At 41.2% G+C, this 72,089-nt stretch overlaps 2 protein-coding genes across 4 annotated transcripts in view; one reads left to right on the forward strand and one right to left on the reverse strand.

The window, feature by feature from the left end:
- Nucleotides 1–3,080: 3,080 nt before the first annotated feature.
- Nucleotides 3,081–52,751, reverse strand: LOC117368226 (kelch-like protein 20). 3 transcript variants are annotated; one of them, XM_033961660.1, is made up of 8 exons: nucleotides 52,623–52,751; nucleotides 48,261–48,358; nucleotides 37,345–37,528; nucleotides 21,064–21,207; nucleotides 17,448–17,581; nucleotides 14,635–14,843; nucleotides 7,208–7,314; nucleotides 3,081–3,430 (listed from the first exon to the last, which is right to left on the reverse strand). In XM_033961660.1, the coding sequence occupies exons 1-8, from the start codon at nucleotides 52,643–52,645 to the stop codon at nucleotides 3,358–3,360; spliced, it is 972 nt and encodes a 323-aa protein (XP_033817551.1). In that variant the 5' UTR covers nucleotides 52,646–52,751; the 3' UTR covers nucleotides 3,081–3,357. The 3 variants fall into 3 exon arrangements, with proteins under 3 accessions (XP_033817551.1, XP_033817553.1, XP_033817552.1); XM_033961662.1 differs by lacking the exon at nucleotides 7,208–7,314; XM_033961661.1 differs by lacking the exon at nucleotides 48,261–48,358 and having other exon boundaries at nucleotides 52,623–52,735.
- Nucleotides 52,752–62,341: 9,590 nt separating this feature from the next.
- LOC117368528 (putative UDP-GlcNAc:betaGal beta-1,3-N-acetylglucosaminyltransferase LOC100288842) overlaps nucleotides 62,342–72,089 on the forward strand; it is a 12,275-nt gene continuing 2,527 nt past the window's right edge. The window contains exon 1 of the mRNA XM_033962268.1: nucleotides 62,342–62,464. Coding sequence (XP_033818159.1) covers nucleotides 62,423–62,464 — 42 coding nt within the window. The 5' untranslated portion in view covers nucleotides 62,342–62,422. The remainder of the gene's footprint in view (nucleotides 62,465–72,089) is intronic.

The following is a 72,089-nucleotide window of genomic DNA, read 5'->3' on the forward strand; positions in this document are numbered from 1 at the left end:
TCTAAAACTGGAAAAATTACGAAGAATCAAAACGTATAAATCAATTAATCTCCAATCAATGCAGACATAGAAAAGTGATATAGCAAGCACTTAGCTTCATTGAACCATCCTGACAGGGATCTCTGTTTCCACTTTAAGCAAGCTTCTTCAGGGGATCATAAATTTGGTGCTTCCTCGCTGATCTATACAGAGCATCATGATAGGCTTGCTTATTGCCGCTCCTGTTCTAACATCCCACCTATGCCAAACATCTGCGCCAGGGGTCTCCAACATGCGGCCCCTGAAGTTTTCTGTTGTGGCCCTCAAACAGTTAAAATGGCCCTCGTCTTGCAAATTTGTTAAGTTCAATTTTGCCCACTCGGATAGTGCATTAAATGTTTGAAAAAAGGATTGCTATAAGATAGGGGTGGACAAAGGCTGTTTAGGACCTGCTATGCCTGTGCCATATGTACATATGGCCTCAGGACAGGTCAAAGGTCAGGATTCTTATTTAGATGCATGTGTGCTGCAGTGGTATGACAAAGCTACAGAAATTGTAGAACACGTTCAGAGAATTGTGGCAATCACACCAAAGTTTTGCTAAAATTCAGAAAAGTGCATGATGAAAAATCAGAATTTTCAAAGATGTATTTAACCAATATAGGCTTAAATGTGTAAATCTGAAATCTTTTGGTGGCCCTAAGAGCTATCTTGTATTCACATTTTGGCCCTTTACATGAAAATGGTTGGAGACCACTGATCTGTGCCATCGGGATGGTGCAGTCAATGTATGCTACACCAGTTTTTTATGTCTGCAATGTTAAGAAATTGATTTATATGTTTTGATTCTTTATAATTTTTCCACTTTTTTAGACCGATGACTTGAATTCTGTCCACATGGCTAAACTCCATCACTTTTTCCTCTGATTTTTTTATTTTTTTTTAATCATTAAGAGTGGGTTAGACACTGCTTAGCTTTATATTAATTCAAGTTTGAGTTTATAATGGGGAAATCGCACTGTATTTTGTGTGCTGTGTTGTAGTATTCTCTTTGTACGTGGGGCCACATCTGTATTTTAAATAGAAGTGCCAAAATGGGACAGTTAGCAAAAGGTGTGTTAGATGGTCTCCCCAGCATAACAGGCCTTTCACCTGTTCACCTCTCCAGTCTAACGTATATGACTCACATGCAAAAAACTTGTCTTCTGTGGGAGGTTCTAAGTCTTGGGAACTTCCATCTGTAGCTTTCCCTTCCTCACCCTTGTATACATCTTATTTTTCCAGTATGCAGCCCAACGCTGAAACAACAAATGTAGCTCCCACGTTGTCTAAGGAAGTCCCTGATTGGCCATTGTTTTGGCCAATCAGGAACTTCCTTAGACTCCTCTCTAAGGAAGTCCCTGATTGGCTGAGGTGCCCTGGCCCATCCAAAGGGAGGAGCCTGAGGTGCCTCAGCCAATCAGTGCCTTAGACCTCTCCCTGTGCATCAGATGATGCGCTGGGGCGGAGCCTAAGGCTGTTATTGGGTGGTAGTGGCGGCAGCAGAGTAGGAGCAGGAGGAGTTTCCTCCTGCTCCCGAAGATTTTGCCGGTGCTTAGGAGCAGGAGGAGGGTCTGGGCACCCCTCCTGCTCCCGAAGATGTTGGGGAGCCTTGCCCAAGGAGCAGAAGGGACCGGGCACCCTTCCTGCTCCCAACAATTTTACAGGTACCGGGATGGGAGGGCCCAACCAGGGGTGGGTGGGAGGCCTAGGAGCAAGAGGGAACGAGCACCCCTTCTCCCAACTTTGGTGTCGGGGTGGGCTATGCCAGGTCAGTCCCAGTCAGGGGGTTAGTTAGTCTATGGAGCAGAAGGGACCGGACACCCCTCCTGCTCTCAACATTTTAAAGACGGGGAGGGAGGAGGGGTGGGTCTGGCTGGCCCGACCCGACCCAACCAGGGGTGGACCGGTCGGGTGCGGTGGCCCATTCTGGGGTGGGCCGTGCCGGCAGGAGGGAGGCCTAAGGAGCAGGAGGGACTGAGCACCCCTCCTGCTCCAAACTTTTACGTACTGGAGGGGGGGGGTGTTGGGGTGGGCAGCTGCAAATTAAAAAAACAAAACAAAAACTTTTCCTTTGCACGGGCTGGCTCTCCTGCTCCCCCCTTCCAGGCAATCTTGCTGCCCAGACTCTCCTTCTCTCTGCCACCTTCCATGCAGTGCGAGCCCGCGGGTTTAAAGCAGGGCTGCACTGCGGCGTGCAGCCCTGCTTTAAACCCGCGGGCTCACACTGCAGGGAAGGCGGCAGAGAGTAAGAGCTCAGGGCAGAAAGTAGGGCTGGAAGATCGGGGCGAGCAGGCAGGAGACAGGGGGCAGAGTAGGGCTGCTATGGAGCTGGAAAATCAGAAAGACGTTTTCGACTGGTCTCCAGCAGTTGCTTCTTAGGTTGAGCGGCCAGCCCAGTCGGATCAGAAATTTTGTGTAGTGAATTGGGTCGCTCTACAATTTGCATGCGTTTCACCTCATTTGCATGCACGAATTCGAAGCGGATCGCAGGAGAGGTAAGTGAATCAGGCCGGATGGAAATTTGATAGTAAAGGGGTCGCAAACCGATCGGTACATGATCGCTTTGCTTTGTGAATCTAGCCCATTCTGTTTTAAACACATGCATCCGTATTACAATATATTTTGTTTAGAAAGAGTCTGTTCTAGCTGCTACTGCTTATGTCAGTGGCATAGCCAGATGGAATATTTTGGGTAGTCTTGCAGGCAAAGTGAGTGGGCATGAAATTTCTACCCTCCCCCTCTCCTCCCCAACTCAAACTCAAACTTAAAATATAAATACCTTAACTGGCAGAGATCTCAAGTCCTGCCAAGTTGAGTATCTTCTCTGAAGACACCCAGAACTCCCTTCTGCCAAGCTCAGCAATCAACCGCAGTGTTCCTGAGCCACTGGCACCTCATTCATGAAACCTGGAAAGCTGCTGCAGACTTCTGACCTTGGCAGAAGGAAGTTCTGGGTGCTTTCAAAGAAGGTCTTCAGCTGGCAGGGCTTAAGGATCCCCACCAGCTACAGTAAGGGTGTACTGCTGCTGAGTGGTTATCATTAAAGCATATTTTCCAGCTTGATAGTCTGGTCTTTTCATTTTTTGTTTACAAATGGTTACAGCATTACAATAAGGAAGTATTCCATCTCCTCAGACAAAAGGGTAAGAAAGTGCTGAATCCACTCAAGGGCCAAGCTACGGGAAATCTTTGGAGTCATACAGGGCATATCTTGTGGAAAAAAATCGCCTACTACAATGCATCTTTCTGAGTTGTCTGCATGCATTAGATGCTGTGTGAATTTCCTCCAGCAAGGTGTGAGAAATCTGTGCCCATCTGGGAAGCCTTTCAGGAACATCACTCATAGGTTTCCAGCCTCACAACACCAACTCCACCTCCTGGATGTCGCTGCTGCATAGCGGTGAAGAGTCTAAGAAAGAAAATACAAAGAGCACAAGTTTTCCTTCAGGCCACAGCTGTTCTTGAAAATTTCACCTCCTTGTCATATTGAATATCCAGTCTTAAGTGTTGATTGGAATCAGCAGATGAGAGGTACACTGCTGTTGTTAAGATGCCATTGTATTAATAGCCCTGACACAGCAGGAGCAAAGATGGCCCCATGAAACGCAGGCCGCGTCAGATCTCAGGAACAAAAGTTAAGAAACTATTTGAATAAGCAACGGCTCCAGTTCAACAAATCATTGGCGGCATACATGAAACACTGAAATGATAATATAGCGTCTTCAAGATAAATACCGCTTTTTGAAATAGAAACTAGAAGCATTTTTGCATTGGTCTGTCGATTCTTTACTGAAATAACCTGTATGGATTTTGAAATTTTATGGGGAAAAAAAATTTAATGCTGTGTGGTTTAGGCATATGTAGGCAGTATTAAGAATGAGTAAAGCCTGCCTTTTTATAGGATGTTTTTGAAGTAATTTATTAAAATAAGATAGAAATAAAAGTTTAAATTAAAATTAAACATAATGAGTACGAATTTAAAATAATGAGTAAGGGTTAAGAGGGGGCTGGTTGCCTATGACGTGAGTAGGAGCAGAAGCAAGTGAAATGCTTCTCGATAAAACCCTGAATTGGGTACAAGGCTCCATATTCTGCGGCATACCACCCCGATTTTGAGAATTTTCACAACTTAAAAGCTTAAAAGATTAGCCATACGGTTTTTAATTCTGGAGGTAGTGGTTTTTGGGTGTCAGGTCAAAAGTGCGCCGGGACAAAGGTGTGCCCAGACAATTGAGCGCAGCGCAGAGGTGCGCGCCGCTCAAAATTACTGTTTTTAGGGCTCCGACGTGGGGACGTGGGGGGGAACCCCCCCACTTTACTTAATAGACATCGCACCGCGTTGTGGGGGCGTTGTGGGAGGTTTGGGGGGTTGTAACCCCCCACATTTTACTGAAAACTTCACTTTTTCCCTGTTTTAAGGGAAAAAGTTAAGTTTACAGTAAAATGTGGAGGGTTACAACCCCCCAAACCCCCCATAAAGCCAGCGCGATGTCTATTAAGTAAAGTGGGGGGGGGGGTTCCCCAACAAAACCCCCCCGTCGGAGCCCCTAAAAACTGTAATTTTGAGTGGCACGCGCCTCCGCGCTGCGCTCAATTGTCCTGGCGCGCCTTTGTCTTTCACGCCTTTGTCTATGAACCGGTTTTTGTGATATTTAGGGATCCTTTTACTAAGCTGCATTAGGGCTTTAATGCGCGGAATAGTGCATGCTACAATGCTGCGCGTGCTAGACGCTAATGCCAGCATTAATCTGGCGTTAGGTCTAGCTGCATAGCGTGGGGTTAACGCGCGCTAATCTGCTGTGTGCGCTAAAAACGCTAGCTCGCCTTAGTAAAAGGAGCTCTTAGTATATAGTACTAATCAACCACTAGAATTTTTACTGAATACCCAGTACACTTCCAGGTTAGAACCCGAACTTGGATCTTAGCAGCATAAGTGTGGGTTTTCCCCATTTTATAGTCCCCCCCAACCCACCCTTTCCCAACCCCAAATATAGGGCTCCTTATACAAAGTCGCGCTAGCAGTTTTAACGCACGCACCGGATTAGTGCGTGCTATAGCGCGCGCTAGCCGAAAATCTACCGCCTGCTCAAAAGGAATAGCAGCTAGCGCACGCGGCAATTTAGCACGCACTATTCCAGGCGTTAAGGCCCTAGCGCGGCTTTGTAAAAGGAGCCCATAGTCTGGAATCATGGAATGCCATGTGTCTTGATTGGACTGTAAACTCCACAGAGCAGGAACTGCCTCCATTTCTCTCTCTAGCCCTGTATACAACTTGGAGCACTATACAAATGAATAATTAAAGTAACAGTAGTTTTTTCTGAAATGCTTTAAGTCAGTGGTTCCCAACCCTGTCCTGGAGGAACACCAGGCCAATTGGGTTTTCAGGCTAGCCCTAATGAATATGCATGAAGCAAATTTGCATGCCTATCACTTCCATCATATGCAAATCTCTCTCATGCATATTCATTAGGGCTAGCCTGAAAACCCGATTGGCCTGGTGTTCCTCCAGGACAGGGTTGGGAATCACTGCTTTAAGTAATAGATATAGAGCTCCCAGAATAACTACATTGAAGCACATTTTTAGAAAATCTTTGAACTCAGAAGCATAGAATTTATTGATTCTATTGATTAAAAAAAAAGTGTCATGAATGTTATACACTGTTAAGGGGATGTATAATGGCAAGTGCTTATCTATATGCATCAAGAATTACTACTGGGCCAGTTTGCCCTCCCAATTCAGAGCCAGATTTTCTTTTTAACCTCTATTACAGGGCATTCTGGAACATGTTTGTCTTGCAGTCCCCAATTTAAAAAAGCAGGCCAACACATTCTAATATCATATAAGGTATGGGTTTCAACCAGGTCTTTGGGGGGACACCCAGCCAGTCAGGTTTTCAGGATACTCAATGAATATGCATGATAGAGATTTGCATACAATGGAGGCTGTGCATGCAAATTTATCTCATGCATATTAATTGTGGATATCTTGAAAACCAGACTGGCTTGGTGTGTCTCAAGTTGAGAACCTCTGAAGATAAACATTATTTTTTAAAAAAAATCTTGCAACTGACCTTAAATCCAGTCCTCAGGTTCTACAACCCAACCTAGTTTTCAGGATTTCCACAATGAATACATGTGAGATCTATTTGCATGCAATGGAAGCAGTGAATGCAAATAGATCTCACACGTATTCATTGTGGAAATCCTGAAAACCTGGCTGGGTTGTGGACCTTGAGGACTGGATTTGAGGACCCCTGACCAAGGTACTTATTATAGGTATGTAAGATCCAGCAGGGGAATGTGCGGTGCCCTGACTGTATAAAACCCAAAAGTAGGTTTACTGACAGCAGATTTTTTTTTTTTCATTATGGGGTAGTTCTGTTGTAGATTCATCATGGGGAGTAATTTTTGGTAAAGCTGTGGTTTGTGGGGTTTTTGGTAAAAAGAAGTGTCTCTTATTTCAAAAGACGAGTATGATTGGACATAAATCTATTATGCAATTTTGGTTATCGAAAGAAGCGCCTAGTTTCTGGCTTTGGGGGAACCAGATTCGTCTATTGTTATTTGAGTCTTGGGAAGTTAGGCATTCGGCTAGGAAAATTCATATGTTTATGGAAATTTGGGATCCATATATTCAAAATCTTTCACCTAAGGCAAGAAGTTTAATTCTTAATGATTTACACTGAAGTTATGATTATTTACTTAACATTCCAGTTCTTTATTTTTATTATTCTTTATTTTTGTCAACTTCCATTTGGTTTGGGGGGTTTCGTTTTTGGGTTATTTTATTTCTTTAATTAAAGATTTATATATAATTAAAAGGGGTAGGGATGGGAGGAGGAGGGAATTGAATTGAAAAAGGGGGTTTGAACTTGAGAATGTATTAAGGTTTATTGTAGATAATATGGAAATACATTTTGGAGGAATAATAGAACTATGTTTGGCGTCAGTTTGTATTATATGATTTACACTGAAGTTATGATTATTTACTTAACATTCCAGTTCTTTATTTTTATTATTCTTTATTTTTGTCAACTTCCATTTGGTTTGGGGGGTTTCGTTTTTGGGTTATTTTTGTATACTTGTATATTCCTTCAATAAAATGTTATAAATATTTTTATTTAAAAAAAAGGGTGTTAAATCTGTGAATAGCATCTGGAAGGTAAGCAGGAGAAAATATATTCACCTCCACGTGTTGGTTTCTGGATCAAACATTTCCACTGTATTCAAATGGATCGTACCATCAAAGCCTCCCACTGCCAGTAAAAAGCCATTGGCAACAGCCAGACACACCTAAACAAAGACCAAAAATAATGCTAGGGCTCAATACAATGGCCTCTAACTACCCTTATAGTGCTACATTTCCATTTTCTCTTGCTGGTTGAACACCGGAAGGGATTTGGATTTCATTACTCAGTGTTTAAAATCCATAAATACCACCAGGATCAATAGGTATTTCACTGCCCAAGAGGACATTGAATTTTTTTTTTTCTGTATTTCGCTCATGTCTTTATTTTCAGTTGGAAGTTCAAGGCATGTTACATCAGGATTTACAGTCCAACTTTGTACCATTCCTGTTTCTCAGCCTGCTGCTCGAACCATTCAGTGGCTACTTCACTCCGACAATCCCTCACTCCTACAATCCTACACTCATCCCTCAGACTTGGTGATGGTGGGGGAGGAAGGAGGGATGCAGCACAGTGGCTATGGATAAATTTAATTTCACTTGACTGATTTGTAAACTGCTTAGTTAATATTTACTAGGTCATGGTGGTTTTTCAAAATACAAATGAAACTTGAAAGTGTTAGTACTTGCAAGACCCATGGACTTCAATAGGCGAGCAACTTAAGAACATAAGAATTGCCATACAGGGACAGTATCCTGTTTCCAACAGTGGCCAACCCAGGTCCCAAGTACCTAGCTGGAACTCAAGTAGTAAAACTGATTTTATGCTGCTTATCCTAGGAATAAGAAGTGGATTTCCCCAAGCCATCTCAATAATGGCCTATGGACTTCTCTTTTAGGAAATTATCCAAATCTTTTTTAAACCCTGCTAAGCTAACTGATTTCATCACATTCTCCCGCAATGAATTCTAGAGTTTAATTACATGTTGTGTGAAGAAATATTTTCTCCGGTCTGTTTTAAATCTACTAACTAATAGCTTCATTGCATACCCCCTAGTCCTAGTATTTTTAGAAAGAGGAAACAAACAATTTACATCTATCCTTTCCACTTCACTCATTATGTTATAGACCTCTATCATATCACCCCTTAGTTGTCTCATCCAGATCATCCATAACGCATTAATCAAACTTATAATGAAAGGTAAGAAATTCGATCACGTGACTCCTCGTCTTAAAAAAGCACACTGGCTTCCTGTCGCACATCGCATAATATACAAATTAAGTTTGCTTACCTTCAAATCTCTGATATACAAAACTCCGGCTTTCATTTACAAATCGTTGATTCCTTATACCACATCTAGATCACTGAGGTGCAATGATCAACACTTATTAGTCATCCCCTCACTTAAAATTATTAACACACGACGGCACTTCATCTTTTCCGTTACAGCTCCTCAAACATGGAATTCCCTCCCTATTTACTTAAGTTATGATTATTTACTTAACATTCCAGAGAAAAATTTGGATAAATTTAAGAGCAAACTTAAAAGCTTTCTCTTTATAGACGCATTTAATGACTAAAAGGACTGTAGGAGCTTCATTTTTATTGGCATAACTTCTTTGAGATTCTTTCCCTTCCTATTGTTTTCAACCATAAATGTCTTTTCTTCTATCAACCAAATTGTATTTCTGTCCCCATCCTTTCCTCACGTTTTATTATGTTTGTCAAATTAGTCTTCAATATGTTTTGTAAAGTTCAGTTTTTTTGTTACTTTTGTTTGTCCCCCCTATTTTGTAATTTTACTGATTTGTTCATTGCTTAGGATTTTGAATAAGCGATTAATCAAATTTTATAATAAACTTGAAAACTTGAAACTCTTCTCCAAGCTGAAGAGGCCTAGCTGCTTTAGCCTTTCCTCATAAGGAAGTCATCCCAAACCTTTTATTTTCATCACCCTTCTCTGTACCTTTTCTAATTCTGCTACATCTTTTTTTGAGATACGGTAACCAGAAATGCACACATATGAAGATTTCTGTCCAAAAGGACTCCTAATATGTTATAATGTAGAAAAAATAGGGTATAGTAAGGGGGTGTAATCCTCAATAAGTTTAATTGGAGTAGCAAAGAGCAATTTTGGTTTTATTTGAATTTAGTTTCTATTTAAACTCCCTTGTTCATTTCTCGACAACAAACATCACTCTTGAGATTTCCTTGCAATGTTTTGAGAGAACCGACACAATATAAATTAAGACAATAATGTCATCTGCAGAGTTAAACAATTTAACCCCTAGATCTGTTAACCTAATACCTAAAGAGGATAAATAAATATTAAAAAGCGGAGGGGAAAGGAGTGACCCTTGTGGAACTCCACAAGGATTCCTCCAAGATTGAGAAAGTGTAATGTTAAATAATACATGGTAAGAACATGAGCACAAGAAATCAAAAAGCCATTGAAAAACATGGCCAGTAATTCCCATGGAATCCAAGCACTGAAGTAATATTCTGTGATCAACAAGGTCAAAGGCACAGCTAAGAATTAAGCTGGTAGTTCTAAAGGTACTTAAATGATTTAACCAGTGTAACTGATGCACCACTGAGTTTAGGGACTAATGCAGGTTAAGCTGGGTGACCAGTAATTTTGGAGGCAATATTTTGATCAATTTGAGCATTATAGAATTTAAACGGTTTTGGATATATTGATAAGTTAGGATTTTTCAAGTCCAGACATCTATAGTAAGCACTAATTGCATGTCTTAGATAAAGGTAGTGAAAGGGCTTAGGGAAATATTAAACAACAGAGGCACCAACACTGAGCCCTGAGGGACACCACAAGGCAAAAAATGAAAAGTTGAGGTAGAGACAAGCAACTATACTTTAACACTATTGTCTTTGCAGAAGAAGATCATGGTCTACTAGATCAAAAACAGCTGTGAAGTCAAGAGAGATTACTAAAGCAACTTTATCTTGATCAAAAGCTCACTCACAAGAGTAGTTAGGATGGATTTTGGGCTAAGTCCCAGCCTAAAGCCAGACTGCTGTAATCATCACAGTAAGACGGGGAATCAGGCCTTGAAAAGGAATTTTGAACCATGCCGGTGTAGGAGTGTTTGACTTTAGAAAGAAGTTAGACAAGGGAAAAAGTGGTAAGGTTAAATTCAGTTCAAGAGGTACTAAATATAGCCTTCTGAGGATCAGGGCAGGTGGGGAATGTAGATAAAGCAGAGGTTAAAAATGTTGTGGGGGTAGGGAAAGTGATGTGAAGCTAAGTTATCAATGTGTGAAGGGAAGAGATCGTAGACTAGTATGGTCATGATCCTCAATACTACGGGTTATGGCAGTGGAGTTTTAGGGTCAATCTGCTATACTAGAAAAAGTGGGGGGTTGTTTTTTTGAGTTGGTTAATTGAATGGTTAATCAGGTTTGTATAGAACTTTCTTTGCTTAAATTTTCCATGGTAGAAATGGCAGTGAGCAAGTATTCTGAGGTTCTGTATGTCTTCTACAGTTTTCAGCATTGCTTGCCTGCTTTTAAGAAGGCAAAGGCCCTTATGATACCAGGAATTGTGAAAGAAATGTAGATAGATAAGAAGAAAAAGGTAAGGGCAATAGATGCTTAGGTAAGGGGAAGATTTGAAGATGTGGGTGAGCAGAGCCTCTAGAAGTGTGCGGAAGTTCAGAAAAAGGCAGACTCTTAAGAATGGCCAGGTATTGGGAGTCTAAGTGAGGACTCGGGACTTGGGTGGGATTTATTTTATTCAAAATATGTATAACCCACTCAATCTACCATTCTCAGTGGGGATTGTGAATAAGAATTCAGGGACTGGGTAGAATGGAAGCATGTGACTTGGAGATTATGTGTAGGGATGATGGGGACTAAGAAATTGAGCTGGATTAGGAAAGGCAGTGAAGACCAGATAACTGAGGATTGCAAGTCTGAGTGTAAATATATGGGGAACAGAGACAATTTGAAGAATCTCAAGAGGTTGGGAAGCAGTTGAAAAGGAATGTAGAGAGCTATTCAGAATGTGATACACAAAGGGATAGAATTTGAAGAAGGTGAAAGAGGTAGAAATGGAGAGAGATTAACAGTGGAATGGGTGTCTGAGTGGGGAATAAACCATAAGAAAGGGACTGGAGGTGGCGAGGGCATGAGTGACAGGGAAGAAGCTGGGGCTGGTAAATAGAGGAGAGGCAGATGAAGGTAGATGAAGCTGAGGAGGGGATGTGTACAGAGGATGGATATGTGGGACTAGAAATTGGGAGAAAGATTGGGGAATAGGTAGGTTAAAGAAGGAATGAGATAGATGTGAGGAATGGGCAGACTGGGGAAGTAAGAGTAAGGAAGTTGGTAAGTAGGTAAAAGGTAAAAAGAATGAGACTGGAAGGGGGAGAACATGGGAAGAAATCTAACTATAAAAAAGTAGACCAGAAAGAGAGAGAGAGAAAGAAAGAAAGATAGAGAGAGTGAGATAAAGAAAGAGACAGAATAAATGAAAATGAGAACCTGGAAGTGAACTTAGGAGAAAATAACAAGAGGAAGTGGTAAAGAGAGACCAGGACCAACACAACCCAAATGAAAAAATAAAATGGCAATTAAGGGCCACTTTCACAGCATGTGGGATCATTCATACGACAGAATTGGCTCCAAGAAAGAGTGCAAAAAGCAAAACGGCTCAGGTTGCCACAACTCCTTGAGCCAGTCCTGGTCACCACACATTACCCATACTCTGCAGGAAAGGGGGTTGCATTATTTCAAACAAATACAAGCTTGATGTCTTCCTAATCTGATTGTCATTTTGGTGTTTAAAATTGTGAGCCAGATTTTGGGAATCTTCAGTGTCGGCCATGTGCTGAAAAATGCAGGAAGATTGCTATCCGTCCGTCCCTGGGACGTGCAATGGTGACAGAGTTCATTCCTTGCGTGGTGTAGATTCAGTGGGAATTTTCCAACAACCTGCCTGTGGATACAGTTAATTATAAAGTTGATCAGATTCTCCCACGGATAAGAATTAACTTATGGCAATGATTGAGCCCAGCAGGAAGGGCAGAGGCACAAACAGAAAGCTTTGCTTCTAGGAAGCTGGGTTTTGTTAAAGCAGTATTCAAGCTGGGTGACAAAGAGCTCCCCTTCAAAATCAGATTTCCAAAGGAACTTATAGACCATATATGGTCGATGCTATTCACTTTCCTAAGGTTTTGCCCCAGGAGAAGGCACATGGGAGAACATGTAACTATGAAGGAAAGCTAATAATGTTTTAATAATAGCCTACATATTTTTAGTAAGGCAAAGCTATTAAGTCTCTGTGCTTAACAATTACTAGATGGAAGGGGGAGTTTTTCTCATGTTATGCACAAGCTGCTATCAGCAGGAGGAAAAACAGCGCACTCAGGGAGTTGTTAATGAAAGGACTAAAGCAAAAGAAAAAATGTTTTTGAGATGAATTTTTGTACTCGAGATTATTGCTTTTAAAAGTTTGCTATTTGAAATATGAATATTTATTTGTTTAATTTGATTTAGTAATCACCTCTATGACTAAAAACAAAAGAATACCATATAATGACGATAAAAGCTCTGCAATATACAGTAAAACTTAAAGTAGATTAAGTAATAGGGTAGAGTTGAAAGTGACAACTGCCCAATTAGAATGAAAGAACGTAATGACGTCACAGGGAATTTCCTATAAATGAGCACAAAAAAACGCTGCCGCCATCTTGTCTAGAGAGTGTAACGGGCTTGCTGGTGGAATGCAATAACATAAGGTAAATAATGATAAATACGTAGATTAGTAAGCAATAACAGTACGATCGAGTTGGGTAGGCATGTAGTAACAGAATTTTTTTTTAGCTTTTTATTTAGGGGACAGCTTTGATACAGCCTGTGGGGTGAAACATGTCGGCAGGGGTCCCCAGCCGACAGAGCTTCAGCTAAATAAGATAATTGCTTTGGCTCATAGTTTTAATAATATTTAACAAAAGCATAAAAATGTTTAAATTAAAAAAAATAAAAATAGGTATAAAGGATCGATGACGATTTAAGCAGTCTTTCTAAAAATGAAGGAAGGAAGGATTACTGCATTATGGGCTCCTTTTACTAAGCTGCGATAGTGGTTTTACTGCACGCTTAGCGTGCGCTAAATTGCCACGCGTGCTAGACGCTAACACCAGCATTGAGCTGGCGTTAGTTCTAGCCTTGTAGCGCGGGTTTAGCGCACGCTAAAATTCTGCTTGTGCTAAAAACGCTATCGCAGCTTAGTGAAAGGAGCCCTATATTCCAGGGATCCTTAAATAGTGATGAATTGAATTAGGAATGATTCCATGAACTTTGAACCTCAATATATAAAACCAAAAGAAAGCATTCAACTAACTATAAAAACAATGCTATCATACCCAGCTCTTCACTGCCCCATTTGCTCCCTACCCATATCCTGGCTCCAAAGCCATGCCTTTGCCAGTTTGAAATCACGGGTCATCTTTCTTCCTGATATGCCCCATAATGAAAATAAGCTTTTTATCTTCCAAATTGTGACCAGCCTTCTTTTATTCTAGGTACCAGGAGATTGTCCTGGGCAGAGCATAAATTGAGATCCAGAGACTATAACACATCAAATACTGGGGGTTGGGTTTGATCCCATTCATCAATTTAAACAAGGAAATCAAAACCTTAAAGCCACCTCTCTGCTCAACAGGTAACTAGTGTGGTTTTTCCCAACACTGAGGTAACTTGATCTCTATCTCCCAATTCCCCCCCATAGATAAGCAGCTGTATTTTTGAGTAAAACTGCAGGTATCACCACAATACAAGCTCATAAAGATCAATGTCTACTTAACATATCTGGTATAAAGAACATCTTCAGTTGGTAGAATAAGCCCTGAACTAATCTGGAGATCTGACTCTCAGTATGACATTGTGCTATTCTAGTTCTAACCCAGACGTTAGCCTAATTGAGGCTTCAGGGCCTACACAGAGAGTTAGCTTCACTGACCATCAAATGTTAACCCAACATCAAACCATATCCCCAAATTTCTGACACAAACCTTGATTAATTTTGGTCACCGCAACCACCAAATCTGGGATCTTCTGATCCAGCAAGTGGGCCTCAGTTTACAGACCTCGACTTCCATTTATTTGTCTACAATCAAAAGTGTTAATCTTCTTCCGATCCCTGCCCTTACTAATGAATGGATATAAGCTGTCTCACTTTTGTTTTACATTTCCTTACAATAGCTACATGAAGCTTATGAATGGAGAGAGGAAGGAATAGTTTATCTTATAACACAATAGTGCTGCTCAGCTCTTAGTCAGATGAAGGGCATCTGTGTATAATTTGGATTGCCACTATGGCCAAAGGGTGGCACTGCAGCCTAAGAGGAGACATCTGTTATAGTTCTTTGTCAAAAGGAACTCTGGAATCCTGGGCAATTGCCAGAAGGAGAAAATGGAAGTGAAAAACACTTTTGAATCTGTGCTCGGTTTCATATATATTTACCTTGTTCCGTTTTGATTTCATTGGCACCATGGGTGACCACCAATTAGTTAGAGGATCGAAGCGCTCAGCGCTGCAGTGTTCCATGATGCTGTCTCGTCCTCCAACAACGTAAATTTTCCCTTGGAACACAGCGCAGCCGAAGTTCTCCCTGCAGGTTCCAAGAGCGGGGCACAGGGACCAGGAATTCTCCTCAGGGCTGTAGCGTTCCACTGGAAAGACAACATAGCTTAGCTTATGTTGCTACCAGACATTAAGTTTCAAGTTTATGAAAAGCTTGATATGCCGCTTATAAGTAAAACTTTCTAACACTTTGTAAGCATGCGCATACATTAAAATTTTAAAGCCAAAGCGAAGAGAACTCTATTTAAATAGGAAAGGCAATATAAAGATTAAAGACATATCAAAACCCTGGCAGGTGGGGAATGTTGGGGGTGAATTTTGTGCTATGCTGATGTTTATTGCTAGGATTAGGAGCCTTTTGTGTTAGTGAGCAAGGTTGTTGTCTGCGGGTTATTGTTACTCGGAATTACTGTTTGCTTTTAGAGTTCTATGTATATTATTTTTGCAACTTTCAATAAACATTTATTGATATAAAAAAGAGACCAAACTAAAGCTTAACTTTTTATACCGAGTCATCATTCTGAGAAGGCTCAACTCGGTTTACAGCAATTAAATAAACAGGGAATGATTTACAAATGATAAATAGAAGATAATAGCAAAATTTCAAAAGAATAAGGGCTCCTTTTACGAAGGTGCGCTAGCGTTTTTAGCGCACGCACCGGATTAGTGCGCACTAGCCGAAAAACTACCACCTGCTCAAAAGGAGGCGGTAGCGGCTAGTGCACATGGCATTTTAGCACACGTTATTCCGCGCGTTAAGGCCCTAACACGCCTTCGTAAAAATAGCCCTTCATTTTCAAAATGTTTGGCAAATAGAGTAGTTTTTAAAGATTTACGGAAAAATTGAAATGAACTGGAACTCTTAAAAAAAGGGGAGATCATTCCAGAGTTGAGAGAGTTTAAAGACCAAAGATTGACTGAAGATCTTACTCCCTTTATTAAGAAGGAAGGGAGAGTTTAAATTGTTGGATACCTCTTGCAAAGGAGAATCGGTGAACATTAAAAAAAAAAAAAAAAAAAATAAGGAATAAGAGGATTAAAAATACCATGAAGAATTTTAAAAGAAATTTAAATTGAATTCTAAAATAAGCCGGGAGCCAATGAAGACTCTGAAGTAAAGGGGGTCACATGGTCTAATTTACGTTTTCCAAAAATCAGCTTCGCAGCAGTATTCTGAATTAATTGTAATCTTTTTGTAATGCCAAGGTAGATAGCGTTACAGTAATCAAGAAGAGATAATATATCAAAAACTGGTATCTTCATCATCAAAGTCTCCCTCCTGAGTAATCAACCTGTCCTATATTTCATAAGGCACAGATTTACCTTTCTGGTTACAAAAATGATCATTACCATCATCATCTTTTCTGCAAAACAAACTCTTCTAGTGTAATGAATTTCAAGGGTACTCTGAGATAAGTCCCTTGCTTCCACTACAGAAAATGCACCTGTTGTACACCAGCTGCACAAAACTCTTTAATCTTTCACAGCATCAAAGATATAATTGTGCCGTAGCTTTCATACCAAAAACAGGCCCCTGCTCTCACATTTAAATGCGCTCTCCACATTTGGGCAAAGACCACAGGGAAATTATAAACAAGAAAATAGCGCTTTTCATGATTTTTATGCTGCTTCTGTAACTTTGAGGCATCTGTGTATTTTGGGGTAATTTTTTTTATGTTCATATTTCATTTTCATTTCATGCAATATTTATATGGTGCTTATTGTAAGACTACTAGTTGAATTACAAAATAACCTGTATACAATTTAAGTCACTATTAACTTTTTAACTCATGGGCTCTGCTGTACAAAATATTCTAGGGAACTTAAATGGACTTCTGAATAGTCATATTAAGGCATAGATATAGGGCTCCTTTTACGAAGGTGCGCTAGGGGTTTTTAGCGCATGCACAAAATTACTACCACCTGCTGAAAAGGAGGCGGTAGCGGCTAGCGCGCTCAGGAATTTAACGCGCGATATTGCACGCATTAAGGCCCTAGCACACCTTCGTAAAAGGAGACCATAATGAAAGAAAACAGAACGGAATAGCTAGATTGTGAACCCACCGGGACAGATATGGAAAATACGTAGATGGGAGGTAAATAAGGTTGGAAAATGGTTGGAAAAGTTTTGGTGGGTGAGGGGAGGGTATTAATAAGTATGAATTTTTGAGAATTTTAAGTAATGTCTATATTGTAAAATGATTAATTTACTCTGTATTTCACTTATCGTATATGTTTAAAAATATATATATATATTACATATGTTATGGTAAGGGTGGGAGGGAAGGGATTAAATTTTATGCATTACTGTTAAATATGAAAGAAATTCAAGTGATGTACTTAATTTCAATTGTCAATTTATTGATACACTTGTAAGATGTAAAAATGAATAAAGATTAGAAAAAAAGAAAATACGTAGAGTGTCTGATTAGATTATGAACCACTCAGGTGGCTGTGTTGATGGGTGGTATATCATAAGAACATAAGAATTGCCATACTGGGACAGACCGAAGGTCCATCAAACCCAGTACCCTTTTTCCAACAGTGGTCAACCCAGGTCCTGAGTACCTAGCAAGAACCCAAGTAGTAAAACATTTGGAAACCTATGGCGCCATAAATATAATTTGGTGGATCGTGCACTATTACCAATGAATGATATTCAATTCAAATAACAGCCCATCCCTAGCCACTACCTGAATTCAATGGTGATTTTCCATTTGACCCTCCAATGGCATATAGATATCCATTTATTGCCACCACTCCCAAAGCTGTGCGTCGAATGTTCATGGGAGCCATTTTACACCACTCATTCTTGCTAAGGTCATACCTGAAAGTAATAAAAAGCATCAGCAAACACAAGCAAAAAGTTCATTTGAGAGGTTAGAAAAAGCTTCTTAACTTAGAGGCTAGCAGCCACCAGGAAAAGCCACCAGCAGAAACAGTAAGAGGAGAATGTGGGGCAGTGGTTAAAGCTACAGCCTCAGCACCCTGGGGTTGTGGGTTCAAACCCATGCTGCTCCTTGTGACCCTTGGCAAGTCATTTAATCCCCCTATTGCCCCAGGTACATTAGATAGATTGTGAGCCCACCGGGACAGGGAAAAATGCTTGAGTACCTGAATAAAGTTATGTAAACCGATCTCCCCTGGGAGATTGGTATAGAAAATTGAATAAAGAAATAAAGAACTTATACATGCTTTGGAGAGAGTCAGAGGTTGGTGGGAGGTAACAGGTGGACAACAAACAAAGGAGTTCTGCAGTGAAAATGGTGAAGCCATTCAATTGCGGAGTACAGATCACTTAGGAAAGGATCTCCATAAATGTTGTTTCACATATCTTTAAGTATCCAAATGGTCTTTTCAATTTATTATTTTCACTTTTACATTTTCATTTCACTATTTTGTTTTAACCGATTCATCTTCTTTTATTATTCTATGGTTGGTTCTGTCTACTTAGGCTATATCCACATTTGTTCAACTCCTTGGTATGTATCATTTACTTCAGATCTGTTGTTTTCATTCAGATTCTTTCACTTTGCAATCTCTCTCGTGTATTAGCGGCTTTTCACTAATTTGGCACCTTGGCACCAAACCACCTCACTCTAATATTTCATATATTCACAATCACCCTCACTTCATTTATTTAATTATGGTAAGGGCCACCTTTTTTTTCCTTACCCTTATGCAACAGTGTCCACTCTTGGTTATGACTGTTCAAGGTACACCTCAGTTATACACTTCATAGTGAAATTCAGTGTCTTTCACACATGCTTATCCTTTTTCATTATCATTTTCATTCTCATTTTAGTCCATATACTTTAATTCACTCAGATTATCATTATCGAGTCTCTTATATACATATTCATACTTTTAGGACACCTGAAGAAGGCGGTTTAGTCAAAACATGGATCGGGTCGGGTTGTACCATGAATGTTGCAATGTTTTATTTGACTGAATAAACAACTGTATCAGGAACATATTTTCCACAGTATATCTGTGTTTTTAGGTAACAGGTGGAGAAATGAGGGAGGGTCCTTAAGTGTTTGCTTAGTCATGAGCACTAAAGACTGGAGAAGCCAATAAGCAGAAAGTGGCAGCACAGTTGCATCAAACTTCCATGAAGACCAGGGTGAAGCTTGGGTGTGAGAATAGGTGCCCCATATAAGAGACTTGAAGAGCCTAAACCTCCCCAGCCCCAAGCACCAGCTTCCCTTCCCTGCACGAGTCCATGGCAGCAAAAGCAAATAGAAGGGGTGATCTTTCCATCCCTTCCCTGCCTCCTGACTCCAAAGCCTGCAAAGGAATTATATCTTATGCGGGGCCACTGCTAGCTCTGCTTGTCTCTCTCTTCCTTCTCCCTCCCTGAAACAGAAAGTTACATCATGGGAGAGGGAGGAGGAAAAGGGGGACAAGTAGAGCTGGCAGCAGAGCAACAGGGCTCTAGCCCTATGCATGATTTAATTTTCTATGCAGCCTCCAGAGTCAAGTTTATTAGGTTTTTATATACCACCTATCAAGATTATCTAAGCGTTTTTTTTACCATCAGGTACTCAATCATTTCCCCTATCTGTCCCAGTGGTCTCACAATCTATCTAACATACCTGGGGCTATGGAGGACTGAGTTAGTGAGAGAGGCAGAGAAGGGTAGATCACTCTTCCTATTTGGTCTTGCCGCCACAGAATCGGGCAGGCAGTGACCGAAGGAGGTATCAGTGAGTGAAGGGAAGTGGAGGGAGAGAAAGAGAAGGGGTGATTAGAGGGTGAGGGGTTGAGATGGGATGATGGTGAGGGATGGGACAGGGGAGGGAGAGAGATAATGATGTCCTTCTGTCTCTCTTCTCTCTCTCCATCCAGCAACACACCCCATGGATTTTAGCTTGGACCATCACATCCCAAATTGCCATGCTTTAGCCCCACCCCACTTTAGCCTTTCCAAACATCTGAGTCACCGACCGCCTATGGCAGGGGTGTCAAAGTCCCTCCTCGAGAGCTGCAATCCAGTCGAGTTTTCAGGATTTCCCTAATGAATATGCATGAGATCTATTAGCATACAATGAAAGCAGTGCATGCAAATAGATCTCATGCATATTCATTGGGGAAATCTGAAAACCCGACTGCATTGTGGCCCTCGAGGAGGGACTTTGACACCTCTGGCCTATGGGCATGAGCAATGAGCAGGGGATAAGGGGATGAATGTTTTTAGCAATTGCCACACTAATTTTGGTGGTTATTGGGATTACTGCAAAGCTTGGAGGTAAGATCTGGAATGGATTCTGGGGTTCTGGTTTAAATGTCAGTTTTATAAGATCTAAAAAGTAAGAAAAGAGGGCCTGGAATTGCTTCCCTAAAGAAGTGGAAGAGGAGGACAGCAGTGTAAGAGGATTTGTGCATGCATTGGGATGGATACAAAGGGATGGATACAGAAGGCAGTGAAAGGAGCAGGACTAAGGTTAGTCAAAACAAATGTAATGGGAATTGATGGTGGTTTTCATATTGGACCTTGTGTGCTCATTTTCATCAGTGAGAAAGACAACTGGGAAGACTTGAGGGGTCAATTGGTCCTTTTGCCATCACCTACTATGCTATGATGCAGTCTAGATCGTGGTTCCTAACCCTGTCCAGTGGGTTTTTGGGATAACCCTAATGAATATGCATGAGAGAGATTTACATATAATGGAGGTGACAGACATGCAAATCTGCTCCATGCATATTAATTAGGGCTATCCTGAAAACCAGACTGGCTAGTGGTCCTCCAGGACAGGGTTGGGAACCACTGGTCTAGATGACAATGTAATTAGAGAACTTCCTGTTGGCCTACACACTTTTGAGATGCCATTTGAAAGGATAAAATTCTTAGCTCTATTGGAAATGTCATAGCTGACTTTTTTTTACATTAAGACATACTCTAAAAGAAAAAAAAGTTCTGAGAGCACCTAATGAAAAATGGCAGGTCTCACATGGTCAGCACAGGACTGAGTATACATTCTCTGGGTTCCTGGAAGAGAGAGAATGAACACAGGCCTGAAAAAGAGAATGAAACCTGGGATGCAATCTCCTACACCAAACTGAGGAAATATGTAGAAGAGGGATTCTCCCTGACCCACCTACCCACTTTAAGCCCCCAAGTGTAATTGCAGTGCCAGGAAGACCATCAGCAAACTCTGGGAGAGTGTGAGTCACTGGTGGTTTGGGATTTTAACCAAGGAATAATTTGTTCCAGTGGGTAGTCAATAGCCCTGTCTCTAACACAACATTTCTAAGGAGCCTCCTAGGCCTGTCAGAGGTGATTTATACAAAGATGACTTACTGCACCTTTCCACTGTATTGAGACACGTGATCCCATCATGGCCGCCTACAGAGTACAGGAAATCTCCCAGCTCCGCTACACCCATGTCACGTTTTCCTTCATTCAGCGATGCCACATCCCTTTGCCACTCATTTGTCTTGGCATCATACCTTTGACAGGGAGAAACAAGTGTAAGTGAGCATTTAACAGCCAGAAGTGATAGCTCCTGAAATATAGTCAGCAAGCACACTGCTATCCAAAGCTGCAATCCATCAATTCTCTGGAAACGTTGCTCTCTGTAAAGCAAAGAGGAACATGATGGATTTTCTGCCATAAGCAGAGCCAGTAAAAGTGTTATGAGATGAGTAAACACATTTCTCACACCCTCACACTCCATTAATTATGTTTATATTTAACACTAGATTTCAGAGGCAAGACCTACAAGATGACCCAGCCCCAGACAACTGACTTCATTGGATGCTTGACCAGGAGATAGCAACAGTGTGGCAAATAGCAGATGTCTAACTCTAATATAACATAAAAATTGTTTGTAATTTTATTCCAAAATAAATAGTGTGTGTGTGTTATGATTGTGTGAATGCTCTGTCAGTCACTTTGACCTATCTGCACTCAAAAGACTTATTTTCCGTTATGATATTCTAAGACAAAGCATTTGAAAATAAGATTTAAGTTCACCAACATGTACCCTCAAGACTTTGTCAGGACTGGAGCAGTCAGCCATCTTGTGAATTAATTACTTTAATCAGTATATAAACTGATACTTCAGCATAACATTTAAAAAAATGTAAATTAGACCTAGGTCTACTGAGCCCAACATTCCGTCTTTGATAACGGCTGGTCCAGGTTGTGAGTACCTGCCAGATCCCAAAAGTAGGTCTATTTTCCATAGTTCACTTCCAGGGATGACCATTAGCTCCATGTCTACCTTGGAAATAATTGTTTACTGTATGTACTTTTCTTCAAGGAACTTGTCTTATCCAATCCCTTTCTTGCCTGGGAGAGCTTGTGCTTGTTATATCTCAGATGCTAAGTAGATTTGTAGCTGGATGGTAGAACACTCAACAGTTGTGAAAGCCTCCTCCCCAGCCTGAGTTGAAAGGGGATAGATTCCGTACAAACGTAAGGAAATTCTTCTTCACCCAGAGAGTGGTAGAAAACTAGAACGCTCTTCTGGAGTCTGTTACAGGGGAAAACACCCTCCAGGGTTTCAAGACAAAGTTGGACAAGTTCATGCTAAACTGGTGAGACTGGACTCATTTGGAGCACTGGTCTTGACCTTGGGACCGCTGCGTGAGTGGACTGCTGGGCAGGATGGACCATTGGTCTGACCCAGCAGCGGCAATTCTTATGTTCTGTGTGATTTTGCTAGCATAATTGTTTCTGTGGAAGATTTAATTTTCTCTTCTAAAACGGCTGGGCTGTGCAGATATTGTGTTCTGCAATTTAGATTAAACAATGTAATTACTGTTTATTTACAACTCAAATTTACAAATTTCTGATCAGTCTGTGCTGAGGTCCCAGTTCTTAATACCTTTCATTTATTTTGTTTAAAGAGCAGAACTTTTACCTTCCCTGCATATTACAAATAAATCTCCTCATGTCCTGTGATGTGAGCTGGGTCTATATCTATATCTAACCCTTCTCCTCAGCAACAACACAACGAAAGCCTACTTAGCAACCTGCATCAACTGGACTATGCAAGGATCTCAGAACCAGAAACTGTAAAATGAATAACTACAATCTGGGAGTTTAAATGTTATTTTTAACAACATAGCTAGTGTAATGCATGTAATACCTACTGTTTGTTCATTTGTATGACACTGTTTTAGATTAAAAATCAATAAAGATTAAAAAAAAAAAAAAAGATTATGATTTTTTAAAACTAAAATTTCTTAACCCCCCACTGCATTAAAGCTCCAAAAGAAATTCACACAAAAATATGAAGTACAATCATTTGATTGCTGCTACTAGAAGTCTTTGATCTCCAAGGCCTGGTCTGAATTTGCAATTTTAAAAGGTCTTTATTCTCTTAGACCTGCGATGCTAACTGATAAACCTTGCTTTACTATACCCTGAAGTACCATCTAGTTAAATGTGCCTAAGAATAATCTGACACCAAGAATGTGCCTTGACCTGGTAGACCAATAGACTTCTGGGATCCAGTGGTTTGTGGTAGAGGTCTGCATGGGAACGGGGATCGCGGGAATCGTGCGGGTCCCAAGGGGGTCCCACTGGAATCCCACCTAACCCACAGGACTCCCACAGGGTCCCCCCTCTAGCCAAAGGGACTCCCCCCCCCCCTCTAGCCAACGGGACTCCCACGGGGATGAAAGGCTTTGGAAGCAGGGATCGTCCATATAATAAAATGGACACATCAGCCTTAGTAAAAGAGGGGGTTTATAAGTTAATTACCTGAACAGAAAACAAAAAAAGGGTTCCACCAAAGAGATTCCACAAGGAAAACAGCAACAAAAGAAACTGTGGAATTGATGATCCCGTCAGAAGTAATTGCTTCTTTTTATGGGGACGGGCGGGGATAAAGATAATTCCTTGCGGGGATGGGTGGGGACGGAGAGGATCCTGACGGGGACGGATGGGGACAGAGAGGATCCTGGCGGGGACGGGCGGGGATGGGTGGGATTTCTGTCCCCGCGCAACTCTCTAGTTTGTGGGAAAGAAAACTATAATTCCTATCAATCAAAGAGAAGACAAGAAGTTCAAGAGGTAAAGCATTTCTCTAAGAGTACCTAAATAATCACATTACTGCCATACACAAGCTACCCCTAGACCACCCTTTGGATCTATCGATCTATTGAATTCCAGACCAGCTGCTGCTAAGAAATCATCATCCGGGATGCCATCTGTGAATAGCATCTACATATTTGGCTAGATGAAACTAGGAGTTACTACTGTTTGAACTATGGCCAACAGGCTTCAATATCCAACATCAACCAAGACCAGAGAGACAGGGTGGAGGGGTAGCAGTCCTTATTTGGGGTCACAATCAAACTGCACAGATTCACCATCACCCCAGCTAAATGAATCAGAATCCCTTTGAAGAGAAGAAACCAATCTGGCTGCTCATGGTATACCAAGCGCTTCGTAACACATCAGCTGTGTATGAACTCCTTGATCCGATTACACAGCTGATCGTTAGTTTAACTAGGGAAACTTTAATCTACATATCGAAACCCCAGAAACCATCACAATTGTCTTCCACATCCATTCCAAATCTTTTGGCTATCAAACTGTAAAACTATGGAATCTACTCCCCACAGACACACTAATATATACCCCGAATTCCGATAAAAAACGAAAACATGGCTCTTTCAGAAATCACTGACAAGGATTCAGTCTGACCTCACACTGTAGATGTATTTATTATACACAAACTCTGCTATTTGTAACCCACTGAACCAGATATCTATGTACTATAACATTACCATAGATCACCATAGAATTGCCATAAGACTCAAATATTACATATGTGTCACTAAGTATAAGTGACATCACAATTTACAACCCACTGATATAGATGACTGTGTACCATAGGATTGCTCCTGTATAACAATAATTAATGTAACCCACCTTGAACTCCAATGTAGAAGATTCAGCAGGATATACAGTAAGACCACATATAGCATAACATAACATGACAGCAGCAGGATTCACACAAGTGATCAATTTTCCAACCCACCAAAAGGGTCATATACTAGACTCAGTTTCCTACAAGGGGGGTTCACATCTCAGAATACCTAGATAGTAATATTGAATTAATTCCTCCATCATGGACAGACCACATTTAATCAAACTTTCTCTAAGTGACCACATAAAACAAATGGTATCTCCCAGAATTTGGAAAGAGATCAGCGACAAGAAAAAACTGATGGCTGAGAATTTCCTAGATGCCTTCGATTATCCACATGTGGATGAAAAGACAACTTGAATGCCAGAGCACACAATTTGGAATACACAATTAGCTAAGAGAAAACTGCGTCCTAAAAAAGGTTTCAAGCCCCACTCATAAACACTCACCGTGTTTCTCTCCAGAACTTTGGACTTTCAAAAGTGAAGGATGGAAACTGGAAAGGAGATGCATAAATTTCACCTGGATGAGAACAGGCTAAACTCTATTTATTTATTTATTTAATTTTCTATACCGTTCTCCCAGGAGAGCTCCGAATGGTTTATGTGAATTTATTCAGGTACATGTGACAAAGTACTGCCAAACCTTAACAGCATCCCAAAAAACAATATTTCTCTCAGTGCATTGAACAGTCTGCCAATTCAACCAACCACCTGTTCCGCATAGTAAACAGCCTACTGCAACCCCCACAATAGAACCAGCCTGCCCAGTCAAAACTGAACTGCAATGATTTTGCTGCACACTTTGCCAACAAAATTAAAAATCTCCATAAGGATTTACAGGCAGTCTCGCCCAGTTACCTGTCATTTAAACAGGAGTGCACAAACTTGCCCCCTCCTCACACAAACATAACATCAGAGAACTTTGACAAACTATCTGCTCCCTTGACTGCTGCCCATTAAAGAGAGTGCAGCAGCAGTGGTGTAGCGAGAGTAGGAGGTGCCCAGGGTGGTGGCACCCATCTGTGCCCTTTTGCCCGCCCCTCTATTCCTTCCTCTCTGCCCATCCCCCCGTTCCTTCCACACACCCCGCTCCTTCCCTGCCCCCACACCACATTCACACCCTCCCTTCCCCTGTAACTCATTAAATGTTCGCCAGTGCGAGCAGCTTCTCCAGCCTGCTGCTCGCACTGGTACTGGATTTCCCTGTGATGTCACTTTCTGACCCCGCAACCTGGAAGTTATTTCATAGGGGAGCCAGCCGGCATGAGCAGCAGGCCTGAGAAGTTGCTCGCGCTGGTGAGGATTTCAAGAGGTATGGTGGGGGGGAGAGGAAGATAGGGCAGGGGGAGAGGTACCAGTGCTCCAACCAAGACAGCACCCGGGACAGTCTGCCCCCCCTTACTATGCCACTGTGCAGCAGGCAAGCAGAGACCCTTGGCCACAAAAATTGTGAACTCCACTCTTTCTAATGGGCAACCACCAAAAACATAAAAGGGCAATGGTGTGTTCTCTGCTAAAGAAGCAGCAAAAGCAAGAAGACCCAAGTTTCCACAGGAAAAGAAGAACAAATCCAAACAAACAAAACTCAATGTTTTCGGACCATTGGTAATAGCTTATTTTAAAAAGTCCTCTTGATATTGTTTTTATCAAGAGGATTTTTAATAATAAACTACTACCAAAGGTCCAAGAACAATGAGTTTCCACAGTTTCGTTTGTTTGGATTTGATCTGCTAAAGAAGAACACTCGACCAGGATAAGCTTGAAAGTCACCCAGTATCTAAAATCCCTAGTACAGTCTGTTTTCAACTCAGTGATTGGCTAGAATAGATAAACTGGCTAGATCCATGTCAATTTAGATTCAAACCCTGTTACGGAATGGAAACAGTCCTCATAACTATATAAGATCTTCACAGAAACCAGAACAGCGGATTTGCCTCAGTGTTAGTTCTGCTGGACAGGACAATAGCTTTTGACACTGGGAATCATAATACCATGCTTGCATGACTGGCAGAGAAACAGATGTGCTTGGTTCAGATCCTATCTATCAGATAGGCAATGGTCCATACTGTTCAGCATCAACTCATTGCCACCATAGGCATTAACCTACAGGTTCTCATAAGGATATTTATTGCTGCCTATTCTATGCAATATCTACCTTAAGCCACTAACTGAGCTGATTTCATCAACGCTATTCATAATTAAACCACTCTTACCTTCAGCCTTAATAAACTGACTACCTATTTAACAGCAATTCAAGAATGAGCTAAAAACAACAAACTTTGCCTAACCCAAGTAAAACTGAGCTCATTGGGTCCTTAACACAAGTAGGCACACACCCAACATCAAAATCTCTGTCAGGAGATACAAATTCTCCCATTAATCACTTTGGAGTACAGCTAGACTCAACACTTACACTGATCCCCAAATCAAAGCAATCTTCGGGAGCTGCTTTTATCATTTGCTGCCTCTCTCCATACATTGAGAAGGCATGTCTTTTCATAGTGGTTCACTCCATGAAAACATCAAGACTAGATTACTGCAATGCACTCTACACTGGTTTGCACCTGCTCCAATTGATTCAGAAAGCTGCCTCAACAAGACTGATAGATGGTGTAAACTATAGTTACCATATGACTCCAGAAAAATAATTGAGACATCCAGGTTTTACTTTCATTGAAAGCAATGAAAATAAGGAGAAGAAATTGAGACATCTGGGTTTTAATTCCATTGAAAGCACTGGAAATAAAACCTGGATGTCTCAATCCATTCTCCTTTTTCTGGAGCCATATGGTAACCCTAGTATAAATGACATGACCACATTACACCACATCTGCAAAACTTTCACTGGCTACCAATACAATACAGGGCTGAATATAAAACTCTCTGATCTTCAAGGCCCTTAAAGGAAATGGGTGAGTACTTCAAGAATAGGATTTCCCTCTACACACCTCCAAGGTCACTAACCATACCTTCTCCAAAGGACATCACACAATGTGATATCCACCAATGAGTTTCTCTAGAATAGCCCCTTCACTTTGGAATGCTCTCCCTGACAGGCTTCACTCAACACAATACTGTCTCTACTTCAGAAAGTAGGTGAAATCTTGATTCTTCTCCCAAACATTTAATGGAAGATGCAACTAACTTGCTAGTCACACGCATACACAAGGACTAACATTGGCTGCACATATGAGGTCTGTTCAAAAAGTTCCAGGACAGTTTGAATTGTGCACCAACAGGAAGTTCTTTTGAGACACGCTAGGTGGCATTGAGTAGCTTGAAACCTCACAAGTTACCTCCTTTATTCCATTTGTTGATATCTTTTTTTGTCTCCGAGTTACAGCAGTTTTTGTGAAAGTGTGTTTTCGGGATTGGCTATTTTTTTATCATGTGCGAACTCAATGAGCAGTGCTACAATGTGAAGTTCTGTTTTATATTGGGTAAGACCGCTACAGAAACTTATGAAATGTTGAAAGTGGCTCATGGGGTCATGAGTTATGGAAGGTGTTTTGAATGCGTCAAAATTTGCTGACTTCTTCATGTTTTCTAAACTTAAATCTAAGCTGAAAGGAAAGAGATTCAACACTATTGAAGACATAAAGCAAAATTTGATGCAGCAACTTTTGGTGATTCGTGAAATGCACTTAATGACCACAGCAGCTGGTCAGTGGCCAGTCCATTAAAATACTGGTCCCTCACACGTCCAAATGGGTTTGTTTTCAATGTTTTACATTTGGACTTTTTGATATTTGATAATGGTCATAAAAGTTAGATGTCCTAAGGACCAGAACGTCTAGATGAGTCATTTTTAAAAAAAACAAAGGTCTTGCAGTTTTGAAAATGGTTGTTTTCCCAACCCAACTTTTGGACATCTTTGTGGAAATGTCCAAAGTCGGACTTAGACGTCCTATCAAAAATGTCCTTTCACCTTATCTATGTGGTCCACTTTTGATTCTACCCTATACCATCAATTAAAACATTTTACTGCGTATTGTGTTGCACTGTAAGTAGCCATAATATGCCAATTTTATAGACTTTCACATCTTTTGTTGTCCAAGAGGAGGGTTAGACATAGATACAGACCCAGCTCAGATCACAGAACATGAGTTGTTTGTAATATGTATGTATGTTAAAACTATTTTGTTATCTCTCTGTCTCCTGCTCACCCACCCACCCCTCCCCCTTCCTGTGAAACTATCCCTGAAATGCTTTCATGCTTTCCTTATATACTGGGGGAAGTAAAAAAAACGTAAGGGATAAGGCAAGGGGCTCGCGTGCACGCAACAAGGAGAGGGGTGGAGAGGAGGAGGGGTGCCGTGTCCTTAGCAAAATAGCACCCGACGCAGACCTCCCCCCCCTTGCCTTCCCCCCATACTAGGCCACTGCCTGTACTAGGGAAATCTTTCACCATAACAGAGATTTCACCGAAGCAACTGTGGCATCAAGAAATTCAGGGCATTAATGATATATGGAGTCCATTGACTACTTTTGTTGCATTACAGTAAGGGTCATGTTTCTTCCCTTTTCATTAGATTTCTTTACACATCCAGGGAGGGTGGGTAGGTGGGGGGAGGGAAATGTACTTTGAGGAGTTAAATTATTTAATTCTAATATTGAAATCACATCATATGTTTTTATTGTATTAATAAGTAAGATGAGGATGGGAGTAAATGACTTTTTAATGTAATAATTGTATAGTTATTAGTGCGTTTTATGCAGTATTTTATGATTTACCAATTGTATTGCATTATCAAAGGTTGAAAATCAATAAAGATTTAAGCAACAACAAAAAAAAGAAATTCAGGGCAAATCACTGTATGAGTCCAATTCATTTTGCCTCTCCTTTTGGAACAGCACATGACCTTTGCATGCGTCTTTGTTATTTCAGAAGCCTGGTTTTCTAGTAAATAGAGGCTTACAGAGTTCAGGCCAGGATAGACAGGTGTCTGAGAATACCCTGAGCAGGGCTGACCTCCCACTGAGTGGCTCTGTTTTTCACACATGGTCCAACTTTTCTGTCCTAGTTTTCAGCCCCTCCTGACTTGTGCAAATGAAGCCCCACAGGGAGTCCCTCTACACAAGGCCTCACACCCCTCCATATCCCTATGGAACATACCTCATTACTAACCCCCCCCCCCCCTCTTCTACAAAGCCGCGCAGTAACAGCCCCGAAGCCCATAGAGATTTAAAGGGCTTTGGGGCTGTTGCTGCACGGCTTTGTAAAACAGGCCCTAAGTTTCAATCTGCCGTTTCCAAGTTTATCTCATCGATCACTATTAAATTCTTAAGTAACTGATTATTATAAGTAGTTAATGTAGATTTTAGACCACATTTGCCTAAAATAATTATCTGATAAGTTAGAGGTTCTGTTACAGATAGTAAATCTGACAATTTTATTTAACTGGAAAGACTCCTCTAAATTGGATTATAACATATGGTGGAACATGGTCTGTTTATATAGTAAATATGAGAAAATATATGCAAATAAGTGTGGCAATATGAAGAAATTTAAAATGATTTGGAACTGCTTACTGAACATGAAGGAGTAAAGGATTGTAATGTTTACGTTTTCATTATATTATGATACCCTTGATGTTTATTTTATTATCATTTTATATTTCAATTGTAATGACATATTTAAATTTAATAAAATATTTTGGGAAAAGTTTATCTCATCGATTGTATTTATGGTTATATTTGTTCCTTTTTTTTTTTTTTTTACTAATGCTACACTGTTAATAAAACTTTAATAAAACTTTAGCTTCATTTACTAAGCTGCGATAGCATTTTTAGCGCACACAGGATTTTAGTGCACGCTAAACCCATGCTACGCAGCTAGAACTAACACCAGCTCAATGCTGGCGTTAAGGTCTAGCACGCACGGCAATTCAGCGCGCGCTAAGTGTGCGCTAAAACTGCTTTTGCAGCTTAGTAAAAGGAGCCCTAAGTTTCATGCCACGCTATGCTTGCTATATACCATCATAGATGAATTTCTTCATCTAATAAATCCCAATAAATACAGAAAGAAAAATAAGAAAACAAAGACTCAGCTCCTCCATTCACTGTCCCAGAACATCAGATAAGACACGTGAGATTATTAAAGAGTGTAGGCAGGTCCTGGAAGTCACAGCTGAACTCCGCATTGAGTGCTCAAGTTTCCATTTAAAAGTACAAAAAAATAATGTGCCTGATATTTAGCCAGCAGTAATAAGTGCTTTGCTGACCACTGCCAATATTAACCTGGAAAATTCAATTCTGGGCCATGTACAGGCTCCAGCATTGAATATCTGGGAATAGGGAGCTGGTGAAAAACATAATCAGTTAAGTTCACTTAACCAGCTTTGGAGATAGGACTTCAATGTATGCAGTCCTATTTATGAGGTTATCTTAACCAGTTAAGTGCTGAATATTGGGCAATTAACCGGCTACATGCCAACTCTGCCCCAGGAATGCTTCCAAATAGCACTAACAGGGCATTTTCAGTGGCACTATCCAATTAAGTACTGCTGAAAATGTCTGGTTGGCCTCTGACAGGCAATTTACATGTCATTCTTGGCCACTTAAATCATTTGGAATATCCAGCCCTAAATAACTACATAAAACAACAGCAACAAACAAAGGATCAAATCTGCAGTCTGTTTAGATTCTAGCTGGAAAAGAAAGAGGCTTTCTCCTCATCGGGGTCATTTCTTCTCCTCTTCAGTTTTCTGACTGATTCAGTAAAGAATAGAAATAAAAAAAGAAAATGAGATGATACCTTTTTTATTGGACTAAAATGGCTACCACACCATTTTATCCTGACAGAGTAGGTAAACAGGCGGAGGAATGTGACAGATTTTCACTGCCACATTCTAGGCAAGGGGCTGAAAACTAAATTTAATCCTGCACTGACAGGCCAACATGTCTGCCACTCCCCCACCCCCACCCCACTCGGAGTAAAGTTTCACGTCAAAGCTCTAGGAGGCTAGATTTCAAAAGGTGGCTATCTCAGACCCTGTCCTAAAAACCATTATTGGGAGCAAACCTAGGGAGAGCAATTCATGGCTTCTGTATTAACCATGTCCCAGGATCAGTATTAATTTCACTTTAACCTTTAATCACCTATATCAGGCTCATGAACAGGAAATTTGTCTTAATATGCCCTGCTGAACACGGGCATTTTTCTTCTCTTAAGAACATAAGAATTGCCTCTGCCGGGTCAGACCAGGGGTCCATCGCGCCCAGCAGTCCACTCCCGCGGCGACCCTCCAGGTCCTTGACCTGTAAGTTCCCTCCACCTGAATTGTTCCCTCCACCTTAAATATGTTCAATTAATTTTGGCTTATTTTCTTTTATTGGATGGAGAATGAGAATATAAGAATAGCCCTACTGGGTCAGACTAATGGTCCATCTAGCCCAGTAGCCCATCCCCATGGTGAACAATCCAGATCACCAGTACCTGGCGAAAACCCAAAGAGTAGCAACATTCCATGATACTGATCCATGGCAAGCAGTGGCCTCCTCTATGTCTCTCTCAATAACAGACAATGGACTTTTCCTCTAGGAAATTGTCCAAACCTTTCTTAAAACCAGCTACGCTATCCGCGCTCACCACAACTTCAGGCAATGCATTCCAGAGCTCAACTATTCTCTGAGTGAAAAAATATTTCCTCCTATTGGTTTTAAAAGTATTTCCTGTAACTTCATCAAATGTCCTTATTTTTTGATGGAGCAAAAAATCGATCCACTTGTACCCGTTCTACTCCACTTAGGATTTTGTAGACTTTAATCATATCTCCCCTCAGCTGTTTCTTTTCCAAGCTGAAGAGCCCTAACCTATTTAGTCCCCTTTGCCATCTTGGTTACTCTTCTTTGAACCTTTTCTAGTTTCACTATATCTTTCTTGAGATAAGGAGACCAGAATTGAATGCACTATTCCAGGTGAGGCCGCACCATAGAGCGAGAGAGGCATTATAACATTCTTAGTCTTGAACCATCCCTTTTTAAATAATTCCTAGCATCTTGTTTGATTTTTTTGGCCGCTGCTTGAACACCCAGTCTTCCAATTTCCTAAGGTCTGCCTGCAATTTTTCACAATCTGCATGTGTTTTAACAATTTTGAACAGTTTAGTGTCATCTGCAGATTTAATCATCTCACTCATCGTTCCAATTTCTAGATCATTTATAAATAAGTTAAATAGCACCATTTTTAGTACAAACCCCTGTGGCACTCCACTGTTTACTCTCCTCCATTGAGAAAAATTACTATTTAACCCAGTGGTCTCAAACTCGCAGCCCGGAGGCCACATGTGGCCCACCAGGTACTATTTTGAGGCCCTCGGTATGTTTATCATAATCACAAAAGTAAAATAAAACAGTTTCTTGATCATATAGAGGTCAGTAAGGAGGATGTCCTCAAACAGATAGACAGGTTAAAATGCGGCAAATCACCGGGTCCGGACGGGATCCACCCAAGGGTTCTGAAGGAACTAAGACAAGAAATAGCGGGCACAATCCAGCATGTTTGTAACCTATCCTTGAAAACTGGAGAGGTACCAGAGGTCTGGAAATTGGCGAATGTCACACCAATCTTCAAGAAGGGATCGAGGGGTGACCCCGGGAACTACAGGCCGGTGAGCCTGACTTCAATTATAGGGAAGATGGTGGAAGCTATGATAAAGGACGGCATTTGCGAGCACATTGAGAGAAATGGCCTACTGAGAACAAGCCAGCACGGATTCTGTAAGGGAAGGTCGTGCCTAACGAACCTTCTGTACTTCTTTGAGGGAATAAGCAGTCGGGTGGACAATGGGGAACCCATCGACATCATTTACCTCGATTTTCAAAAGGCTTTCGACAAGGTACCACATGAAAGGCTGCTTAGGAAACTGTGGAATCACGGGGTGGGAGGGGATGTGCACAGATGGATCGAGCACTGGTTGTCGGGTAGACTGCAGAGGGTCGGAGTAAAGGGCCAATATTCTGACTGGCGGGGAGTCACGAGCGGTGTGCCACAGGGATCGGTGCTGGGACCGTTACTCTTCAACATATTTATCAATGACCTGGAAAAGGAGGCAAAGTGCGAGGTTATAAAATTTGCAGACGATACGAAACTGTGCGGCAGAGTTAACTCCAGGGAGGAGTGTGAAGACCTGCAAAGGGACCTAGACAAGCTGGAAGACTGGGCAAACAAATGGCAAATGCGCTTTAACGTAGGATATTGCAAGGTCATGCATATAGGGAAAAAGAACCCGTTGTTCAACTACAAATTGGGGGGGGGCATTGTTGGGAGAAAGCAATCTTGAGAGAGACTTGGGTGTGCTGGTGGATGCATCACTAAAGCCATCTGCACAGTGCGCAGCGGCCTCAAAAAAAGCCAACAGGATGCTGGGCATCATAAAGAGGGGCATAACTACCAGGACGCGGGAAGTCATCATGCCACTGTATCGAGCGATGGTGCGTCCGCATCTGGAATACTGCGTTCAATATTGGTCGCCGTACCTCAAGAAAGACATGGAGGTACTTGAGAGAGTCCAAAGGAGAGCAACGAAACTGGTAAGAGGGCTGGAACACTACCCATATGCTGAGAGGTTGGATAGGCTGGGGCTCTTCTCTCTGGAAAAAAGGAGGCTCAGGGGTGATATGATAGAGACCTTCAAGATCATGAGGGGCATAGAGAGGGTGGATAGGGACAGATTCTTCAGGCTGAAGGGGACAACAGGTACGAGGGGGCACTCGGAGAAACTGAAGGGAGATAGGTTCAAAACGAATGCAAGGAAGTTTTTTTTCACCCAAAGGGTCGTGGACACTTGGAATGCGCTACCGGAGGAAGTGATCAGGCAGAATACGGTACAAGGATTCAAACAGGGATTGGATGGATTCCTGAGGGATAAAGGGATCGTGGGATACTGAGGGAGGAGCTGGGATGTAACACAAGTATAGGAAGTTAATCAGGTAATGAGTATAAACTAACCTGGTCGTGCATGTGCAAGACCGGAGGGCTAGAACTTCGATAGGAAGGCAGGACTTAAATGGGAAACCAAGGTGGCAAGGGAGCCCCTTCTGATGATTCAGACAGGTCTTGACCTGTTTTGGGCCGCCGCGGGAGCGGACTGCTGGGCGAGATGGACCTGTGGTCTGACCCGGCGGAGGCACTGCTTATGTTCTTATGTTCTTATATGTCTCTTTAGCTATAAATTACAATATTAATAGTAAGACTTAGACAAAAGGAAAGATTTATAAAGTATAAAGAGTTTTACCTCATGCAAAATTGTCATTTCTTTAATAAGACATTAACTATTTTTTTCTGAGGCCCTCCAAAATATCTACAAATCCAAAATGTGGCCCTGCAAAAGGTTTGAGTTTGAGACCTCTGATTTAACCCTACCCTCTGTTTTCTATCTGATAACTAATTCCTAATCCACAATTAAACTTTGCCATTTTCTTAGGAGCCTCTCATGCTTTCTGAAAATCAAGATACACTACATCAACCGGCTCACCTTTACCCATCTTGTATAAAGAAATGACCTAATAATTAGAGCAAGAGCTTGGAAGCAAGGACAACAGGATACAAATCCTACATCCCTCACTGATTTTCCTTGTGAATTGGGCAAGTCATTATGGAGCTCATTTTCAAAAGAGAAAAACTTCCCCCATAAAGGCAAAATGTGGCATTTGGGTGTTTTGTTTGCTAAAACATGCAATTTGCCATTTTTGAAACTCATTTTTAGACGGTTTTCTATGCTGCTTGACTGCAGTATATCTAAATCTCTAGAGGGCGTGTTGGAGGTGTGTTTTGTGCAGGATTAGGGTGTACTTATGATTTGGCCATTTTTCTGCAATAATGGAATAGTGCAATAACTTGGACATTTGAGGCTAGACTTGTTTCAATTATGAATAAGTGCCAAAAAGATAGCCAAACTAACCAGATGACTATGGGAAGCATGAAGGCATGTCCCCCTTACTCCCCCAGTGGTTAATGGCCCTATCCCATTCCCTAAAGATATGAATGAAACAGTACCTACCAACCTGTATGACAACTTCTGATGTTATGACCAGTTCTATTAAAGCAGCAAGTAAGTCTCTGGAGTAGCCTAGTGGTTAGCTCAAAATTCCACTCTAACCAGTACACTTAGAAACATAGAAACACGATGGCAGATAAAGGCCAAATAGCCCATCCAGTCTGTCCATCCGCAGAAACCATTATCTCTTTCTCTTTCTAAGAGACCCCACGTGCCTATCCCAAGCTGTCTTGAATTTAGACACAGTCTCCATCTCCACCACCTCTTCCGGGAGACTGTTTCACATACTTACCACCCTTTCTCTAAAAAAGTATTTCCTTAGATTACTCCTGAGCCTATCACTTTATCCTATGCACTCTCATTCCAGAGCTTCCTTTCAAATGAAAGAGACTTGAGTCATGCGCATTTACGCCACTTAGGTATTTAAACATCTCTATCATATCTCCCCATTCCCAACTTTCCTCCAAGCATACATATTGAGATCTTTAAATCTGTTCCATATGCCTTATGACTAAGATCATGCACCATTGTAGTAGCCTTCCTCTGAACCGACTCCATCTTTTTTATATCTTTTTGAAGGTGTGGTCTCCAGAATTGTACACAATATTCTAAATGAGGTCTCACCAAAGTCTTATACAGGGGCATCAATGCCTCCTTTTTCCTACTGGCCATACCTCTCCCTATGCACTCTAGCATCCTTTTAGTTTTTGCCATCACCTTTTCAACCTGTTTAGCTACTTTAAGATCATCACATATAATCATACCCCAGTCCCGTTCTTCTGTTGTGCACATAAGTTCTTCACCCCCTAAACTGTACTGTTCCCACTTGTGGTGGAAAGTGTGAGCCCTCCAAAACCTACCTATAACCTACTATACCAACATGTGACTCCTGCAGGCATAAGGACTACTGGGGTGGTATACAGTTGAGTACAGTAGGTTTTGAAGGGCTCACCATACAATGTAAGGGGGTTATGGTGAGATGTGTACCTGTGACCTTTTATGTAGAGCCCCCTGGAGTACCCCACTGTTCTGCTGAGATGGCTGTATATCCAGTCTACTATGAATTCTGGCTCCTCCTATGTCCCAATGGATGAATTTGGTGTGGGGGGGGAGTTAACGGTTCAAAAAAGATAGATGTACTGAAGACAAACATATCTCAGAAATGGTCATATTTGAAACAAAAAGATAAACATTTTCCTGTTTTGAAAATGGTCATGTCCACTACTAGTTTTTGGATGTTTTACACAAAATTTCTAAACTTGGATTTAGACATCATATTGACAACGTGTCTCTTTATCTCCTGCAATCTTAGGTACCCACTTGGATTGTAAGCACTTGGAAACAGCAGCCTTTGGTATTGGATATATGTTACCATGGCACTAATAAGTGATCCTATAATCTGTGCTACAGTTTGCCCTGGTTGGTGGCTTTATGTTTTTGTTTGCTTTTTTAAATGAGCATGCTCTGAAAGAAAAAATAGTTCTGAGAAGACCTGATGAAAAAATGGCAGATCTACTGTGCACTTGGGTTCCTCTCCATCATAATCAGAACAAGGCTGAGTGTCCATTCCGTGTCAGCCCTGCAGATTGTCTTTAATAGTAAAAACTGCAGCAACTTCTTAGCAGATAACCATGTTGCCTTTATGACAAATGCATCTATTTTTGTAAATGGTATGGTAGCTGCCTTAGGCCATCCTACCTTATCACACTACTCAGGTGCAGGATGCCATCAAAGCCACCGACCACATAAATGAAGTTATTCAGAGTAGTCACTCCGAGCCCACAGCGTTTCATGGGCACAGGGCTGTTCACCTTCCATCCATGGAGAAGAGGATTATAGCACTCCACACAGCTAACATCACCACTGGCGTTCCATCCCCCTACTAGCACAAGAAAAGAGAAGAAGATCAAACACTCTACACACACCAGCTTCTCACAAACATTGATTTCTCATCTTTTCTATCACTGTCTGAAACCTGGGGGAGTTCTGATGTTTCTGTTTTGCATCTGTGGCAAAGTCTGTGTGACGGGGTCCCATCATGGACAATTTCCCTTGCTTCTGCCTATCCCTCAGCTGGGGAATAGGGAGGCCCTTCCAGCTGACTAACGGTTTTCCATATTTCAAAATGCTGTTAGTTTTTATTTATTTATTATTAGCATTTGTACAACTATTCAAAACCCAAGATAGCTTTACAATCCCAAGTAAATGCTGTACACAGAAAGCAACAGTGAAAACATAAGATAGTTTTTTTTAAAAGAAGGAAAGGTAAATGACAAAATGACTACAGTTTACACATGGGAACAGCACATGAATACCAAAACAACACATATGTGGGACACAAAAAGGATTTTAAAAACCACCAACTGGGTTTTAAAGTGACCAAGACCTCAGGGACACATTGATCCATTCCTCACCCATTGAATCTTTAATCATGTAGTTGCTGTTCCTGTCAGAAAAGCAGGACTGCCTGGCCATTTCATAAATAAAAACACGCTATAGTCTCCATGTTTTTTGCAGAAAGAAAACTCTCAAACCTAAATTCAGCCATTTTGGCCCAGATTCTCTAACCTGCGCCATTGTCGGCAGCTGCTTTAAAAGCTTCGGCCGATCATATGTCAATCACACGACAGCACCAGTTCGAGAAGCATTTCCTCCTTCACCACTCCTTTCCTATCTCCGTCATCCAGCGGTCCCACCTCCTCCCTTGCCGGCTGCTTCCCTTTAACATATCTGAAGAACGGTTTGAAATTTCGTGCTTCCCTGGCTAGCCTCTCTTCATATTCTCTTTTTGCGCTTCTAACCATGCGGTTCTCTGACAAGCTGCTCCATGAAGCTGTCCTGTATAGCCTTTAGAAATCCAGTCTCCCTAGAGCATTGTGAGTTTCCAAGACTCCAGTCTATCCCGGGATAGTTGAAGTCTCCCATAACAATCGTGTTACCGTTTTTGCATTCTCGCTTTATTTGCGGTTCTGTTATCACAGTGAATATGGAGGGAGAAGTGTAGTCTTCATTCTCACTGCCTTCTGGGGGGCACTGAGGTCTGTGGGGGCAGAAGTTAAGGAATAGAAGCCTGGCAAGAGAGAAGGGTGGGATGGAATCATAAAGCTCCAGGGAGAGGATAGGTGGAGCAAAATTCATGTCTCCTAGTCTCACAATGCTTAATGTTCATGTCATTTAAAATATACATGCACAAACATAAGTTACATGAGAAAGTTTCTGTACATGTACAGATAAATTGCACAGACATCATTTAAAGTGTTCCACGGTATATATATACCAGTGGTCTCAAACTCGCGGCCCAGGGGCCACATGCAGCCTGCCAGGTACTATTTTGAGACCCTCGGTATGTTTATCATAATCATAAAAGTAAAATAAACAGTTTCTTGATCATATGTCTCTTTATAAATTACAATATTATTATTAAGACTTAGCCAAAAGGAAAGATTTATAAACTATAAAGAGTTTTACTTCATGCAAAATTGTCATTTCTTTAATAAGACATTAACTATTTTTTCTGAGGCCCTCCAAGAACCTACAAATCCAAAATGTGGCCCTGCAAAGGGTTTGAGTTATATACCATAAAGAGAACACCTTATAAAGGTATTTAAGGAAGTAAGAATGAGTTACCTTCTGGAGCACATTGGTTATCTAGATAAATTGTAAACCCACCGAGACAGATAGATTGTGAGCCCACTGGGACATATAGGGAAAATGCTTGAAATATCTATATGTAAAAAAGGCAGTATACAAGTCCCAGTTCCTTAGTTCAATATTTTTATTGAGTTTTATTGAAAAATACAAGAAGCAGTCCAAATACAAGACATCAAGACAAAAAAACGCTTAGTATGTCACATATTCAGCTACAGTCTACAATAGAAGAATCAAAACATTCTAAAAAATCCAGAGTATTGGAACTGCTTACGAAAGAATAAGAGAGAAAAATAGAGAGAAGAGAGAAGAAGAAGAAGTAGATGAAGAAGAAGAGGAAGATAAAGATAAAGAAGAAGAAGACAGGAGTGTCTATGAAACAGAACGAACATAGGAGTCCAAGAATCTCCAAGGTGATTTACATCGCACCAAGTTTGTGGAAAGTCGAGCTATATTTTTATTTTCATATGCATATGATTCAAATTTATGATACATGCTCAAAGAGTTCCACCAAAAAGTACAATCTAGTAACGAAGAAGTCTTCCAATTTTTCAAGATGTGCATAAGGGCAGTCACAAACATGGTATCAATGAGTTTAGGAGGACAATTCGATTGAGCAAAGCAGGGGTGTTGAGATCGAAGAATTATAATGTCCAAAGAAATTTCTTCTGAACAGTTAGTAATATGTTTTATGGTGTCCCAAATGCGAGTCCAGAAGGAACGAACTGGAGTACAATGGAAAAGCATATGATCAAGAGTTCCGGCATCTTTCATACAATTCCAACATATAGAGTCTTGTTTTAGGTTAGCTTTCCACATCCGAAAAGGAGTCCATACTGCATTCCACATAATGAAGAACATTGACACAGGGGCTGGGGGTAATCACTGCTGCTTCAGGATGTTGGAGGCAAAGAACTTTCTCTCCCTCAGCTCTCCTTTATTTGGTCAGTAATAAAATCTACTTCAGCAGTTGGAACCTAAGCACAGTACCGGGCAGAGCTTTGGATTCTTGCCCAGAAATAGCTAAGAAGAAGAAAAAAAATTAAATTGAATCAGATTGGGCAGACTGGATGGACCATTCAGGTCTTTATCTGCTGTCATCTACTATGTTACCATGTAATCTAATCCAGTATTTCTGAGTCACATTATGCCTAATTAGGTTCAAGGCAACTTACAATATATGTAAGGAATTATAGAATGTTATCTATCGTCAGCCGTAATAGAAGCAGCCCTAGGTGCTGTCTCACTGAGTTGCCAAGCCTCACACTGAATTTCTTTGATTCAACATGGAAGGGATCTACAACTAATTTCAAAAATAGTTACTTCTCACCAGAAAACAGGGAGGTGGGGGGGGGGGGTGGAGAAAGGGAATGGGACTTGTATATTGCTTTTCAGTGGTTACATATTCAAAGTGGTTTATATATATAAAGTACTTATTTTTATATCTGGGACAATAAAAGATTGAATGACTTGCCCAGAGTCATAAGGAACAGTGCTGGCAAATCGATCCTATAACTTCAGGACCCTGAGGTAGCAGTTATATCACTGGGCTACTCCTCACCTCTACAGAAACTGTGTCCAATTCACAGGATCCAGTCAGAAAAGCTTCCCAGTGGGGCAGGAAGATTTACAGTGAGATGTTAGATGCATGCATGCCATATCTAGACTGGTTTATAGGGGCAGGAGAGAGAGGTATTGATATAGTCTATATGCATGAGAGAAATCTGCATATGCTGGATCATCAGTGGAGAAAAAGCCTCAAAAACGTATATCACGCAGCAATCTTTGATGAGTTTTTGATAAAGTTTTCAAAACATTTTAATAACTTATAAAATTTTACTGCTTTCTTTTAAAATCAAACTTTCACATCTACCTTTATTCCTGGACAAATTACTAATACCCCAAAGTTCTCCCCGTACCTTACGATCTGCTGACCAAAAACTCCTCTTCATTCCCTCCATAAAAGAATCTTACTATACCAGGAAAACAAATTTTGCTATAACAGCCCCTACACTATGGAATTCTCTCCTTCAATCTCTTCGAGACGAAACTGATTTACCTAAATTTAAAACTAATCTTAAAACTTTCCTATTCAAGGATGCCTTCAATAAATCCTAATCTTTTATATCCACTTATCTACTCATCCTTTTCAAAAATTTCTTTTTCATTTCAGCGCACATCATTTATACCATGCACCCTTCTCCTCCATGTTCTATCCCTTCCCCCTATCTCATTTCCTCAAATATTATGTAACTTTTTCCCTCCTTCCCAACTTTCCTCACAGTCACGTTTGTCAGTATATGTTTAATGTGTTTTTATTAATTTTTTCAATACACTATTAACTAGTTCTAACTTTCCTTCTTATTAATTTCTTGTTTTTTTTAAATTGTAAACCGGTCAGATATTTGTTTTATGATCGGGATATCAAAAATCAATAAACTTGAAACTCAATAAACTTAATACTTTTTTAGCGTTCTAGCATTTTAGCATTTTAGCGTTTAGAGTTCTCTGGAGCCAGAGCTAAGTAGTTGTTGCTTCTGCTTTTTTCAGCTTGTTATACTTTGAAGCTTGATAATTTGTTTATCCTTTACAAAATTTTATAAAAACGACAAAAACGCTAAAAAAGTATTAAATGTTTTGAAAACTTTAAAATTTTTTGATTACTTTGCACAGTTGTAGGTTGTTCCCTCTTTAGATCTTTCAACATTATACGGGTGTGAGTTTTTTGGGTTCACGGAAGTTTCGCCCCCCACATTTCGCCCCCAGCAATTCGCCCCTCACATTTCGCCCCCGCACATTTCGCCCCCCGGATGTTTCGCCCCCACACATTTCGCCCCTGCACATTTCGCCCCCCGGATGTTTCGCCCCCACACATTTCGCCCCCGCACATTTCGCCCCTGAGTGTCAGACTATTCCTCTCGCAGGCGATTTCTTTGCCGACACGACGGCAGGCTACAAATTCAAAGTGCACAGCTGGCTGTTCTCACTGCCTCTAATGTCGGCCCTGCAGCTCCGGACTTCCCCACACCTGCTCTCTCCCCCCCCCCCCCGATCACTATTATTTTAAATGTTATGGCAGCCACGGCGCTGTATCCATCGGAGGAGACTTCTAACCTCGGCCATGAAGTTGCTGTTGCAGGAAGAGTTCCGGGGCAGGCCGAGGTTAGAAGTCTCCTCCGATGGATACAGCGCCGTGGCTGCCATAACATTTAAAATAATAGTGATCGGGGGGGGGGGGGGAGAGCAGGTGTGGGGAAGTCCGGAGCTGCAGGGCCGGCGTTAGAGGGAGTAAGAGCTGATGGTGCCACAGGGTCCCGCGTTGGGGGGGGGAGGGAGGAAGAAAGAAGATGGGGGTCATAATCCAACGCTACCTCGGCCTGAGGTGTGGGGAAGTCCGGAGCTGCAGGGCCGGCGTTAGAGGGAGTAAGAGCTGATGGTGCCACAGGGTCCCGCGTTGGGGGGGGGAGGGAGGAAGAAAGAAGATGGGGGTCATAATCCAACGCTACCTCGGCCTGAGGTGTGGGGAAGTCCGGAGCTGCAGGGCCGGCGTTAGAGGGAGTAAGAGCTGATGGTGCCACAGGGTCCCGCGTTGGGTGGGAGGGGGGAGGGAGGAAGAAAGAAGATGGGGGTCATAATCCAACGCTCAGGGGCGAAATGTGCGGGGGCGAAATGTGTGGGGGCAAAACATCCGGGGGGCAAAATGTGTGGGGGCGAAATGTGTGGGGGCGAAATGTGTCTGGGGGCGAAATGTGGGGGGCGAAATGTGAGGGGCGAATTGCTGGGGGCGAAATGTGGGGGGCGAACCTTCCGGATCCCAGTTTTTTGCCGATGACAATAAGAATGCCAGCTGAAAATCATCAAAGATTGCTGCTTGATATAAGTTTTTGAGGCTTTTTCTACACCTGTTTTATATCTTAATGTTAGATCTTATTGTGGTAACCCATTGCTGGTGAGTGACATTTTTTGAATTTTTGGTTTAATTGTCACTACACTAGTTGCATTTAAATACCTTTGTGGTATAAATGCAGAGAAGGTAGGTCTCTTTCAATTAAAAGGAAATTCTGGAACAAGGGGACATAGGATGGAGGTGAAAAGGGATAGACTCAGGAGCAATTAAAGGAAATATTTCTGTATGGAAAGGATGATGGATACATAGAATCACTTGAAGTCAGTCAATTTGTACCTTTGCTTAATCTTTTGTAAACCCGCATAGAACTTCACGGTATTGCGGTATATAAGCTGTTATTATTATTATTATTCCCAGAGGCCAGGACATTATCTGAAATCATTGGACTAGACTAAGGATCTCTAAGGAAGAGGGAGGAATTCTAGAAGTGAGCAGATGGTGTTGATGGGCAGAGTGGATAGGGCCAAGTCTGCTGTCATGTTTTCTGTTTCTATGTAAAGGGATAGGGACTTGATAAATCCTCTTTCTTGTGGGTACAATCAAAGCAGTTTACATATACTATATGCAGGGACTTTTTTCTGTTCCAAATGGGCTCACAATCTAAGTTTTGTACCTGGGGCAATAGAAAGTTCACGTGATTTGCCTAGCGTCATAAGAAGCTGCAGTGGGAACTGAACCCAGTTCACCAGGTTCTCAGTCCACTTCATGAACCATTAGGCTATAAATATGATACTCATTCATAGAAATAGGATTATAGAGGCTCAAAAATATAGAACCACTTACTCACACAGCTCAAACACAAGCATCAACTCTTTGTGAAAGCCATTTCATCACAGCCTCATCCCTTAAGTAATTTTTGTTTCATATATTTGAAAAAGGCAATATGTGAAAGTTGACTTATCTGAACATACAGTCCCAAAGGGAAAATTTTTCCAACAGCATTCAGTTTATCAAACCACGGAGAAATATTCCTTATGAAATGCTCCGTTATACAGACTCCATCCGTTGCATAACAAGCTTTAGAAACATAGAAACATAGAAAATGACGGCAGAAAAGGGCTATAGCCCACCAAGTCTGCCCATTCCAATTATCCGCTCCCCAGAGTTCACTCCCCTAGAGATCCCACGTGAATATCCCATTTCCTCTTAAAATCCGTCACGCTGCTGGCCTCAATCACTGCTGGCTTTGTTTCTATGTGACAGTGAAAATGGAAAGTGCTGTTTTCAGAAGAGCTACTGGAAATCAGTTTGCTTGTGGGAAGGATGGGTAGAAATTAAACATGGGGGGTGGGGTGATATTAAGACCGCAGGAGAGAGGCCAGCTAATTCCCAGTCGGCACTGACTGTCAATATTCAATGCTGGGCCATTACTGGTGACCGGTATTGAATATCCCATCTGTCTTTGGCTAGCTCAAACTTAGCCATAAACGTCAATGTTAAGCACTGGCCGGCTAAGTTATAGCAGCCCTGCTTTTTGCGTGGCCTGATTTGGCCACTAAATTTGACCAGTCAACGCTTAAAATTGGTGGCTATCGCATGATATAGCCAGCCAAGTTTAAGCCACTGACTGCTATTATTCAGTAGGAGAAAGCTGGCTTTCTCTCATGGAATATTAGCAGTTAGGCGACCAAACGCTATTTAACAGGCCAGGAGCCATTCCAGGACAGTTAAATAGCGCCAGACTGTTTTAAAGATTTTTATGAACTGTACCTCAAGAATTTGAACACATTCATAATAATATTAAAAGCAGAAAGCACCTACATTTCATTTAATTGCCAAAAATGAATAAATATGGTTTATAAATTAGCATAATGTTAAAACTAGGCTATTTAAGAGGGATTTTTTAATACTGTTGATTAGCCAATTTGCTGAGCATTTAATGGAAGGCATATAAAATTGAGTGCTGAATTTGTCCTGATTATTTGTTTCTTTTTGTAAAGATTATGGGGCTCATTTTCAAAACACAAAGATGTCCAAACCTAAAGAGGCACTTGGGACATTTTTCTCACCAAGATGTCCAAGTGCCAATTTTCCAAAACTGACTTTCTGGACATCATGCTAGGCTTCCTGCCATTGTGTGTCCAAAGTTCAAGGGGGCATGTTGAAGGTGTGCTTTGGATGTGCTTCTGAGACTTCTTGCGGTGATAATCGAACCTTTCCCAGGACATTCAGGACGGAACTTAAACATCTGGAGCTAGACCTCTTTTAAAAGCATCTAAGTGCTAAAATGGTACCCAACTGACAAGATAACCACTGGATATATTAAGTAATGACCTCCCACCCACTCCCCCAGTGATCACTGACCCCCTCCAACTCCCCAAACATCTGAATGAAACAGTACATATCTGTGTTTAGAACAGCAGCACCTGGTATGGGAAATCCTTGTAGAGCATCACACAGGTGTCTTAAGTAGCCTGGTGGGTGAGCTAGTGAACCATAGAGAGATGGACCCAGGCCCAAAAGCCACTCTAACCACTACATTTACTCTGGAAAGGGTGAGCCTATCAAAATCCTAGTATACTGCCATATAGGCACCTGCAGCCATAAAGGTTATTGGGGTGGTAGACAAGTGGGTATAATAGGTTGGGGGGGGGGAGTTCTGGAGAGCTCACCATGCATTATAGAGGGGTTTATGTGAAGTTCACAGCAATGCCCTCTAAGGTGCCCCACTATTCTGTTGGCATGTCTGTGTGGCCAGTCCATTACAATGCCAGCCCCTCCCACATCCAAATGGTCTGGATTTGGACATTTTGAATTTGGACACTTTTATGTTTGAAAATGGCCAAAAAAGTTAGGTGACCTAAGGCTGAACATCCTGATGGCCAAGACATCTAAATAGGTGGTTTTGGGGGGGAAAAAAAAATTGGATATCTAGCTGTTTCGAAAAAGGATGTTTCTTTGACCTGACTTTTTGCCTCTGATCTAATCCCAGCTCAGCCATTGATTGTGGCCTTATCACTGGGGAAGATGCTCAAAAGTTTGCTGTGGAAGTAAGATTGTTTGTAGTCAGTCTTACTTGTAAGGCGGCTCAGACTCTGATAATCAAAAGGGTTCTCATGTGAGCAGGCACCAGGCACAGTTCCTCCCTTTTTTTTCCAGGCTACTCAACACAAATAGCATGCATATGATTTGCATACTATTTGTACTGAGCATGCCCTGTAAAACCAAAATAGCTTTCCATCTTGTTGGATGAGTTTGAAAAAAGGTTTTAATAATGATAATGTTAGTTAATGTTTTATTGTGTTTGTTCTGTCAAAACATGTTTTAGTATTTTTAATATGTATGCATGTAATTTTGTAAACCGCATGGAGGGGCATAATCGAAAGGGACGTCTAAGTCCGTTTACATCCATCTCGCAAGTCGTCCAAAGTTAAAAAGAGCTTAAGACACATTTTCAAAAGATAAGTCCAACTTTTTTTCCGTTTCGAAAATCTTCTAATTATACGTCCTGCCGATCTGATCGTCCAAGCCACTGAATCGTCCATCTTTATACCACATTTTCGTCCAACTTTCCGTCGAAGTCCAAAACACCTAGAACAAGCCCTATTGGATGTGGGAAGGGTCTACAAAGTGATGGACTGAACACCCAGACATGGCACCTAAATAGTGGGGTAACTTACAGGGCACTGCTGTGAACTTCACAAAAAGGGTGCCATGGCTTCTCCTCCCTACATAAGAACATAAGAATTGCCACTGCTGAGTCAGACCAGTGGTCCATCATGCCCAGCAGTCCGCTCACACGGCGGCCCTCTGGTCTAAGATCAGCACTCTAACTGAGACTAGCCCTACCAGCGCACGTTCTTGTTCAGCAGAAACTTGTCTAACTTTGTCTTGAATCCTTGGAAGGTGTTTTCCCCTATAACAGCCTCTGGAAGAGCGTTCCAGCTTTCTACCACTCTCTGGGTGAAGAAGAACTTCCTTACGTTTGTACGGAATCTATCCCCTTTCAACTTTAGAGAGTGCCCTCTTGTTCTCCCTACCTTGGAGAGGGTGAACAACCTGTCCTTATCTACTAAGTCTATCCCCTTCAGTACCTTGAATGTTTCGATCATGTCCCCTCTCAATCTCCTCTGTTTGAGAGAGAAGAGGCCCAGTTTCTCTAATCTTTCACTGTACGGCAACTCCTCCAACCCCTTATAGGTTACGGTGAGCCCCCAAACCACCTCCAGAATCCCCTAGACCCACTTATCTACCACCCCAATAGCCCTTATGGCTGCAGGAGCCACTTATATGCCAGTACAAAAGGGTTTTGGGGGTGTATAGGGGAGTGCACATGTTTCGATATCAATGCAGTGATTACAGGGGCTTATGGGCATGGATCCATCTCTCTTTGGGTCCCTAACCCATCCCCAAGATGGTTTAAGACGCCTCTGTGCAGCACGACTAGGCTTTCCTATGCCAGGCGGCCAGGTGATGATGGTCTGGAGGCAGAATTTTAAAGTGATGATTAAAATTTTTATGGGAGTGGGGGGGTTCTGGGGTAGTGTGTGGGGGGTCTGTTTTATGTGTTTGCAGTGCTTATCTGGTGACTTTAGGTGGGTTTTTGTGACTTAGACCATGTTTTACATGGTCTAAGTCACAACGTCCAAGTTCCGTCTAGGCTCTGTTGTAAAACTTTTGGTTATACATGCTGTACGACTAAATCTAAGCCAGCCCAAGTCCCACCCAACTCCTGCCCTTTACACGCCTCCCGAAATGCCCCATTTAGCTTTGGTCGTTTAGCAGCACCTCAGGTTTTTTGTTTTTGTTTTTTTACCAGGTTGCTGGAGTTTTGTGCATCCTGCCCTCACTAATTTTTTTCTTGGCTGCTATTGTGTCCACTGCTTTTTCTTCCTCCTCCCCACTTGAAGCTGTGATTTAAATCTGAAAGAAAACTATCTAAGCCAGTGAAGACTGTTTAATATAGTAAATTATAGAAAACTCTAATGTTCTGCAGAATTTTGTTCAGGTTAAAGATGGCGTATCATCTCCTGACCTAGAGGTTTTCTAGCTAGGCAATTCAGAAATCTATGAAATAAGCAAGAACTCAAAAAGTATTAATTTTGATCATTTCACCTACCAGCAAACAACAGATCCACATTTTGCGCATTCCTGGTGCCTGCAGGTCCTACTGGTAGCGTCCTGATCAGAGGTTTCTTCTCCAAAGCCAGCTGCTCCCTACAAGAGTATGGATTTTCACATCTCCAACACTCAAAGCACACAGGCCCTGACTAGCTTTATCTCACGGCACTCCTCCCCCTTTTACAAAATCATGAAAGCGTTTTTTAGCCTAGGCTGGAGCTAAATACTCTGCGCTGCTCCTGATGCTCATAGAGCATAGACCGCTTGCCTATGCTAAAAACTGCTTCTGTGGTTTTGTAAAAAAAAAAATGTGTGTGTATGAGGGGGGGTTATGATGAGATCTTTTTAAATTTTGCAATAAGTTTTAACACAATTACAGTAGAAATCCAGTCCAAATTCAAACCAGCACCACAGTAACTAGAATTTTTAATCTGGTTTTGTGTAGTAGTAGCAGCAGTAGTACTGCAAGTTCACATGTCATTGGTAACTTAAATTAAAACATATGATTTAAAAAAATAGGGAAGGAAGAATTCTACTTTCTAGAGATTTCTGCTTTAAAGGATTGCCCTTTCTTTAAACCTTTCTAACATTTTTTTCCAGAGCAGAGTATTGATCTAAATGTAACCATGGGTTACAAAATAAATATGTTATAGTTGACTCAGGGCAGGAGAGACCTGACAGAGGTTTTTTCCTCTAATATTTTAAAGTTAAAAGGTTTTTTTGTTGTTATCCAGCAAAGATAATGTGTTTGCATGACTGATTGTTGGAATTCTAGACTGCTGATGTCTGCAACAGGTCTGATGACCTCATGTAAAAGTCAGTAGTGCTGGGGAGAATTCTAAAACTGCCAGGGAGAGCAGTTGGGTGGTTATCAGTCTGGAAGACAGGTTGGTCTTGGTTGCCTGAGAATAGAAAAAGATTTTTTTAAAAAAATTTTATAGTGGATTTTTGGCTAATGTTAATTAAGTTCAAGTCTGGCCTATTTTTGTGGCAAGGGCTGTGTTTGGTTATGTCATACAGTGATTTTCTATCACTTTTGTGTTGAGGTGCAGAGCTCTTGTATTTAAATGGAATGTAGTAGCAGTTAAATTAATTTTGTCCTGGTTAACATTAAGAAACAGGATAGAAAGTATCTTTTTGACGTTGTAAGAAATAGTGCTGAGGGGGAAGGGGTAAAACGCGGACCTCGCGGATCTAAACCCGTATGGCCTTAAAAATCTGAGGTCCGTGTCGGTCCGGTGTCCGTGCCGCTTGTAGTTTCTGTCGCTGACAGACCTTGATGAGATTTTAGCGCTGACGGATCCGTCTCAGCATAGGGAGGGAAAAGTGTTAGGATCCATCAGCGCTAAAATCTCTTCGAGGTCTGTCAGAGCCAGAGACTAGTGCTGGAGTTTGGAGACTTCTTTTCCATAACGCACGTCCAAAACCTATGTCCCCGCTCTCTTGGCTCTGACAGACCTCGAAGAGATTTTAGCGCTGACAGATCCTAACACTTTTCCCTCCCTATGCTGAGACGAATCCGTCAGCGCTAAAATCTCATCAAGGTCTGTCAGCGACAGAAGCTACAAGCGGCACGGACACTGAACCGACACGGACCTCAGATTTTTAAGGCCATATGGGTTTAGATCTGCGAGGTCCGTCAGGTCCATGAGGTCCGCGTTTTACCCCTTCCCGTTGGTTCATTGTTTTCTATGTTTGGGACTCGGCTGCAATTGTGGCGGGGTCTTCCTCTTTCTTTGTTGGGCAGGGCGAGTCTTTATAATATGCTTGTTGTGCCCCAGTGGCTGTATGTTTTTCAGGTTCTTCCTCTTTATTTATCTCCTTCTGATGAAAAGTGTCTTGAGCGAGTGGTGCAACGGTTCCTCTGGATGGGCAAGAGGGCTCGCCTTCCCTATAAGAGAGCAGCCTCCCCTTGGTATAAGGGTGGTTTGGGGTTGTCGAATCTTTGTTTCTTAACGATTGCTTGTGGCATGCGTCACATTAATGACCTTTTTAGTGGCACCTCCACTTTTACTAACACCTCCTTGGAACTTTCTTGCTTTACCTCTACCCACTTTAGTGCGTTTCTTCACTCTCCTTTGCTTTCCAAATGGGAATCTGCGCCCAGTGCGTTGCTACATTGCCCCCTTCGTAGGGCCTGGCACTGGGTTTGCAGGTTTCATTCACTTAGTTCTACTGTTTCTCCCTTTTTACCCTTACGTTATAATACCCATTTTTCTCCTGGGGTTGACAATGCTAGCTTTGTACGTTGGGAAGCAAAGGGGATTCGTTTTTTGCTTCATCTGGTTGATGATGAGGGTCTGATCAAACCTTTTGACCAGCTTTGTGAGGAATTTTCTCTTCCTTGCACGGATGTCTATGCCTACCTTTAGATTCGCCATTACATCTCCTCATTGTTGAGTACTCATCTTTCGGCCTCCTGTCGGGAATTGTTGATGGAGGCCTTTACCTTTGGTTCTCAACAGCCTGTCCCCTTGAAATTTTACCATAGACATCTGAAAGACGAATCCCCTATGCTTGATTGTCTCCGCTTGCGGGATGCTTGGGAGAGAGATTTAAATATTGCATTCTCTGACGATGTTATGTTGACAGCCATTATAGTAAATATGCACTTTTTTGGGAACAACATTACAAATTGACTCTCCGTCTATATGTTTCTCCTCGGAGAGCTTTTTTGGCGGGGCTCTGCCTAACTGCTGACTGCCGGCATTGTGGAACCTCAGATGCAGGCCTTGGCCATATGTTTTGGTCTTGTTCATCTATACAGACCTTTTGGGATGCTGTTTTCCTTTTTGTAGATGATATCTGGAACATTACTGTTCGGAGATCAGCCTTGGTGTTATTTGGAGTCTCCTTACATTTCCATCCTCGTCGGCCTGGAGCCTCTACATTCCTTCGTTGGACTGCAGTGATAGCTATTAAATGTATTTTGCTTAAGTGGATGGAATCTGAGGCTCCTGACTATTCCTTATGGCGTAGTCATATGATTACATTGCTTTCTTGGGAACGGAGAGGAGTCCAGGACATTTCTTCCTTGCCTGGAAGGGCCTTTCAACGAATTTGGGAGCCTTTTTGGACCACATTGTCTCCGGTGGCTCACAGCCGCATTTTGAACTGTTGAAGTCCCTGAGATTTGTCTTTTTCTTTGTTTTCTTTATTTTTGTTTGGCATCGGTGAGAGTGGGGGGGGGGTTGGGTGGGTTTGTTGGATTGTTGGATTTTGTGTAAAATTTGGAGCTATTGATTTCTCTGTACTTGTTTCTTCTTGTTGCTTTTCTTGGTGCTCAATAAAATATATTTGACGATAAAAACCAGTTGTGAATTGGAGTGAATTCTGTCACTAAAATATTTTGGTTTAGATAACCATTTGATTTATAACCTTGGAGATAAGCCTATAGATTAAGATATATTGTGGGTGGGAAAAAGTTTAGGGAAATTTTGATTATCCATTTTTTTCTCTGGGTAGCTAGTCAAAAGTAAAGAAACAAATATAAATTTCAGGGTGTCATAGGGTTTAGCTTCCTTTGTGTTTTTTTTTAGTTAGGGAGTAAGTACTCCATTTATTGAAGCTGAATCTCCAAAAAAGAAGCCCTGGTACCCAACGGCTCTGCAAAAAAAAGAACACCTGAACCCTGTGAGGAAAAATTATTTCAAAGAACTAAATTCTTTGAGAAAGATTTTATATGGAAACTTGTTCTAAAGTTATATAGATATATACATTTTGTTAGATTTGTAAAAATAAACTAACAAAAACTTTTAGAACCAGTATTTGTTTAAAAGTTTTCATTTATTTTTCACTCAGTATCTTTTATTTAGGGTAGATTTTATATTTTATGCTAACTTTTCCCTTTTTTTTAGAAACATTCTCACTTTGACTTATAAGGTAACCTGACTACAGAAGGTGAAGAGGGTGAGAATTGATAGAGGGAGGGGGTATATAATAATGTGGCATTACAGACCCACCCAGCCTGATTGACACCCCATGTATAGCAAACATAACAAAAAGGAAAATAAAAAGCCATTTTTATAGCAAGGATCCAAGTATCCAGTGATGATTATTGTAGTGTCATCTTCCAGTAGAAAACACCATTCTCAAGGTTCCAAATCAGATACATCATTCTTTCTTTAGGCATCTTACTGATTTGGAATGAGAATTTTCAGTCCTCTATTGGATGGCTATGACCGCCAAACCTTAGAGCTCCTTTTATCCACCTCAGATCATGTTCTCTTCAACAAGAAATTTGAATGCTGAATAAGGAGGAACGGCTGAGTCACTCCAAAGAAATATGACATTCCATTCCAGGGCATTTTTAAAGTGGATTCTATAGCAATAAAGAAGACACAATTGATACAGCACTTACCCCCGTTCATGCTGCACACCCATGCTGGGAGATGAGGGAGATCCTTTGTTACAGAGGACAACTTGGATTCTGACTACCTCTGCGTCAGACAAGATGCTTCAGACTAATATGGCACAGCTCTTTAGAAGCCTAAAATAGGACTCCTTGCCTCACTTTGCTTTGGAGATAGATGTGATGCTTGCATTCCTTGGAAAAGGAATGCTGCACTGCCTCCTCCACAGTGAGACAGGGTGTCAGACTAAGAAAAAAGTGATGCTGAATGAATAGCAAAGTCTAAGGAATTGAAGAAAAAATAATAATAAAAAAAGTGAGAAAGCATGCACAGCTTAGCTCAGTGTCTCTCAAACTGTGTGCCATGGCACAGTGGTATGCCCCAAAGAGATTCCAGAATTTTACTACACTTTCAAAAATTCCTTTCATAAGTATACACTAGAATAGATGACATGTACGCAAGAGTCTATCAATGTTATGAACATCTGTGTGCGTAAGGATACAACCGCCCAGACAAGCATCATTCTTTGACATAATTGGTCCTTGAAAACTAATGGCAAGTAATTTAATTTTAATTTTTTTTATGCAGTAGTTATCCTAACTTGAGCAACAAAGCAATCAAGGCTTTGTTACCGTTTGGATTTTCTTATCTTTGTGAACTTGGATTTTAAGCTCTGACAGAACTAAAAAAATAAATAAATAGAATGACTGCAGATGGTGGATGATGAAATGCGTGTTTGCTTGTCGAAGATCGAGCTGCATTTTGAGTTAATTTGCACTCCAAAACAAGTTCATCCATCACATTGATTAGCAATTCTATTCTATCTACTTTAGTTTCAAATTTGTTAAATTACCCATACATAGCTTAAAGAACTTTAAATAAATAACTCTCAAATTTAGTTATTTGTTGGTTTTGCAATTTTACCTTTTCAGTTATAATGTGCCATGAAAAATATTTGCTCTGTTTAGTGTGCCAGAGCTAAAAAAGTTTGAAAGACACTGGCTTAGCTCATGGAATTCTTTCCATCTCTTGTGTGTGTGTGTATGGTGGGCATCTGCATATGTTGTCTATGACTTGGAAAGAAGAGAGGAGAGGCAAATTGAATGGGAACAGTACTCAAATATCCTTTTGGTTTGGACAGAATAAAATGAAACCAAGTGTAATAATATATCAAACCATTAGCTGACACTGACAACAGATGCCAAAGAATGAATTTTACAATTTGACAAATATTGTGGTCTTTATCCACCACTAGGTTGCAGTGCACAGAGCAAGCAGGAGCAAACTATACAGTTCTGTCACTAGGTTTCACTACATGTGCAATTATTAAAGTGGCAATACATTGTATAATGATCACGATTGTTGAGTTTAGTTATTAAAATCTTGAAGGGGCTGCAGGCTAGGGCCCTGAAAGTTAATTAATAGGGGTGTAAAGCTGAAGAGGAGAGAAGAAGGGAAGGCTTGAGACTATTTATAAAATTATCTCTTCATCCTCTTTTTCTATTGGACCTGTGAGAAGAAATTTTTTTTAAAAAAATGCTGAGGCCTCTTTCTTGTCCAGGGATATATGGACCTCTCATTATAATCTGCTTCATCTCACATTTTTCAAACTTAATTTTCTTTACAGTCATTTTAAACTCATTCTAGGTCTTCTGAATTTCATGTGTAAACTAATCAAAATCTAAAAAGTCATTCTTCAATACTCTGATCTTTTGTTCCAATTTCTTTTTTTAAAGTATCAATCAATAAATCATTAAGGGGTCCTTTTACTAAGCTGTGGTAGAAAGTGACCTTTATATGGGTTTTCCCCACACGCTAGGCTATTTTTACCGCAGCAGTAAAATGGCCAGTTTTCCATTTTTTTTAAATTAATGGCCATGCACTAATGTTAAACCACTAAATAACTACTATCTCACACAGACATTTTATGCATACACAACTAAATATTCAAATGTACTGTTGTCAGCATGAAACTGAGGCCAAATTAAATAATTCATACATTAAACATGCAGTGGAGAAAAAAAGACCTCAATAATAATGCACCCAGAACAATAAGCAATCTTATGGCATTGTCATCATCATTGATCATTTAAAAAAACTCCTCTGCAATGTACTTGTGTTCATTGTTAAGCAAAATAATTTTATTCATATCCAAAAAACATCAGCATTCCTCACCATCAACAAGGTCTCCTACATATCACTTCCAAAAACTGTGAGAATAGAATAGTTCGTGAGTGAGAATAAAATGATCTATAACAAAGGAAAACTTGCAGTAGTTCCAAATGTAGTTTGAAATCAGCTACTTATCTGAATAATGCAGTGTTTCTCAAACTGTGTGCCACGGCACAGTGGTGTGCTCCAAAGAGATTATGGGTTTTCCATGAGAAATTCCAGAACTTTACTATATTTTTAAAAATTCCTTTCATAAGTATACACTAGAATAGATTACATGTATGTCATTTACAAAAGAGTGTGTGCATAAGAATACAACCGTCCAGACAAGTGTCATTCTTTGAAGTGATTGGTCCTTGAAAACTAATGGCAAGTAATTTTATTTTTATTTTTTATGCAGGAATCATCCTAACTTGAGCAACAAAGCAATCAAGGTTTTGGTACCGTGTATATATTTTTATCTTTGCAAACTTGGATTTTCACCTCTGACAGAAATTAAATCGGAAAAAAGAGAACGACAGATGGTGGATGATGACATGCGTGTTTGCTTGTCAACTACCAAGCCACGTTTTGAGTTAATTTGCACTCAGAAATAAGTACTTACATCGCATTAATCAGCAGTTCTAGTCTCTCTACTTTAGTTCCACCGTTATTACAATTACCCATACATAGCTTAAAGAACTTTAAATAAATAACTCTCAAATGTAATTTTTTGTTGGTCTTGCAATTTTATAATTTCAATTATAATGTGCCATGAAAAACATTTGCTCCATTTAGTGTGCCAGAGCTAAAAAAAAATGTTTGAGAGTCACTGGAATAATGGCACAGAATACGATTCTTCCAATTCTCATAATTTATAATACACTTTCAAACTCTGACGTGATGTGACGTGACATGGGGGTCACTATTTGATGACATCATGGTTGATTGCTGAAATAGTGGCGAATCTGGAGCAGCCGCAGCCATTTTGAAGTGAGTTGGGCTATGTGTGGAGATGGACTGATTTTGTCTTCCCCTGATGCAGCTTGAGTGTCAAAGCGAAACAGAAATCCTTATAGAACATTTTGTTCTTACTCACAAATTATTCTATTCTCACTTATAGTTTTTGGAAGTGATATGTAGGAGACTGTATAGGGTCTCAAAGTCCCTCCTTGAGGGCCGCAATCCAGTCGGGTTTTCAAGATTTCCTTAATGAATATGCATGAGATCTATATGGATGCACTGCTTTCAATGTATATTCATTGGGGAAATCCTGAAAACCCGACTGGATTGCGGCCCTCAAGGAGGGACTATGAGATCCCTGGTATAGATGGTGAGGAAAGGTGATGTTTTTTGGAAATGAATAAAATTATTTTGTTTAACACTGAATACTAGTACATTGCAGAGGAGGTTTTTTTTTTTTTTGATCAATGATGATGATAGTGCCATAAGATTGCTTATTGCTCTGGGAGCCTTATTATTGAGGTCTATATTATTTGACAGCCCTGAGCAGCTGCATCTGAGACTGTGGACTTGTTATTTAAGAGTGTGAATAGTTCTTAAAGGCCCCTGTGTCCCTTTAATGAGTTACTAAGTGCTTAGAACTTCTCTGAATTGTGTAAGAAACTGATCTACTGTAGATGCTAATCAAATGATACACAGATGAAGCAGAGCAGCTGTAGGAAGAATGTAATCTCAGCCCAGCCTGATTTAGCAATGCTTGTATTCCATCAAGTGTTCACCAGTCTATCTCTACTAGGAGGGTGGTGCTGAAAAGTCCTCAGCCCAACCAAGACGAGAATGATGTGGATATGGTTCAATCAATGATCTGAAACAATGGCAAAACATAGAATTTCGTTTCTGCAAATTGGCACTTAATGAAATAAGATAACGCTATTTTCAGCTACAGTGACAAAAAAATGCTCAGAATTTAAGAAGTTGGTTGGTTGGGCTGAGAACTTTTGAGTACCTCTTTGTATGTAATAAAAGTGAGCCAAGTAAAGGGCAATCAAGACATTGTGACATCACTGATGAAGTTGACTCTTATTGGTGAAATAAGGCATTATGATATCACAATCTCAGCTCTGGTTATCAGAGACTGAAACTCTTCACACTACAAGAGGATGCTGAAAAGTCCTCAGCCCAACCAAGAAGAGAATGATGTGGATATGGTTCAATCAATGATCAGAAACAATGGCAAAACAGAGAATTTCGTTTCTGCAAATTGCCACTTAACAAAATAAGATAACACTCTTTTCAGCTACAGTGGCAAAATAACACTCAGAATTTAGGAAGTTGGTTGGTTGGATTGAGAACTTTTCAGCACTCCCTTGTATTCTGTGTCATTTAAAAAAAATCTCTCTTGACTTTTCTATCCCTGATGTTTCCCAGATCTTAGGAACATTGAAAGAGACTCTTTCCCCCCAGTCTGCTTCAGTCTGTCTTGTAATCCATAGGAAAGTAAGACTACAGAGCCAGGAGCAAATGATGGACTGGGCAATCATCTCTAACTTATTTGGCCTTAAGGCCATTCAATGTGTGTAGGAACAGGTGTTACCTTCTGTAGGAATGACTGTAGGGTAGGGCATAATATGCCCTTGTCATGAAACACTTGTCACAGCAGTATATTTAGAAAAAAAATATCATTGATACTGTAGAAAAGAGACAACCAACAATGTACTAGTTCATTAGCTTTATGCGATAGAGGTACACAGCCCTAAAATATTTGTTTTATTTCCTATGTCATTTAAAGGATTTTTTTTAATTTAAAGTTTTCATTTTACGAGCAGTACCGTATTTTCACGCAGATAACGTGCACCCGTGTATAACGCGCACACGGGTATAGCGCGCAGAAACCACGATTTTATGTATAAAAACTTTTGTATACCGCGCTCACGGGTATAACGCGCATGCTGCCCGACTGTCCTTTCGCCCACCCCGACTCTCCTCTGGCCACCCCGACTCTCCTTTCGCCCTCCCCGACTCTCCGTGCGCTGTCCCGACTCTCCGTTTACCCGCCCTGCCCTGCCCTGCCCCCCCCCCCCGGCAGGACCACTCGCACCCCCACCCCGAAGGACCGCCGACTCCCCGACAATATCGGGCCAGAAGAGAGCCCAAACCCTCCTGGCCACGGCGACCCCCTACCCCCACCCCGCACTACATTACGGGCAGGAGGGATCCCAGGCCCTCCTGCCCTCGACGCAAACCCCCCTCCCTCCAACGACCGCCCCCCCCCCCAAGAACCTCCGTCCGCCCCCTCATAAATGCTTTTATTAGAAGCTTATGGCTTGCCCACTAAATATCCTCCCTTCTGGAAGACACAGCAGAGAGTCTAATAAGAGCCCACGAGAAGAGACTGTGCAGCGAACTCAAATGAGTTACTGTGTTCAGGTTTCAGCTGTGTCAGCGGCACGGAAAGTTACTGCCATCACTTATCTGTATTGATTGCTGCAGGGAAGGGCTGAATCGGGCTGTGGCGTGTGCCGCAGAAAATTACGGTTTTTAGGGCTCCGACGGGGGGCGTGGGGGGGAGAGATCGCACCATGTTGTGGGGGCATTGTGGAGGGTTTGGGGGGTTTTAACCCCCCACATTTTACTGAAAACTTAACTTTTTCCCTGTTTTTAGGGAAAAAGTTAAGTTTACAGTAAAATGTGGGGGGTTACAACCCCCCAAACCCCCCACAACGCCAGCGCGATCTCTATTAAGTAAACTGGGGGGCTCCCCAACAAAACCCCCCGTCGGAGCCCCTAAAAACTGTAATTTTCTTCGGTGCGCACCTCCGTCTTGCGCTCAGTTGTCGGCGTGCACCTTTGTCTTTTACGGTGTTGTCTATGAACCAGTTCAATGTGGTGAACAAAAGATTAAAACTAACATAACCTAAAGATGATTTAAATTAGTTTGCTAAATATTTTGAAAAAAGATGAGTTTCCAATTGAGTTCTAAAGTGCTTGTAAGAGCAAGCACTATGCAACAGAGGCCTAAATTCCCTGTCATTGAAAGCAGCCTGAAATGCTAGTATATGTTTCAAGGATTTCATGCTTTTACAACCTTGAGCAGACGTAAAATTAAACAATGCATGTGATTCTCTCCTATGTTTATGGAATGATATGCGAAATCTATTGGTCAATAGTTTGGAGCAATACCATACGCAACTTTGTAACAAAGACAACCCAGCTTAAACAAAACACGCGCCTCCACTGGAAGCCAATGCAACTCACGGTAGAAAGGAGTCACATGATCATATTTCTTTAGACCATAAATTAATTTGACCACCGTATTTTGAATCAGTCTAAGCCTAGCCATCTCTTTCTTGGTACATGTCAAATAGACACTGTTACAATAGTCGAGAAGATTTAGAAGTAACGACTGTAGCTGTCCTCAAACTGCAGCTCAATTCTAGTCTTATTTTTTGTTAACATTCTTATGTCTTCTCTACTTCAATTGTAACCATTCGACTGATAACTAAGTAATCTGAAACCCACCTTGTGCAGAATGGGTTGAGTGGAATTGGGATGATTCATTGTAGTCAGTTCATCGTGAGATGTTTCATCGCAGTCGCGATGAACTGGCCACGATGAATTGTCCCATTCCGAGAGGGGACAGGCACTGGAGAAGGAAAGCCGTGGTAGAGTGATGAATTGTCACATTCTAAGAGAGCACAGAAAGGAGAGGGAGAGGCATGTGGGGGCATGGAAACCTCTTTTGGGGCATGTTTGCCTGCAATTTGTCTGCTGTGCCCTTTTCCTAGTGGTGGCAGCATTTTGCGTGATGCCTGAGAGGGAAGGAAGTTGACGTACAGGAAAGGTGGTGAACTGGGGAGAACGGAAGAGAGAGGCACAGATGGCAGGGATCATGCATCGTGACCGATTCGGAGTTGAAATGGCTGTGATGAATCATCCTAGATCCAGGTTGAGGAATGTAAGAGCAGCCACCTCTTCAACACCATCTGCACCTTTGGCTCCAATTGACTGCATTTCTAAAAACCTGTACTTTTCCCATGGTCCTGTCAAACATTTTCTTGTTGAACAATCTGTTCATGTTTCATAACTATCAACAGTCGCTACAAGATTGAGTGTGTGATTGGCTCATCTCTTGATCTTGTGGAAACCAGCTGACTCAATGCCATCAGGGTATAATTCATCTACAACTGCATCAAACAGAGATCCGACATCAGCAGCTTTGACCACCTGTGACTTGGAAAGTAACTGGCCGTTGGACTCTTTAGAACATGAACTGCCATTCTTTCATTACCATCATCAACAAATGTCATTCGGAAGACGCAAGGCTTTTGTAATATTTGCTGCACTGACAATAACGCAGCAGATGATCTTATTTGTTATGTGGACTTCCGCAAACAGTTCAGCCGTTATCTGAGGAATCTTCTCCCCAATGCGGGAATGTTTAAACCTTCAAACTGCCAAAGCACGGGAATAGCACAGCAGTGTCTCCTTGTATATGTAATGAAAGGTCATTTCCAGAAAAATGCGCTTGTAGCTGCTCCAAAGATCTGCTGTTACAGAAACACATTCCACCTGTTGTAATTCCGTAATAAGCAAGTTCTTGTGAATGTCATACAGTTTGTTTAAGCTTCGTATCAGATTGCATTTACTTGGAAATCAGACAGCAGGCATCTACTGCTGGCAAAACTTTCTGAAGCCACTTTGTTCAACTGTTGCAAGTGGCATCATATTTTCTGTAATCTTCAACAGTACTTAATGATCAAACTATTTCTGTGAAATAGTTCCTTGTCTGGGCAGAGAGCAGTTAAGTGGAACTTGGATAAGGGATTGTATACTGCCTTTTTGCAGTTAGACAACCACATGCAAAGCGGTTTACATACAGGCACTTCAAGTATTTTCTCTATCTGTCCTGGTGAGCTTACAATCTATTAGATAATGACACGGGGGTACATTTTTCTCCATCCCCACAGGAACTCAATTTTCCTGTCCCGTCTCCGTGAGTTTTGTCGCTGTCCCTGCCCCCATTCCTGTAAGCTCTACCTTAACCGCAAGCATTTTCTCTATCTGTCCTGGTGAGCTCACAATCTATTAGATAATGATATGGGGGGGCACATTTTTCCAATAATATTACCTCAAAATCAGAACCCCATATGGACAACAAACCTCCCCTCCGCAACACTAACAGGCTTTAATTTCACACGCACACAAGCCAATCACACAACAGGTAGTAACAGGGAAAAAGAAAGGTGGAGAAAAAGCCTCAGTTCAGCTTCATCTGGCAAAAACTCCTCCTTTCAAGGCTAACCCTGTACTCCAAAATATAGAACCAGTAGAAAAAGCTCTATGGTAGCTCTACTGGTTCTATATTTTGGAGTACAGGGTTAGCCTTGAAAGGTAGAGTTTTTTGCCAGATGAAGCTGAACTGAGGCTTTTTCTCCACCTTTCTTTCCTTTCTTTTTCCCTGTTACTACCTGTTGTGTGATTGGCTTGTGTGTGTGAAATTAAAGCCTGCTAGTGGTGCAGAGGGGAGGTTTGTTGTCCACATGGGGTTCTGATTTTGAGGTAATATTATTGGAGTTTAACTAACCCTTTTCCTAAGAGTATACGTATTAGTGGGCACATTTTCCCCCATCCCCACAGGAACTCAATTTCTCTGTCCCGTCCCTGTGAGTTTTGTCGCTGTCCCTGTCCCTGCCCCCATTCCTGTAAGCTCTACCTTAACCGCAGAAGCCTCGAACACTTATGATTTTAAAGTGTTTCAGGTTTGTGTAGATGAGGACGGAGCTTGCAGGAAAGGGGCAGGGATAGGAAAAGAACTCGCTGGGATGGGAAAATGTGTTCCCGCGTGCTATTATCTACAATCTATCTAATATACCTGGGGTAGTGGAAGATTTGTCGACTTGCCCAGGGTCACAGGGAGCAGTGTAGGGTTTGAACCCACAACCTCAGGGTGCTATGAACTATAGTTTTAACCACTGCTCCACACTCTCCTCTGAATTTTTTTGCTAGTGGCTCTGGTTGAATTGATCACCTCCTTCAGCACTCCATATCTTGCCATTTTTTGCTAAGCAAAAAAGAAGTCATCATCAAAACTCTGCACAAAGCTAAATAGATAAACAAAGGAGCAGAGAAGATCAGCCCTTCAAAGTGAAGCTTTTAATGTCCCCAATAGGAAGTAGAATAAGAAAAATGGACCATATTTTGGCTACAAAGCCTGCATCAGGAGTCCTCAGCTTGTCCACTCAACAATTAGACAATACAAATTAACCGATATATCAATCAAATTGGTAACATTAAAAGCTTCACTTTGAAGGTCTGGTCTTCTCTGCTCCTTTGCCATTCTTTGCTGCCATTGTTGATCCGTGCATGATGACTAGAATGCTGGTCCTCTTTTAATGTAATATTTTGCACATAATTTAATTTATGGAAGTTAAGCTAAACATCTTTAGTCTCAAATGAAGGAATACAATTAAGGGAGAGATTAGGGGCCCTGTGAGGGAATCTAGCAGACACTACCACTTCCCCTGCTGGATACTCCCTCACAGTGTCAGAACCATCATAATATAGGTAGCTCCTCCTTAGGGGGAAGTGGCATGGGAAGGAGGAGTCAGGGAAACAGGAACCAGGAAGTATGAGACCAGGCCAGAACTAGCTAGAGGAGGCCCAGGGGAAAGAAGGAGGAAGAGGTGATTCCCGTATGCATCTTGACTACAACTCTTATGTGCTCTGCTTGGCTGAGGTAAGCCAATATTACTTTTGCTGCTGAACACCTTTGAATTGCTCTGAGGTCTGGCTATGGCCAGACCCTGCTGTCTGACTGAGGAAAGCTGTAGAAAGATTGTGTTTGGGACGTGGCAGTTACAAACCACAATCTCTGTCTTGGTAGGGTTACCAGACGTCTGGATATCCCCGGACATGTCCTCCTTTTAAGGACATCTCCGGGGGTCCGGATGGCTTTTCAAAACACAGCACTTTGTCCGGGATTTGAAAAGCTTCCTCGAAATCGCGTCGGGCAGGAGGGCATCTGTGCATACGCAGATGCCCTCCTGCCCAATGAGAGCAGGAAGCGGGGCTAGGGCGGGATTTGGGGGTGGGATTCTGGGGCATAACAGGGCACGGATGGGTGGAACTGGGCAAGCCTGGGGACGGGTCTAGGGGTCCGGATTTTACTAAAGTAAAATCAGGTAACCCTACAAATCAGTGTCGTATAAATTAAAATTACATGAAAATGAGACTCTAACAAGTGCACAAACAGTGCATCAGTAGCCTACAATATTCACCCTCATAGAATTTACAGCTCGCTACAACATTTTTCTCATTCAGTTTATCATTTTTCAATCTCAGTTTCTCATAAAATTCCCTCACTATAAACTTTTCTTTCTGGCTTATTTAAACAGTAAGGGCCTGATTCTAAAAATGGCATTCTAAGTTAGGCAGTGGTAGGCGTCCTACCACTTCCTAATTGGTTTAATCAGTGCACTAATTGGCTGTGCCAATTAAAAACCAATTAAAATGCAATTTAAAAAAATAAATACAGGGTGCCTCCAAAAAAAGCGCCATTATCATGCCTACAGAAGTGCCTTATAACACCTAATGCTACTGTAGGCATGGTTAACCCTGGAGTGGCATTAGACATCATAAGGAGCCTCCATGGATGTGCCAGAAATGTATGCTTTGAAAATCCTGGCCTACACTTACATTTCACATAGCCACAATTTTGTAAACAGCACTCTTGCGTGACTAACACACGATTGGCCACATTGTTTAAGGTGGCTGCCGATAATGGCACCGTCTACAGAATACGGGCCTAAGGGCCTTCTTGTACAAGGGATGGTATTATCCCAACTGGACTACTGTAATGCTCTTTACCTCGGTGTTTCTAAAACAAGGAGTAGGGCTTTACAGTTATTACAGAATGCAGCAGCAAGGTTGGTTATGGGTGTTGAAAGAACAGCCCATATTACACCTGCTTTGAAGAAATCGCATTGGCTACAGATTGCATTTTGAGTCCAACATAAAGTGATTTCTGCAATTCATCAAACTGTCTACCACCAAGCACCATGGTATTTTACTAGTGTGGTAGTACCTTATCAGCCTAATAGAGCTTGAGATCTGAAAATCAAAAGTTGTTGGAACCAATAATGCGAGGTAGATATGCTGAAACCAGAGCCACTGCTTTTTGTATTGCAGGTATTACATGGAACGCAATAGTGGGACAGTTACGGCTGTGTTCTGACCAGTTAACCTCCCCTTTTACAAAACTGCGATAGCATTTTTTAGCGCAGGCCAGCTTGCTGAATGCTCTGTGCCGCTCCCGACGCTGATAGGAACTCTGAGTGTCTGGAGCAGCGCGCCGGCCTGCGCTAAAAAAACGTTATCACGATTTTGTAAAAGGGGGGAGGTAAGATTTTGTAAAAGTGTGTGTGTTTTTTGGGGGGGGGGTAAGATTTTAATAAATTATTGAAAATGCAATTGTTTGTAAGATGTTGCTTTGTGGTGTTTGTTCCAAAGATTTATGTTTATACTCTGTAAACTGCCTAGTTGTAGACGGTACATACATTTTTAATACAACAATAAAATAAATAAATATATCATACTTAAAAATTTGGTGCTGATTAGTGCAGTGCTAAGTGTGATTCTATAAAAATTATACGCAACTTGTAGAATCATGCTTAGCACCAGTTATACGTCATAACTGTTAGGCGCACCCATTTAGACCAAAGAATATCTGGCCTAAATGCCTATACCTACATTGTGTGCATATCAGCACATAAACTAAATGCATAACTTAAAAGAACTTCCACAATCTGACCCCCCCTAACTACATCCCTTTTCCAGATTCGCACTCTCTGTCTATTGCATAACATTTTGGACAGTGTATCTATCAAGTTGTGCAATAAAGATGATCAGAAAGAGCCAGGTCTTCAAACTTATATAGCAACCAAAACTGCAATTCAAATCAATGAGTCAATCAATCGGTCATAAAAACATCTGACAAGTCATAGGACTCAAGAGCAAAGAAATTGACCCTGGGAAATCCACAGAGAAAAAGTCCAAGAGAAACCAAAAAAACACTATGGAGAGATGATGTTCCTGAACTGGACTTTATTAAAAAATATATATTAAAAAATCAACATAGCAATCCACATAAAAACCTTAAGGACCTAGTCTGCTGGGAATGTTGGACCCAACACGGTCCGTGTTCGACAATAGAGTCTTCCTCAGGGGTCCCTGCTAGTCCAAGGATGAAAGATACGTGGAAAGGCTAAACAATCCAAAAGTACAGATGCATAAAAGCTCCACATATGACATGCTTCAAAAATTCGAAACACAACGTGTTGTGGCTAAAATGCCCATATCAGGAGTCCTTAGCCAATACCTTTAACATACAAGTCTTCAGTCTATATGGCAGACTTCTCACCCTGCCAGTCTCTCTCTGGAAGCTTCTTATCAGCTGTCACCATGGCAGACTTAAACACTTTACCTTCACTTCCAGCCCACAACTAGGAAAGGTTTCTCTGTGAAGGTCTCTTCTCTGGCTATGTGCTGTCCTTGTCGGCGCTGATTTTTTAGGCATCATATGTAGAATATGGTCCAATACACAGAACACTTGAGACAGTAGCAACATGGATGAAAGAACACAAACTAAAACTTAACCCGGGCGAAACAAACTTCATCCTCCTTGAAAACTGCAAAACCCCAACCTTGACAAACATAGAAATTAACTCAATCTCATACCCCATCCATCCCACGCTACAACTACTCGGAGTGTTGATAGATAGAGGTTGTACTATGCAACCACAAATCAACAAAATTATAAAAACATCATTCGCCACTATGAGAAACCTTAGACAAGTCAGAAAATTCTTCAACAGAAAACAATTCCAACTGGTGGTTCAATCTCTAATCCTAGGCTTAATAGACTACTGCAACATTCTATATCTCCCCTGCCCAACAACAAAGATAAAACAACTCCAAACAATACAAAACACTTATCTACTCTCTAAAAAAAGTACGACCACATCACGGAGGCCTACCACGACTCACACTGGCTCCTAATACAAGCCAGAATACACTTCAAATTGCCTACTTTTCAAAGCCATAAACGGAAACAGCTCTCCATACTGGAACAATCGACTAACTCATTCCACCTCATTCAGACACAGGAGAATCCACACAATCTTCGCACACCCGCCAACCAAAAAGGTCAAATGAAAAAAAATATATGACAACCTTCTGGCCACCAGAGCAGCAAAACTAGACCGACAACTCACCAATCTGCTGACTTCAACCACAGACTACAAAACTTTCAAAAAAGAAACAAAAAACCTTACTCTTCAAAAAACACATAAAACCAATATAACTCTACCAACAATGTTCCAAACACCACCGACTTTACCAATCTTCTCCTTAGCAAATTAGAAAATGTTCCTATATAAGCTTATGTATTAAGATCATAACAATTCTTATATAATCCGCCTTGAACCGCAAGGTAAAGGCGGAATAGAAGTCACTAATGTAATGTAATGTCCAATATGATTCCAACACACAAATAATAATCTTTACCTTAGCACTCTCTTAACAATTCTTTGACAGTGCATGAGTCAAGATATACAAAACAGATGAAAATACAGAACAAATACTGAGAATTTTATTTTTTATAAAGAAGAAAAGCATTTAATAAAGAAAGAAGAGTCTGGAAAAAAGTAGCAACATCCAAGACTGTGTAATGGATTACAGCTCCTTAAAAACAGATCCTCAGTGCAGTTCTGTGGGCTGCCCGGCTCCAGTTAAAATGCTATCACGTTGCCATATGGCAGAGATGCTCTGGACACTTGTTCTCGCTGTTAATCCACAATCTGACAGATCCTCGGCGTATTAGCTGTTGCTGCCAGACATAGCATAACTGGGAACGATGGCAACAAAAATAGCACAAGGGGAAAGCTGCCAGAAAAGTTATGAGGAATCAAAGCCTTACGTGTAGCTGAAGAAGACAAGCCTTAGATAAGGAATAATCAGAAGCATCACATTTGCTATATTAAATGCCATTTTCTTTTAAAGAATGTAAGGTCAAGAATTTGCTTATGGTTATATTTGTATGGAGATGAGTCCATGGGTCCATAATGCCTTCACACACACGTGAAAACACATAGGCATATTGGTTAGGGGCAGAGTAGGCCTGCGAATGAGGAAAATTCATGAATAATTTCAGGACCGTCTCTAACCACCTCCCTCCTGCCATCCAGACCTCTCCACACCTTACCTGGTGGTCTAGCAGTGAAGCAGGGCAGGAGCAAGACGCCGGGGAGGAGGAGAGGCACCGGCTGACTGCCTCGCGGCGAAAGGTACATCCTGTAGGCAGTCAGCCGGCGCCTCTCCTTCTCTCCACGTGTCTTCCCTCCCGGCACCCGCCACTGGCGGCTGAGGGCCCGTCTGGAGGGTCTTCACGCATGCGCGGACGTCAACTTAATGACAAAGTTTGTGAGACGCTGCTTTACATATACTGTATTATAATTATTATTTGAGAATATGTAACAATGTTATCTTTCAGCCACATGTTATAAGGACACAGGAATAACCTGGCTCATATTTTTCCCTTGCACAGACTTTTGTGAATTTTCAAAGTAAAATATGCATGTACCTCAGCTTCCCAAATGACCATGGAAAATTTGTGTGCTTACACTTCTACCTACTCTGTACCATACATAAAGTTGCTGGGTTAACTTATGCACACACAGCTGAATTTTCTACAGCGAGTATACCAGTATAAACCATTCCCTAGCTGGACTCTGGAAATGTCTTTGCTTCCTCGGGTAAAACTACCCTTGGACAGGCTGTACACATTTAGCTCTGTATTCTTGTCAGGAACGTAGCTTTATAAAATCTACTGTCAGAAGATAGGCAGACATACTATGACACAATAATAGCTTGGAACTGTGACATTTAGGGCCACATTTACTCAAACTCATAGAATACAATGGGTCACTTGGAACGTAGGGCCAGATTCTATAAAGGGTGCTTACATTAGGCGCCGCTAGGCACCCTAATTGCATCTGCCTAGTGATGCCTAAGTTCGAGATCCATGCCTATTTTTTATTGGCTTATTCGGTGTGGCAATTGACCACGCTGGTTTTCAGCCAATAAAAGAAAAAAACATTCATTAATTTAAGAGTTTGGCGCCGAACTCTTAGGATGCCTAGCGATGCCTAAGTGGAGGTGTCCTCCTATGCCTAAGGATGTCTAAAGATGCCTAACTAAAAAAAAGGCATGGTTATGGGTGGAGAATAGGTGTAGTTGATTTAGACATTGTTGGGCATCTGACATAGTAACCACCAAATTAGGAGAGTGAAAAGCTGGCCTAATGCAGCAACATCTATGTCTAGCAACACTTGGGCACCACTAGGTGTGATTCTATAAATGGTGCCCTTTTTATATTCCCACTTTCCAAAATTTGTGAATCACACTAAAATCTTATAAGAATAGGCTGTCACACAAATATGTAATCATAGACAGGTATTTCAGAGAGAAACCAGGGGTCTCAAGTGCTCCCAGCCAGAAGCCCGATGTATATTACAAAGCTAGAGGCTTATTCGGTGAGCTATCATCGGTCCCGTTTATACTCTCTATACCAGTATTTTATAATTGTTTTTTATCTTTTTATGTTTTTATATATACATTTTTTAATGCTTTTTTTGTGCTTTTTTCTACATTTAGCACAGCTGAATTACTAATGTATTGCTCTTCCGTTTAATGAAAATTACTTAGCTTTCATGTTCTTTGGCTGAAAGTATCATATATCAATTTTCTTGATATATGATACTTTCAGCCAAAGAACATGAAAGCTAAGTAATTTTCATTAAAACGGAAGAGCAATACATTAGTAATTCAGCTGTGCTAAATGTAGAAAAGCGCACAAAAAAAGCATTAAAAAATGTATATATAAAAACATAAAAAGATAAAAAACAATTATAAAATACTGGTATAGAGAGTATAAACGGGACAGATGATAGCTCACCGAATAAGCCACTAGCTTTGTAATATACATCGGGCTTCTGGCTGGGAGCACTTGAGACCCCTGGTTTCTCTCTGAAATACCTGTCTATGATTATATATTTGTGTGACAGCCTATTCTTATAAGATTTTAGCCCTTTTTATATTGACAACCGCGCCAATGTAGGCATTGCTCGGCATCATTTATAGAACCTTAATACACACCAATGTCCATTAGTACACACTAAGCTCTAGTAAATATGGCCCATAGGCTCTAGATAGCAGAGTGTATATTATATTTAATGTTACGTTAGAGGACTTATAGCCCACTTTATCCCTCTTTAGAGGTTCACAGCAGGATAACAAAAAAATACTGATACAATAATCAGGGCTGTACAATATAAAATGTTATGTTATATAGTGTTATACAGATTTTTCTATACCACTGTTACCTAATTAGTTCAAGGACGGATAACAATAATAAAGAACTGGACCAACTTGTCCAGGAATTACAAAATTGAAATAAAGACCTATATTGCAACACAATATTAGAAAATGATCTTATAACAAATATTTTGAAAACAGATATGATTTCAGTAACGTATGAAAATAACAATGAATCTCCCAGGGGAGATCACTCCAAAATTTTACAGATTAATACATAAAATAAAAAAGAGAGGCTGCTGCTCAGGCAGGGAGGGGTAGGAAGAGAAGGAAAGAGATGCTGCATGGGCTGGGGGAGGGGTGAGAAGGGAAAGAACGAGAAGGGAAAGAAAGAGGCTGCTGCACAGGCTGGAGGGGATGGGAAAGAAGGGAAAGAGAGATGCCCACCCACAATTGACTGTCTGGCTATGCCACTGGTTCATTTATCTAGAAGGAAAAGGAACCTTTATATCTAAGTTTAGGGTTGCCAGATTTCCTCTTTGAAAAAAAGAGGATGCCTGGCCCCACCCCATTCCTGCCCCATTCCACCTCTAGCTCCACCCCATTCGTCCCCCAGTCCTGCCCCCACGCAAACCTCCCCGAGCTTGAAGGCCGCATTTGGAAGCTTTTGTGCATGGGCAGATGTCAACAGAATGATGTCACACGCTTGCGCGCATATGACATCATCACGATGACAGCCAGACATGCACAAAGTCTTCCAGATGCAGCCTCTGAGCTCAGGACTTCTAAAACCTGGACAAACTGCCAGGTTTTGGAAATCCCTCCGGGTGCCCGGATAGTCCTCTAAAAAGAGGACATGTCTAGGTTTCCCCAGACGTCTGGTAACCCTATCTAAGTTAGCTTAGCGAAAGAGCTAAAAGAGCTGAGCTCAAACACCAGTAAACTTTCTACTGTTAGTTCAAGGCTTCTTGAACCTGTGCTGAGGATGCCACAGCCTTTCAGGATTTCAGGCTATCCACTATTAGATAAATCTGCATGCCTCTAGTAACTTCCATAAGCTACTGAGGCTTTTATATACTCATCAGACCTGTCAGGCTGTGGTGAGACACATTTGGGAAGCCTTGTGTTATGTGTAGTGAGGATTCTTTCCATTGAATGGCATGCAATGTACTTGCATTTACATATTCCTCATTCTGAGTCAGTATCAGATTGTGTGCAGGTGGCTTCAGATGGTATCAGATTGCACAATTCAGAGATGCTTGACCCAGCAGAAAACCAATACCCACCGAAAACAAAATCACTTGCGGCAGCGGAGTCTCCTCCTGATGATACAGAGCAGGGAAACCAAGCCTTTGCAAAACATGCATTTAGCAGACCTAAAGTTGTAGTTTTCCTCTGCATAAAACACAAACCCTGTGATATTTGGCTTTTCTCTTCATGGTAACAATAATAGCTTAAAAAAGCACTACAAGACCACCTAAGTCTCCTGGTGTCAATAGTCCTGGTTCAAAAGATTTTGCCCTTTGAACTATTAATTTTGTGGGTGAATTTTGGTGTCACGTGTACAGTTCTAGCTGTGCATCTTACCTCTCTGCTACCTGATCCGGCCCTAGTCTCACATTTCCTTGCTGTGGTCAGATGAGCTGGGGCAGGCATATCGAAATGACTTGGAAAAGAAACATCATCCTTAAAGATCCATAATCGCTACAACAACCACCTCTTGAATTTTAAATACAGCCACTTGGTTTGTGCTGTTAAATAAGTGGATACAAATTAGTGAACTAAGAAAGTCCAGAAATCCCGAATGTAATTCTGTTTTACCATGCAGGTAAGTGCTTGTTCCATTGTTTCTTATTTTAAGCTATGCCACAGACCAGGAATACCAGTTTGGGCTATGGGGTGAACAGTACGTGCTTAGTACAGGTAAGTACTATGGATGCCATTTTCACAGCGAAGCACCCTTCTCCAGAGAAAAGCTATCCCATTTTCCAATATGTCTGTGCGTCTCAATAATCCCCTTGAAAGAAAGGGATATTGAAAAAACATGAGTTGAAATAATTAAGATCAGAAAAACAGAATTGCAATTCTCAAGGTATCATACTATTTTAGTTGGATGAGCTTTCCTTTATTTAAATTGTGCTAATGGGAACCTTTTTGTGTGGTTAAAATATTGCTGTTGTATTTCCCAAACTTACAGTTAAAAAAAAAAAAGTCTATGCTGCTTCCAGACTTTTGATGTAAACCTTTTCTCCACCGATGAAATAACATAATACCTGAACCCTGCAGATTTTTAATGTACTGCACCCTTACCCACACACTGCTGCAAAGTGCTCAGGTCACAATTATATGCCGTTAATGAGTTGGTAAACTGTGGATGCATGACAAGTGGACAAAATGGACAAAGGAAATACGCTGAGGACCCAGACGGAATAAATGAGCTCAAGCAGGGAATATTTTCTCAAAGCAAGGATTCTTTCTGGTTCGCTTCACTTTTAGGTAAAAGTGGTGGTAAAAAAAAAAAGCAGCAAAAAACCCCGAAATCAGCCTGCAAACATGATTCTGAAATCGAACCAATTTTATCCAGTGATTTCATTTTCCTGAAAACACACACACAGAAGGGAAATATAAGCATGAAAAAGACCCCACCCTCCAAAAGCACTAGAGTCATTTATACCACTAACACTGGGGAGCTCTTATCAGAATCATATATTTTGTATTTTGGGGCAAAATTTCCCCAATGCTATTCATGGTAATTTTGTGTGACAAAAAAATTTCCAAGCAAACCGGCTTATAGGGAAGCATTAGCCTGGAAACATATAATAACTAGGTTTGCGCACCATTTCAGCAGATTTTTAATAGGTTTCTGGCATCTGATGCAAAGAAAAATGGTTCCCCAACATGTCTTTGTATACATTAATCCACATATATACCATCTTCACTCACTAGCCAAAGCCGGATCTGAGGAACTGTTTCACTTTAACCAAGGTAAC

Source organism: Geotrypetes seraphini, chromosome 10 (assembly GCF_902459505.1).
Source record: "Geotrypetes seraphini chromosome 10, aGeoSer1.1, whole genome shotgun sequence".
Taxonomy (NCBI): Eukaryota; Metazoa; Chordata; class Amphibia; order Gymnophiona; family Dermophiidae; genus Geotrypetes; species Geotrypetes seraphini.

Excerpts from the sequence above, each read along its gene's own strand:
- LOC117368226 (XM_033961660.1), bottom strand. The coding sequence starts at position 52,645 with ATGGGTGTGCAGCATGAACGGGG. Across the intron at positions 7,315-14,634 it reads TGAAATCAAAACGGAACAAG|GTGTGTCTGGCTGTTGCCAA; the intron begins GTAAATATATAT and ends GTCTTTGTTTAG. Across the intron at positions 3,431-7,207 it reads CCAGAAACCAACACGTGGAG|ACTCTTCACCGCTATGCAGC; the intron begins GTGAATATATTT and ends TTTCTTTCTTAG.